Here is a 57,548-nt window from a genome sequence, read left to right as displayed (position 1 = left end):
TTGATGGCAGAATAGAGACTAAACAAATGAAGCACGATGATAGAGTAATTGCTCAAAGTTTAAATATGAAACCAATGGATTGAAATAAATTTTATTGATTCCTCAAGAAAGTGCAATTACAACCAAACATCGAAAATGAGAACATAAATGCAAATGGAACACGTGGTATTACAAAGAAAACCACTACTGATGTTCTAATCTATCACTTCTCCTAATCCCAAATCCATAGGATCCTCCTCGATTTCTTCTTCTTCTTCGGGATCCTCCTAGGGTTCGTCTAGGTTGGCTATTACTGCTTGTAGGTGTTCAATATGACCATGCAGAATTGCATTCTGGTCACTAAAAACTTCAACAGTACTCTGCAACTCACGAATATGTGCATCAGTCTGTTCACTATACTGATTATGCTGGTGCACGAGTTGGTGATTCTGATCCTTGAGTATTTGGATCTTCTCAACTAGTGTATCACGTAACTCGATGAATTCTGCCACAGTCTTTTGGGAGGTTTCAAACTCTTCTTGAGCCTTCCTACTCCTCTCTTCTGCCTCATGCAGATAGTGAGCATAACGTTGAACATCACACCTCAAATGTTCTGTTCGACACTCTAACTCATCTTTGCCCAACTCTAGGAAGTAGTTATTCTCTTTGAGTTTTTCTAGCTTCCTCTCTAAGCTCTTAATGTAGCTACTTTGGTCCGACATATCCTACATCCAAAACATGAGAGCGAAGAGTTCAAAAACGATATCAAGAATACAAGTCGAACTATAGACAATAATTACTGGAATGAATAGAATCAGTATGCCTATAACATTTAGTAGAAGAAAATGGCTCAAAAATTTTTCGGTCTCAGAATGACGTGAAAAATTTACTAAAAATCCTTCACATCAAGAACATGAATGGTACCAAGTTTAGGTGCAAAAATACTAAGCCGTTTGAAAATGAAAATTCCTCAGAGTTTCAAAATTTTGGAAATTTTTACGGAAATGATGATATCACTATCTTAAAGAAGGATTTTGGGGTTCGTCGACTTTTACGGAAATGATTGATATCACCATTCTAGGTTAGGTTCTCCTCGTCGAGAGCTTTCCAACGCCTACTCTTAATAGTAAAAATTCCTTCTGGATCAAAAGTTATGACCGTTTGAAGTTTGCGCGAAAAACACCTCAACTTCCATGCCATTAACAAAGTCTACTGCATTCGTTTGCTGGAGTGCACTGTCGACTGAAATTCTGCAGCTACTGCAATCAATCTGCTGCTTTTCCAGCACTCTCAGAACCAGTCTGCTGCATTCCGAGTCTACTGACTCAGTCTTCTGCATTCAGACCTACTTATTTCGTCTACTGGTTATGATTTCGGGCTACTGGTTTTGGGTCTACTGATTTCCATCTACTGGTTCTGGTTTCCATCTACTGGTTCTGGCTTCAGATCTACTGGTTTACTGATTTGTTTCCCTATTGATTTTCCTACTGTACGTATTCAGTCTATCATTTCAGTGGTCTATTTCAGTAGCTTATTTTCAGTAGTCTATTACAGTAGCTTATTATCACTAACTTTCAGAACTTATTTTCAGAAGTCTATAAGAACTTATTATTTCTAGTTCCTCCTCCCCAGATTATGAAACCCGGTTTCACTCTGATACCACTTCAATGTCACGCCCCGGGACGGGGGTTGGTTGACACTGGCGTTGTTCTCAAATTTACATTCGACAACAACAAGCCTCAGAGTATAGAATTCAGAAACCAGTCTTTTATTCATAATACGAAATAAATCAATTGTCTGTTACAACTCGAATATTGATGTTTTACAGCGGAAATGTAAAACCAGACACAACATTGCCTTAACAGATACAGCGAAATTAACATAACATAACATAAACTGAAAACAATAATCTTCTTCACCAGCCCCAGAACTGGATTTGCTCTTTCTCCTCTAATATTTCTTCCTCGTTCTTATCTGAGATGGGTTTAGTGGGTGAGTGATATGGTTGTCACTCAGTAAGCAGAGGCGGGAATAACTCCCAGTTTTCGAAACCATTTTCAACAAAAACAGTAATACAATAATATACAGAAACTCATCTTTTCAGAACAGAAATCAGAATTCAGATATCACAGGTTTCAGAACAGAAATCAGAATTAGTAAGCACTGAGCATGTTAGTGAATTTCATGGCTAAACTGATATCAGTCCCCTATATGTTCTCTCCTCTAAGGGGTGAGGCCAGAATCAGAATCAGAATCAGAATTCAGAAATGTTCAGAATATATATTCCTACCATTAGTTCACTAGGGAGTTTCAGTGCTTCAAAATCATATATCAGAAATCAAACATACAGAAACTGAACTTAGAAACAGAAGTATCAAACGGGTTTCAAGATATTTATACATAAGTCCACTTACTGTAATTTGCTTAAAGAATTTCGGTTGAAGTCTGGAAATCTGCTTGCCTTGCTACTGGATTTTACAGCTTCGAAAATGTACTCTCTTAGCTCTAATTTTAAGTGATAACTCCAGATTTTTGGTAAACCAATTCAGAGGTTTGAGGGTGATATTTATAGGTGAAATTCTGACTGTTAGCCTCCCAATTAAGGCCATAATTTGACATTAACAATCTTTATTTCGTGTTAAATGCTTCAGTTACAAGCTATGGTCTGAATTAGTAACTGTCTGCTGGGATTTCGTGCTGCTGCTGCTGGATTTTATCTGTTGTCTGCTGCTGGATTTCAATCTGCTGGAAAAATACCAGCTTCTGAAATATTAGCTTCTGCTGGAATTTTTAGCTTCTGCTGAAATTTGCTAGCTGCTGCTACTGCTACTTCTGGAATTTCAGGTTCTCACACTTACGTTGGTCTTCATTTGCATTAAGCTTAGGAGTGATTTCATTAAATCTCTTGAAGTTGATACCCATTGGCAGCGTTGGTCGAATAGCTTGAAATTCAATAATCACAGACCTTGTTTGGATAGTAAGTTCGATGCTCGGGTTGACATTAACACAGTTGAAGTGTATTTTCTTCACCAGTGGATTACAAATCAAGTAGGTTTTATTGGTGTGCAACAAGGTCTTAAATTGGGAGATCACATTCGAGAACATAATAGCGTAAATCATATTTCCCTACAAATAAACAGAAAGCAAATGATAACACAAATAAAGGATAAAGTATGGTTACCAAAAATATATATTAAGATGATGTTGATATCAGTTAAGCGAAGATGAAAAAAAATTGTGAAGATGTTCCTATTTTGATATAGGTGACGATATTACGATGCGTGGTCGGAATAATATTTAAATTACATACCAGCTTGTCAATGAGTATCGACTTTCTGATTCTTATGGAACCTTTATTTGTTTCGGTTTCATAGCCTGGTCGAAGAACGAGAGCTTCGATGACGACATCAGATTGATTTTCCTTAAGATCTTTAATCATGACAACGTTGGGTGTAGCCATATGAGTTTCTTGTTTGTGTTTGGAGCTGTTGGGTTTGACCATGTGAGAATAAATTGGATGTTTGCAATGAATCGAATGGGTTTAATTAGTATCAAATATAGGTTTTAAAAGAAGAGTTAAAAAAATGAAAGGGGAAAAAAATGAAGCGACGTTAATGTAGGCAAGTACTCGAGATGAGCGGAAACGAGGTTTATAATGTTTGATTTTGATTCATTTATAAGCGTGCTGAAGTCAAACTTTGTTTTAAGAATATATCATGGCTCAAAATGAGCTTAATAAATATAAATCATAAATTTAAATAGATATTTATTTTATTAAAACAGAATCATATTTTTGAAAAGAAATATAATTTTCCTATTTTAATTTGTAAATTTATTAAAATAAATTTAATTAATTATGTTATATTTTTATGCCAAATATATAAATGAAATATCGGTGTATTTATTATTATTTTTATCTAATACTTGGATCTTGAGATAACAACGAACATGTGAAAAATCATATATAGAATTTAAAAGAAGAAGTAAAAGATTAACAAATAAAGCATCAGACGAGTAGGCAAGTAATCAAACTGATTCTAGCTGAATTATTGAATTTATGATTTTGATTCGTTTATAATGTAGTTGATCTGATGATTTATTTAAGAAAATATTCATGACTTTCGAGATTGTTAAGATTTTATCGGGACTAAATTAGCGTAACAAATATAAATCATACATTTAATAGCCATTAAAATTTGAATTAAAATGTAGCGAAAATAGTATTCTTAGTTAAATTCATAATTTTAGTATAATATTTAAATGTTACAAATTATTATATAATTGTTATAAATAAAAGTGTAAAATATATAAATAAAAAATATATATAAAATATAACAGATGATTAAATAGCCTACAAACGAACCATTGAACGATAAAATATAAGTTTAAAAAAAGAATATAAAAATGTATAAATAAAGGTACATACAAGTAGATAAGTAATCGAGATGAGCTAACTGAACCGAACTATGAGTATTTGAGTTAAATGTATTTATAATCAAGATTAAATCATTTTTTGTTTAAAAAATATATTCATGGATCACGATTTTCTTTGAGTTGTTGTCAAGCCTAAATGAGATTAAGAAATATAAATAATAATTTAAATAGTCATTAAAAATTGTATTATATATTTAGAATAAAAATATTATAATTTTATTTAATTCGTAGTTTTATTCTAATAAATAAATTTAATATATATTTTTAAATTTGTTAGAAGTAAAAGCGTGAAATATACAAAGCAAATATCAAAATTATAAAAAAAATAATTTTCTAATAGTTGACCCATGAGCTTACTAACAGACATTTTAGTGATAAATTATTTATTTTAAAAGAAGCGGAAGAAATAGATAAATAAAGTTACATACAAGTAGCCACGCAATCGAGCTTAGGCGAGCCAAATTATTGAATCTGTGAGTTTGATGTGTTTATAATCGAGTCGAGGTAAAAATATTTTTTAATATAGTAATGGCTCATTAAAATTGTATTATATTTCTAGGGAAAAAATTGTATTCTTATTATTTGTAATATTGAAATCAAACAAATGGACATGCTAAAATAAGAATATATTTATTTTTTGAAAAATAGAATGTAAATTTCATTATTCTTCTATTCATTATAAATTTCATTAAATATATAGTTATTTAAAAAAACATAGTGTGTGAATTTCATTCCAATAAGTAGTGAACGGATTTTTTTTATTCAATTTATTTTAGAATTCACTAATAGATGGGAGAACAAAAAAATATGTATTTATTATTAATATTATTTTAAATTTTATTAAAGAAGTACAAATATTTTAAAATAAAAATGAATGCAAATTTATTTAAAAATAATGGAAGATAAATTTACATTTCATTCTAAAAAAATGGTAGCTAAATTTTTAGCGCTAAAAAGGTAAATACATATCATTTTACTTCAATATATTTTAGAAATCATTAATAGTTAGGGAAAAAAATTATTATTGTCATCATTTTAAACTTCATTAAAAATATAAGGTTATTGAAAAAATGGAGTGCAAATTTTATCATAATAAATGGAATCTAAATTTTTTTTCTTCAAATTACTTTAGATTCCATTAAATAACAGATGGAAAAAAACAAATAAAGTTACATGTATTTATAAATATTATTTAATGAAGATAAGGACATAGATGTAAATTCACAATTTGAAATCATAATTATTGTTACAATAAACAACAATGACATTAGTTCGTATTTTAATTATTGAAAAATTGGGTCAGAAGCCTGGCAGTAAAGGTTTTGGCAATTTAGTAACTATTTGAACACTATTAATCATCTGGTATATTACAATTTTTAAATATTAGATGACCATTTATATTATGATTATATATATTATGATTTATATTTCTTAATCTCAGTTAGGCTTGACAACAACTATAACAAACTCGTGAGACATGAATATATTCTTTAAACAAAAAATGAACTCATCTTGATTATAAATACATCCAACTCATATATTCGATAATCCATTTCGGCTCAGCTCACCTCGATTACTTGCCTACTTGTATGTGTCTTTATTTATTAATTTATATTCTCTTTTTTAATACTTATATTTTATCCTTCAATGGTTCATTTGTAGTCTAATTAATCATCTATTAGATTATATATATATATATTTATATATATATATATATATATCTTATTTTTATATTTTAAACTTTTATTTATAACAATTATAAATTAATTTGCAAAATTTATTTATTCCACTAAAATTATGCATTTAACTAAGAATACTATTTTCCGTACATTTAATTCAAATTTTAATAGCTATTTAAATTTTAGCTTTATTTTTGTTAAGCTATTTTAGACTCAATACAATCTGAATAAGCTCGTAAATCATGAATCTATTATTTAAATAAAGCTTCAGTTCAACTCGATTATAATGCGTCAAAATCATATATTCAAGAGTTCAGCTAGAATCAGTTTTATTACTTGCCTACTTGTCTGATGCTTTATTTGTTAATCTTTTACCTCTTCTGTTAAAATCTATATATGATTGTTCAAATGTTCGCTTTTATCTCAAGATCCAAGTATTAGATAAAAATAAGAATAATAACTTCGATTTTTGATTTATAAATTTAGCAAAAAAATATAAAGGAATCAAGTAAATTTATTTTAATATAATTACGAATTAAAATAAGAATATTACATTTTTTTGCAAAAACATATTTCGGTTTTAATAAAATAAATAGCTATTAATATTTATGCTCTATATATCTTAAGCTCATTTTAAGCCATGATGTTTTCTTAAAACAAAGTTTGACCTCTGCATGATTATAAATGAGTCTCGATTACTTGCCTACATTCACGTGGCTCATTTTTTTCTTTACATTTCAATTTTATTAACGCTTATTTTAAAACCTATATTTGATACTGATTTAAATAAAATATGCATAATATCTACTTCAAATTAATTTCTTTTCACATCGTATATAAAAATGTTATTTATGCAAAAGAATGGTACATATTCAAAACGGTAAAAAAAAATAGTGGGACGGCTGGATGCAAAACCAAACAATGAATGAAGTTTACTTAAAATAATTGCCCTTTCAAATACTATATATGAAAGATGCTCAATAATAGACGGTTCCAAATATTAATATCAATATGTATTACATACCCTTCATACCGTTATATATGCAGTAAACAACACATGATGAGAAATAATCATCACGTCACTGCTAAGTTTAAATATTGATCTAAGTCGGCACGAGCTTTAAAGTATGCAGATAATCATAATATTATGCTTATATTGAATTAAAACATAACTACAATGATGATGATATAAATAATTTAAAAAATATACACGTAATTTATTATTTTATTTTACTTAAAAAATAATATATTATATTATTATAAGCATTTATATGACAAATCCGTTAACTTTAAAATTAAACATACTATTTTTCAAAGGTTTCATATATGTGCAATTGTCATCAGATCTCATTCATAAGTTAAATAATATGAGCATTCAAAATTTTCTCTTATGATAAGGAACATTAATATGAGCTAAAAAAATTTAACCAATACAAATTTTTTTTATTTTGAATGTGGCGTATAGCTTATAACCACAATTTATGTGCTCGAAGACATTCATATTTTCTCTCGCTCCCATGATACATTGTGAAACTAAAATAGTAATAACGTAACCAAAATGTATTGATAAAACGATTTTTTAATTTGTTGGTTGTTTTATTTTAATATTTATTTAAATTTTTTCCTTTACATATATAAAATTAGACTAATTAGAACCGATTCTTCAAATTTAATATACTATGGTGGAAACTGTAAGATAGACATATGTTTCGAATAATGAATATATAATTTTAAATTTAGTTGTTATGAATGTAAGTCTTATGCAAGTATCTGAGTATGTATATATAATTTTCAAAAGTAATAGTTTTGTTCCCTAATAACTTTTAAAATTTTTTTAAAAAATTTATATTTCATCATTTCTGAATCGGTACAATTAGAAGTAGTTAGCAAGTTAATGTTAATATCAACAATTTGATTCTAGACATTTTTGTCCCTCAAAAGTTTAGTGTTCAAAGTACTACGTCTAATATTTAATTGATTAAAAATTAAGACACAATTTATACTATTAGTATAGTTTGGTACACATGATAAGATAAACATGTGATATATAATATAAAGTCAAGTTAAGGATAAATAAGATGTAGGATATTATAATTAATGTTTGGTATGATTTTAATAAGAGTGATTAAATTTATATATTAGATTGTAATGACAAAATTAACCTTATCATAATAAATTTTATAATTTCAAAGTTGTTGCATAAGTTCATATTTTTTATCTGTTCATGCGCCGATAGTGCTTGCATAATTTATTTATTTTTACCTAATTTTATATATTATATAATATGATAATTGAGCCTTTGATTTTGTGAGTCAAGTCAAATATCAATTTTTAAGGTTAATAGAGTGATACTAATAATTTTATTGATATTTATAAAAATTATTTATATAATTATCTTGAATTCATTTATATAATTATCATATTATATAATATATAAAAATATTTATTTGATTTTAATTCTACCTACTAGCATAGATTTATAAAAATCATTTATAAATTGAGGGCAATTAAGTCATTTGTAGTGTATTTTATCATTAAATTAAAATTATCACACCTAATAGAAGTGACATTTTATCCTTTTAAAAAACTATTTATCAAGGGCCCATGATAATATCATAGGCTTTTTAAAGGTACCAAACATGAGATAAGGAGGATTATTTATCAATCCCTCCCTTATCTCATGTACCAAACTATGCCTTAGTATATAGCTAATCATATATATGACATTAATTATACTTTTCTTTAAAAGCACCGAGTTTTTTTGAAAGCTCAACTGATCCACAATGTAAATTTTTGCAAAAAAAAAGAATTTTAATTTTCAATTTTTTAAAACAAACTTACTGTTTAATCCAAAAAAAAAAAAACAAATTCTTTTTCGATACAACTAATAATTAGAATACTTCTCACAAAAGCATAACCGGAAAAACTGAACTCTAAAAAAGATGGTAAGAGTAAAAATAAACAAGTTAACTCACCAACGGAGATAGAGACGGCCCGATCGTCATGTGCATCACCAGACCCAACAACATCACACAGCTGCTGCAATCATTACAATCACTGATAACACCATATAATCGAAGTCGACACCCATAGATGAACAAAATTAATTAAACACATACTTTGCAACATATGCGGAAATTGCAGAGGTACGCCGACCGCGCATTACAAAGCGTGATCAATGACCCTGGCTCACAAATACACTATATACCGAGATAAAAAATGTAATCCTACGGGAAAAACAAACAATTCTTGAAAGGCACCTATTGAGCAATGTCCGCCAACATAACATTAGAAAATATGTTATTCATCTCAATTTATTATCCATATATCATAGATCCTTATCATCTCATTCCATAAACCAAGAGGTGCCTTAAGAGAACATCTAAAGAAGATACTTAAAGATTTTGAACTCGTATTTTCTTTCATTAGAGACCTTTTTCGAATGGTTCAACTATTGAGCAACGTGGTTCCACTATTCTACCAAGTGCCGGCATGAAAACTCGTAAAAGAAGGCAAGAGCCACAAAGATTTACCAAGGGAACAAAATCCTGGTTGAGCAATATATTACTTGGCCTCACATCCCGATGAATGAGAGGAGAACTTCGACACTCTTCATGCAGAAAACGCAGCCCTTTTGCAGATTATCTATCACAAGAAAACAAAACATTTAAACACGAAGGGCAGGTTGCAAGGAGGGCTATTTAAGATGGAAAATTGTGTTTACCAAATAAGTGCCACTGCATTTATTGGTGACATATTCATAACCCAATATGCTAAGGATCTGCTCGTAACAATGACCGAGAATGACCGAGAATCGGTTCGTTCGATCCTGGGTGTGGGGGCAGCAGTGCCCGCACCCCATATGAATGGTTGGGATTCCATTTCATGGTAAAAAAAAAAATAAAAAAAAAAAATTGGGCCATGAAAAAATTCCGTCCCTTGGATGTACCCCTGCAGACAGTGCCTGCAGGGGTAGGATGGAATAATCCCGAGAATCATCACATTGTTCTCGTGAGTAACAGAAAATAATAAAAAACCGACACAAGCATTGAATGACCAAATGTACGTTGCACCTTTACTGCAGATATCATGGTGGCCTATCTCATGGACTTCTAACAGCATCCACATTGGGTGTTAAATGGGTGTTATACTCTCCAATGTGAGTGGGCGTTAGGCGTTCATACCCTGTGTCAGTTTTTTTTAAAAAAAAAATTCGAAACTAGCGACGGTACCAAACCGTCGCTATTTGCGACGGATTTTCAAAACCCGTCGCTGAACGTGGGCCCCACGCACGTGATGAATTTTTTTTATTTAATGTTATTTAATATATTAATTTAAATTTCAAATTTGTATGTTTTAAAAAAAAAACGGAAATTAAAATAAATTAAAAAATAATGTTAAATAAAAAACTAACGGTTGTTTTTGTTTTTAAAATTAAAAAATTGTTTTAACGGCTAGTTAACGGCTAGTTTATTAAAAAAAATAATATATTCATCTATAAATATTCACACACTACACAAATTATTTCAAACATCAAAACATATTATTCTTCACTCCAAAAATCTTCTCTCTTCTATTTTCATCATCTCAAAATCTTTTTTTTCAAAAATTTCTTAAATCCTACTTTGTTCCGAAATGGATGAAAATTACCGAGGGTTTTTTAGAAATTTCGTGAGTTATCCAAAAAATCCGGAAGAAAATACTTCTTCCCAAAATTCGAAAATTCCACCAAAATATTCATATTTTCCATACCCACCAAATTATCCACATAATCCATATCCACCAAATTATCCTTACAATTCATATCCACCAAATTATCCATATAATCCATATCCACCAAACTATCCATCTAATCCACATGCAACCAGTATGCCATTTATTTCTCCGACGGAAAATGAACCGGTCACTCCGACTTTCATCCCAGAGACTCAATTGTCCGACCGTGAATCCCCAATTGAAGTCGTAAATTTGGAGAATGTGGATTCAAGCGCTGAGGGTAGAAAAAAACGGTCAACCTGGAGAAAGGTTGAAGACGAGGTCTTAGCGAGATCGTTTGTCACTATCAGCGATGACCCAATCATCGGCAATGATCAAAAGGCGGAAGCTTTCTGGGGACGTGTTGCAAGCTACTACAATGACAATCGTCCCGCAGGTACACCCAATAGAAGTGCAAGTGTCATACGATCGCACTGGCACAATACCATCCAAAAAAAAGTATATCGCTTCAATGCAAATTACAATAGTATTTATAGTGCATATCGTAGCGGCCACAGTGATGAGGATATAGTACGACTTGCGTATGAAAAATATCGTGCGGAAAATAACGGCATCGCATTTAATCTTGAGCATGTGTGGAGGATCGTAAAAGACCGTCCAATGTTTACTCCACAGTCCGTTGATCACCATGTTAGCACGAAGAAGGCAAGGACCTCAGAGTCGGGAGCAAGCAACACCTCATCCAACCAAGATGCGAGTCTACATGTAGACCTAATTGAAGAAGAAAATCGTCCAATGGGTCAGAAGGCAGCAAAAAGAAAGGGAAAAGGTAAAACGAGATCAGACATGGAGTTTATGACAACAAACTTGGACAATATGTTTGCAAAGTTTACTGAATATACAAACATGAAAGAAGTGAAGTTGAAATGCAACAAAAACAATTTGAAGTAGAGGAGATGAAAGCAAAAGCTGCTATGGCCAAAGTTCAACTAAAGGAATATGCAATCCTTTCGAAGGATACTTCGCAAATGACATATGAGCAACTTATCATCCACGAACGTCTATGTCAAGAGATTAGGGGGAGATGGAATATTTAATTTGCAGTTATTGTAATTTTCGATTATTGTAATTTTCATTTGTTATAATTTTCATTCATTGTAATTTTCATTTTCGTTAATGTAACTCTCCGATCAATTAGTATTTTACATATTCTCTTAAGTTTAATTTATTTTCTAATATTTTTATGCAAGTGTTATTTATTATTATATGTTGTACCGTTTTATTTTAGGTTTATAATAAATTTTTAATTTTAATTAAATGACACTCATAAAATTAAATTATTTTACGTACTGAATATATAAAAACAAATTATTATTATATAAAATAATAATAATTTAAATTTCTTAAAAAATTTGAAATTAAATTTATTTAATATAAAATAAGAGTAAGATGAATGAGTGGATAGCGGGACCTACAAATAATGAGTGTGAATGTTAAAATGAATGTGGCTGAATAGATATATTAATGTAATGTGTATGTGGCATGTGGACCCCACGATTTTTCGAAGCGACATGATAACGGGTATTAAATGACATTAATTTATAATTATTAGGGGTGACAAAGTAAATTCACAATTGAATTGACATATTTATATATAATAATAGATTTATAAATCATACAGCACCTTTTGCTCAATAAAACGACTCCTTTTAACTTATGTCCTTTCCCTACAACAAATTCAAACTCTCAGTGGTTAAAAAACGAAAGCTGCAATGCTATATGGATGATCTCAATTCAGGCTTCTGCATATTACAGGCAGAAAGAGATACATAAAAATCACAAACAAGAATTTTTTGACCTGTGATTATACAAGATAGGAAAGTCGTATCTCAATTGACTTCTTCTTTTAGTTTACTGTTGGAAAAAATTACTTCAATTTTTTAAATCTAGAAACGCAATATTCACAAGCTCACCTTGGGCATCACCAGTTCTGCTGCAATTATTGAGGTAAAGAAAACCAATGAGAAAAGAAATCCAAAGCCAAGCATCGATGCTAGCAACCAACTACTTTGCCGAGAAGTCTTGTCAGCGTTAAAGAAATCTAAAAGTTCACACTGAGGCTTCCCTGGATATCTGAGAAGCAGCAGAACAACACTGAGCTCCAAAATTTGAATTATGAGGATCAAGAAAGCCTGTGCTGGAAAGGAAGAAACAAGGTAGAATATCGAAGTTGTATATGCTGATACTAATATGCAATACAAAAAAGTGCTTGATAGTGATCAAATCATCGAATCAGATGCTTAATCCAAAGAATCCCTTTTCCTGTAGCTCAGGTACTTAATCTGGAAATCGAGAGACGCTAATCAAATGAACATAAATTTGTTACTCAAAGAGCAGATCTTCCGAATTGAAATAAAAGATGTAGACCAAGCATACAATACAACAGAGTATTGGTAAAACTGCATACACTGACTGGGATTGAAATAGTCTTAAGAAATTGAAGGATTTTTTTTTTACGCAAGTAATGCCTTCTAATCCAAATTAATGTCATAGGCGAAAACTAAATGAATGAGAAGCAAGCAATATTATACAACTTTAGTCTTCATATTCAGTTCCAATGCTCAAGCAACTCAGAATATTTGGGCAATTTTGCATTTCATTAACTTAAACATCCAATAAAAACCATTACCATACTGCTGATGGAGAAAGAACAGAAGTTTTTTTATATAAAAAAGAAGGAAAAGAAATAAAATTGAATTCAAAGTGGAATTCCTACTCTTTATGCACTTAACAGTCAAGCAGCCAAGCCCATTCACAAAAAATCACAACAAACCAGGAGAAATTACTTCACCTCAATCTTTGAATCAAGAACACGTTGCTGCAATATCTTGGTCGCAACAGACTACAAATCATACATGACCATAAAACAATAGTCTACAAAAAATCGAGGAAAACATTTGACCAAAAGGTAAAAATATTCACTTATGTCTAGTATTCCCCGGTTAACTGGATGAATCTTAACCCATGCATTTCTTGATCGCATTAAAGCAGGCTATATCGTAACTTTTTTAACCATATATGATCCCTTCTCCGTTCAATCCGCATGAACCAATGGAAGCTCTTGACAACCATGATAAATGTATATACTTTACATAATTTGTTCATGAATCCCACTTTACTATCAGTTTTGTTCCAACCTTCCAGGTTTTCATGACTATACGATCAATGTCCATTGACTAGGTTCATATGATGTGGTGGTAAACAAGACGATAGATAAATTAAGGGGTAACAATTACCATACATTAGACACACATTAGAAACACACGCTTAGCTCATTACCACACATGTATGTATATATAGTTCAGCATCATTCACTTCATGTAACAAGTTTTTCATTCTTCATTTTGTACAATTTCTGGAGATTAATGGAAGTTGCTTTTCTTCTCTGTTCAATGGCTTATTCTTGATATTGTGATAAGAACTAACAATTAAGCAATGTAGCACCACCCCATTGCCATTGTGAGGTGCTGCCTCAGATGTAGATGAAGATTACACATTGTAGCTGCACAACCCTGTCCACCAACCATGCTTGGAGCCGCAGGTGCTCTAGATGACCAATAGCTGAGTACCCTTAGCTAAATTTTAGTATCACAATACTTATCAAGAACTAACAATTAAGCAAATTTTTTTTTTTGGCAACTATAAAATTTTGATTAAAAAATATTTTAAGATAAAATATATATTTTTTATAATCGTATTTCAAAGATTATTCAATGTGGTTTTTTTTCTTAAAAAAAGTGGAAAGAGTAGGTCCAATGTGGATTCATATGTTTTACAGCTCGAGTCATCAAAATCAACGTGGATGCATATGTTTTTACAGCTCGAGTCATCAAAATCAATGCATTTTTTGATTAATGAACTGGTTCCAATCTCAAAAAAAATAAAATAAGATAAAAAAATCCTTTTCATCGTTGACTGTGGACGTAGAGAATGGGTGTGATTACTCCAGAGTCAACATGAAGAACCCATTCCTCTTTTCGCACAATTCCCAGTTTCCATTTTCCGATCTACGGTTTTTCTCCTCATTTGCAGCATATGGGCAAGCTTGATTTGCACATGGAGCTAGAGAGAGGAGATGATTTCGAGTACTATGACTTGCGACAGCTGGATGCCAAAAATGGCAGAGAGAGTGACAATCAAGGAACAATGGGATCGGAAAGCACAGACATATTCGAGGACTATGACTTGTATCTGGCTGCCAAAAACGGCAAGCAAAACGATTTCAGCAGCATCCTCGATCGTGTTTCAGCGACTAACCATGTATCCTCCAGTGAAATTTTGAGCAGGGTAACCCCTATTGGGAATACGTTCTTTCATGTAGCAGCTGTACATGGAAATCACGGCATGGTAAATTATATAGCAACCAAATATCACTCCATCATACTCCAAAAGAATTTCAATGGAGACACCGTATTGCATCTTGCTGCAAAAGCTGGAAATGAATCAATGGTGGAAACCTTGGTGCTAATTCATCATGATTTATTGGGTTCATATGTACCCGAGTCTCAGGGAGAGACTAAAGATGAGGCAGATAAGAATAATTTCTTGAGGGCAAAGAATGAAAGAGGAAACACAGCCCTCCACGAAGCGTTAATCAATGGTCGAGAATCTATTGTTCAATATTTGATCAAAGAAGATCCTGAGCTATTATATTACCGCAACAAACAAGGAATATATGGGTTGTACTTGGCGGCTGAAGCTGGTTTGAAAGACTGTGTTTCTTCAATTCTTCAATATTCAACAGACCAGGAACGGTTAAATGATCAGTTCAAGGAGAAGTCTCCCATTGAAGCAGCTATTGTGAACAAAAAACTAGGTATTTCACATCTTGCATTTGTTTTGCTTTTGGAACACATGGGTATTCTAAATTATAAAAAGCATTGATCATATCAACTTCAAGAAACTCCAAGTCTTTTGACTGGAAATATTTTCTTACATGCTGAGCACTTCATGAATAGCTTTGGTTAGAAGCAAAGACATACGACTAGCGTATATGCTTTTGATTGTTTAATGCTCAATTTATAGTTTCCTGAAATACAGATGTGTTAGAAGTCATATTAAATTCAAGCCCACGATTCATAAAACTACAAGATGGTCGAGGGAGGTTACCACTTCATTATGCTGCTTCATTAGGTTATGTCGAGGTGGTTCTTTATCTGTTGAAAGGGAATGCTTCGTGTGCCACTCGAAGAGACAAAAGTGGCTCGCTCCCTATTCATCTTGCTGCCGTTGAAGGTCATCTTGCTACCATATGCCTTTTGCTTAACTACTGTCCTGCTGATCCGGTGGAGCTGCTCGACAAAAATGGTCGAAATATTTTACACCTTGCTGCTGAAAATGGGAAACTTAATGTAGTCAACTACATTCTCCACAATCCCGAACTCAATGAACTTATAAATATGAGCGATAAATATGGAAATAAACCCCTGCATTTGGCCGCCATAAACTGGCATCCTGAAATTGTAAATGCATTGACATGGGACAAGAGAGTGGACATTACGTCGAGCAATGATAAGGGGGTGACAGCTCTTGATACTGCTGACTTTGAAATGCTTGATAATCCCCCATTTCGCCAGGTACGCACTATGAATTCCTCTACTTTCTTTCTTAAGCAAGTATGGATGCTTCTACCTTTCCTGATGAATAAAAAAAATTAGAGATTTTATTTAGCTTGTAAATGAAGGCTTTAAACTATGTTATCATATTTCCAAAATCACTGTGCAAATAAATTGTCTGCACAAAAAAGAAGGGGAGATAGTCACAGCCATTCTTAAAAATGTTAAAAAAAAAAAATCAGTTGTTTTGCCCCGGACCTGATAAAACTTAACAAGAGAAAAGAATGAAGGAAAAACAAATCTAAAAAATGGGAAAATGTCCGTTTGGATTAAAGTAAAAAGAAAACTAAAATTAGAGGAAACATGATATGTTACTAACCATATAGAACTTTCTTCTATGACACCAGTACAAGTGAAATTCGATAATTGAGTTTCGGTGTACTGTCGGATCTGGGTTTTTTACACGCCCAAACGCAGCGGAAGTTTTAAAAATTTTTAGATCTTGACATTCAAGATATTGTTTGAGCACTCGCATGATTTTAATAAATTAACAATCATAAGGAGTTTAGTATTATACCTTAGTGAATAATTCACTTGGCTCCAACTACACCGGTATTAGCGGACGTAGCTCTTGTTGTAAATCCCTACGAACATTCTTCGATCTTCTAATCCGGTCCACGACTGGAATATTTGTTCCTCTTCTAAATTGCACTAGAAATTTAGAAGAACTTTTGCGCAGAGATGGAATACAAAGAAGACGACTCAATGTATTGCCGAAAACTTCTTGGAATAAGAACCAAACTTTCGAGAGCCGCTTGGCATTGGGAAGAGCCGAAAGTATCTTGTATTATTCTCTAGCCTTTCGGATGCATGCGTATGTTGTCAAATAAGAATCTAAATCCTTATTATCATTTCTAGTCTTCTATTTACTTAATTCATTAGATTGATTAAGTCAATTAAAGATTCTAAAATTTATTTGCATGCCAAATCACCGAAAACTTTTGGGAAAATCAATTCTCATTTCTCAAACCTTCGGTCATGCCATTTATAAATTAACCAAAATAATATATTTTATTATTTTAATTAATTGTAGTTTCCTTAATTAATCACATTAATTAAGTTAATGGATTTCAAACATTATGTATATGATTCTCGAATCAGCAACACCAAAATTCATGCATATTTCGAAAATATACATATTTATTATTTTGCTTGTGTGCAAGTTTTTAAATTATGGTATCATGAATATCTCCATATTACATAATTCAATACAATATTTAATAAAAAATTAATGGGCTATATTTTAACACAATTAAAATATAATTAATTATTAAAGTCCATTTGAACTTTAATAAAGTTGCATGATGGGTTTATACTCTTACAAGCCCATGATCCATGCTCCCATTACATTAATCTCATCATAATCCCGATCGACGATCCAATATCATCGATGTGACAATTTCAACTTGTTTGTTATTATGATGCACACTTTAATTCCGAGATCATCAACGTCTAAATAAGGCATGTGTACTCCTTTGTCTGTCTTAACAGTCATGCTCTCAAAATTTCTATAAACTTTTATAAACTTTATTTATAAGCTTATCGATTGATCATATCAAACTTATTTCTTATAAATTCAACTCATTGAATTTATTATCTCAACGTTTTCTATAAATTTAACTCATTGAATTTATTACCTCAACGGGAACAAGTAAACCAGTGCTTGTATGACCCTCAATGGTTCAGGGATACAGCTAGCCGTGGGTTCACAACTCTTTGTGATTCAGGACATAATCCTTTATTCGGGCTTACCCTAGTTAACCCCAATCTTTTCATCAACTCCTTGATCAAGAATTTCAGAACTCATTTCTGATTGCACCCATCGGATCATGGTAAGAGCGTCTAGTAGCATCGCCCCATGATCCCCTAGGTATCACTGATAGTGCCTGCAAGAACCAGTCGATTATTATCAACGTACAGTACGGTCCCTTCATCTCATATATCCCGATCGAATCTGCAACCATTGGTTCATCGAGGGTTGCATAATAATTCGATAACTATGTGATAACTATAATAGTGGCATCGCATGTACGGTTGGAGAACTCCTTCTCTAACGTACATCTCATACTCTGGCCAGAGATTCCATGCACTATTATTACATCAGATCACATAGGATATCCACACCCGCAGGTGAGCGATGAATCCCCGACTACAATGCACTGGCTCCTATATGTGTCGCAACTGTACCCAACCTCGCCACCTGATGACTCTCCTGGAGCCGGTAAACGAGTCAAAGCACAGCCCTAGCATATAGAGCCTCAGTGTTGTCCCGGGTCGTAAGGACTAATGGTGTACAATCATAACCACGGACTTATCCTCTCGATGAATGATAACCACTTGGAAAGTCCGAGGGAGGGTTGTTCGGTATAATCATCATATGACTACCCATCTGCATGTTTGGACATCTCCATGCCCTTACTAAAAAACGCAGTACACAACATCACAGATGCTAGTCTCGAGCTCAAGCGACCTTTATCCCTGTTTTAGGCAGCTGAATCGACTAGGAACGAATTTAGAATATGCAGTGTTTACAAATGAGTTTCAACATCGAATTACGATTCATTTGTATTAAAGCATAATCAAGGACTTTATCTATGCTGTTTGCATGGGTATACAGATAAAGTATAACAAGACCATAAAAAGTTAAATTATATTAAAATAAAGATTGTTTATTTCACTTGAGTCAATAAATTCCCTAGCCAACCGTTGCTTGCAGGGCATCTACTCTAACATGTACTACAAAACATAGAGAAAAATAAGCTCCGGCAATGTAATTATCCATCATAATTATATGAACTTTGTTGGTCCAAGTATCACTGAGGTTGTTTAATCAACTCTTAACGTCTTTCAGCGATTGACATGGTCTGCCCTGAAAGCAGCAGGAACACCTCGAAGGCAGAGTAAAAGCAAACGGGGTTCGAGCTATCGGACGGAAAAATACAAGGACAGAGTTAACACTCTGTTACTTGTATCAACTCTTGTAGCCACAATAACTTTTGCAGCCGGTTTCACTTTGCCTGGTGGGTATAGCATCTCTGAGACAAACATTGGCATGGCAGCAATGTTAAGGAAAACAGCCTTTCACGTATTTATTTTCTGTGACACTATAGCCATGTATAGCTCCATAGTTGTCGCCGTATCTCTCATTTGGGCTCAATTAGGTGATCTTAAGTTAGTGCTTGATGCTATCACCGTAGCGCAACCGTTGTTGGTGATTGCTCTTACCATGATGTCCGTGGCTTTCACGGCCGGAATATTCCTAGTGGTTCGTAATCTTCACTGGCTGAGTACTGTTGTTTTAGTCATAGGCTTTGTGTTCCTTTCGGTTTTGTTGGTCCTCCTGATTCCATTATGCATGCCATTTACATCAAGTAATAGGATAGCACGCTACATTTCATATTATCCCTTCTGTCTCCTTATGTTAGCAACCAGAACTAATCCACGAGGCAAGAAGGATGGATAAGATAAATATGCATTTTGTGAGATGGATTCCTTAAGCTTTCAAGCTCTTGTATTTCTGTAATTGATACCAATAAATTAAATATCATTAACTGTTGTGAAATTCATGTAATTGTTCCATTTTTGTGACAGCGGAATCTTATATTTGACAGTTTGCTTTTGGATATAAACAAATTTTAGCCTAGATCAACTTCTTATGAAATGTACTCTTTGGGCCCAAAATTATTTTTCCTGTGAAATTCATTACGAAAGAATTACAAAAGATTGAAAACATATATATATATATATATGATATTTCAAAACAAATTGTTTTAGATCTGGTGTAAAAAAATAAAATTTTGAGTATAAAATTGAAACAACTATAATAATATCAGTATTTTCTAATCTTGTTTGTGTGGTCAAATATCATACATTTGTAACCGATCTGAAAGAGTATATATATTGAAATATCATATATTAGTACTACATTTTTAATGTTTGTTCCAACTTTTATTCGAAGAAACCATGTGTCATTAATGTTAAAATTTGTTAAACATGTTTGGTTACTAAAAAATCATATATTAGTGTTAAATCTGAAATATTTAATATTCAAATATCATATTATAAATATAAGATTTTTAATGTTTTATACTGAATTTTCATATGAAAAAGATATGTCATTAATGTCAAAATTTGTTATACATGTTTGGATACTCGAAAATCATATATTATTGTTAGATCTGTAACATATAATACTCAAATATCATATATTAATAGCAGTTTTCAAGGTTTTTACCTAATTTTCATCCGAAAAAAATGTGTCATAATATCAAAATTTGTTATATATTATCGAGTACTTGAAAATCATATATCAATATAAGATATAAAATATTTATTTCTAAAATATCATATGTTACTTTCAGATTTTCAATCTTCAGGAATATCGAATAGTTTAATGAAATATTTTGATATATCAAAATATAACCAAATTAACACTCATTTATGAAAGAATAGAATAGGCATTGACACCTAAAAGCAGACACGTGGATTTTTGTCATGCGGATTTAACGCCTTAACTGTCGTCAGGTCCCACTTTAACTTTGTAAGATAGTCCATAACATATAATCAACAGACCACTTGATGTGAACAAGTTTTAAATAGATTCTATATAGATATTGCAACGACTTCAAATCTTTTGTTATCTCTAGTGATAGTTTATTATTTATTATATTCAATGGAAAATGGTGCGTCCAATCTAAAATATTGTTCCACATTTCGAACGAGTATATCTCTTGTGAGACGATCTTATAAATCTTTATCTGTGAAACGGGTTAATCCTACCGATATTCACAATAAAAAGTAATACTCTTAGTATAAAAAATAATATTTTTTCATGGATGACTCAAATAAGAGATTCGACCCACAAAATTGATCCGTGAGACTGTCTCAGAAGAGTTTTTGTGATTTGAAATATAAATAACTCTAAATCACCCCTTTGTCAATGTATATATTTTACATATTTTTTAAATATTTTATTTTGAAATAAAATATAAGAGTAGCAACCATAAATATAGCAACACTGAAAACTCATGTGAAATAGTTTCACGAATAAATTTTGTAAGACGTTATTATCTATGAAAAATATTATATATTATATGTTTTTAATTTTTTTTATATTTTAAATTTAAAAAAGAAATGAAATGTAGCAAATAAAAAAATAGTTGATATATGTAAAGCGAACAAAAAAGAGCGACGCAAGTAAATAGCAGAGTTTGTTCTGTACATATACATGCAGTTACCTGTTACCCAGTTCCTGTTTCAAAGTTTCCACATACCAACTCCACAAAAAATACGTCGGCAGACAGTTCGCCTCGATTCCCACGCGCCGCCGCTAGGTGGTGGTTTGACGATTAACTTTCCACATTATGAAGGGTATACTCTACTTAGTTCTTGTCTGCATTCTGGTGGTCACCGCCGCAGCGGTGGCCGACCTGCATTGGTACCCAGCGACCGCCACTTGGTACGGTAGCCCTGAAGGGGACGGCAGCGACGGCGGGGCGTGTGGGTACGGATCTCTGGTGGACGTGAAGCCGTTCAGGGCGAGAGTTGGAGCAGTGAGCCCCGTTCTGTTCAAGGGCGGCGAGGGCTGCGGCGCGTGCTATAAAGTGAAGTGCTTGGACAATTCCATATGCTCGAGGAGGGCGGTGACAGTCATTATAACCGACGAATGCCCCGGCGGTTACTGTTCAAACGGGCGCACGCATTTCGATCTCAGCGGCGCCGCCTTCGGCCGCATGGCGGTCGCCGGTGGTCACGGCCTGCTCCGAAACCGGGGCGAAATCTCTGTCATGTACCGCAGGTAAATAACAGTAGGGAATCATGTGATGGTACGATTTCCGTTTCATGATTCAGTGTCTTTAACGGGCTTATTGTTTAGTTTTGTCATTTAGTGACTTATTAAAGTAATAATCAACCCCAAGAATTATTGGCCAACCAAACAAAACATGTATTGAAATTTGACCCTACATGTATCTAGCCTATATAATTAAGGTAATCTTTAAGATTTTCGATTAAAACCATGTATCTAGCCTATATAATTAAGGTAATCTTTAAGATTTTCGAGAAAAACCATGTCTCTAGCCTAAATAATTAAGGTAATCTTTAAGATTTTCGATTAAAACTAAACTACGTTATTTGAATTTGAGCTACGCAGGACTGCATGCAAGTATCCAGGAAAAAACATTGCATTTCGAGTGAATGAAGGATCAACAAACTTTTGGCTCTCACTTTTAGTTGAATTTGAGGATGGAGATGGCGATGTTGGGTCCATGCACATAAGAGAGGTAAACTTATTCAGACTTTAGAGTGCCTAATTTTCCCTTTTCTTTTTTAAGTTAACAAAAAGAAATCACCACTCACGCGTACTGTACTAATAGCTAGGAAAATCCCTTTTGAAATGTGAAAGCGAATTATAAGGGTAACCTCTATGGATCGAATTCTCGAGTTAAAAGGAATTGTTCAAAGACTTTGCTTTGCTTTTTAAGTTATTTTAGTGAAAGTGCGATATTGGGACAACAAGTGTTTTTTTTTTGTTTTTCGGAGTCAAAAGGGGGAGGGGGCTTCTTTGTCTCTTGCAAAAAGTCCCCACTTGCACGACTATCTAAAAGTAGCCTCTTATGTGATCCAACCGCTTATCTAACTTTGCTTTGCAAAGAATTAACGAATAACAACCCTTTTGGTTTTTTTTTTTTTTTAAATGACGATAGAATATGTCATCGTTATTTTTCGATATGTAATGACAATCTTTGTGTTAAAATAGTAGAATGTGCAAATCATGTTAAATTGAATTTGGTAAACTATGTGTTACATGTGTAAAGTATTTGAACTCATGATTATTGATCAAATATCACCCACACTGACTGAAGAGCCTTTCATTTCGACGAACTTGTCATGTATTTTTTTCTTTACAAATGCATATTTCATTATAATGTGTACAATCAATTGAAAAGATTTCGTGTATAATTTAATTGCAGGCAAATTCAAACCAATGGTTAGATATGACACATATATGGGGTGCAAATTGGTGCATTATTGCTGGACCTCTTCAAGGACCATTCTCCGTGAAGTTAACTACACTCTCAACCGCGAAAACGCTCTCGGCCAGGGACGTGATTCCCAGAAATTGGACCCCTAAAGCCACTTACACCTCTCGCCTCAACTTCTTTTCCTGAAATCCCTTCTGGTTCTCGATCCAAATCTCGTGTGGACTCGAAAACATACAACACCTAGAGTTGCTCTCTGTTTTGTTAGTTGCTTGCAAGTGTATGCATGTTTGTTAATCGTGATATGTGTAGTAGCCCTCTCCAAAGGAGAGAGTGCGTATTCCATAGTTTGTAAAATATTTAGTAAGTGGGAAAATAAGTAGTCGTCTCTCTTTTCTTTTTCTTTTTTTTCTTTCTTTTTGTGTGTTTTCATATTTCCCCACTAATCGTAGTTGGGAAATACTGTTTGATCGTCGGTGTAGCAATTGGAGTTTGTGTTATTTGATTGGTTGATGTGAGACTTTTTTTATTATTTCTAGTGCTTTTAGTACATTAATTAATTTTACAAATACGGATAACGACAAATTGCTACCCAAGAAACAATATTGGTTAACGGTAACTTAAATTTTGTCAACTTTGTATCTCATGTCTCTATCCATCAATCAATCCCCCTGTCTCTTCCAATGCCTTTGCTACAACAACTGCTATTACATTTATTATTATCGTCGAAAATATATATCATTGTTCTCAAATCTAGGAACAAATTTCCTTTTCTAATATGGTCATTAGAAATAAATTTTAAAAAAATTAAATGTATAATATTTGGCGTAAGATAACGTAAATCATATATATATTGTATTGTGAATTCCGAATCAGAGGGTAGCTCAAGAATTAAAGAATTTAAAAAGCATGCATGTGGGTCAAGGTAGAGCATGTGCTGGGAACATACATGTTTATAGGGGCACCTTTCATGTTCACAAGTTCCGACCTTTTTCGGCCGACAGTCGCTGGAATCAATAAACGTGGGTTCACATTCTATCCCAAGCATTCTTGAGGTTGCTGGACACATGTATTTGTGAACATTTTATGTCCACCGACTTAGTGGTGTCAAAATCAAATACGACCCACCAACCACACACACGGTTCAACTCGAAAAAAATTAGGTTTAGATTTGGAGTTTTCGGGTTCAGGTCAGATTGGATTGGACACGATAGCTGACCCGAAAAATGATCGGGTTGGATTAGGTTCGGGTTTACCCGAGTTGACCCGAATATTATAAATTTTTTTAAAAAATATAATTAATAAATATTGCCTACATTTTTATTTATTGTATGTCTGAAAAATATTTATTGTATATTTATATAATAAATTTTTCATAATTTAATATTTATTTTGAATAATTTTTATTTTTAAACAATTGTTTATTTGATTTAGTAAATTTATTTTATTTTTCTACAATTAGACTTTGAAATTTAAATCATATATATGAGGGATAATTTGTTATTATGTGTTTAAATTTAAAAATATTTTTTGAATTTTATTTAATTTTCTTTAAAAAAATTTAAAAAATTCAAAATCAAGTTGATCGGATTGATTCGGGTTCAGATTTGGGTTGAAAGTTTTCGGGTTGAGTTCGGGTTGAGCAATTTTTGAATAGTACCATTGCTCAACCCGATCTAAACCACCCGAATTGACACCCTTGCACGGACTCTCGTTTAATTTTTCAACCATAAAGGACATTTTTTTCCTTTCTTTTTTCAACCATAAAAAGTCTTCTTACGATTTACGAAAAGTTACGATTACGGATGAATTCAACACAAATAAAGATTTTAAGGATAATCTGGGAATAGTTATAAATTCAAAATGTGAAGGTAACTAAAATAAGATCGAGTAATTGGTTGTTCCACGGTCCAAAATTCTGTCGGTAGATGCGAATGCATAAAAAGCTGCTGAAGTTAAACCGAACCTGAGCCTACCAGCACATGAAATGGTTGATCAGTTCGAAACGGGCAAATTCTTTTTCTTCCTTTTTGATTATCGAGAGAAATATTTGTTATAATTGGATTTAAGAAATTATAATAAATTGCTAAAGACGTGGAAAATTGTATTATATTCACACTTGATCTTGTGTACAGTGTCATCCAACCAAATATCGACTGGTGTATTGAAGATACTATGGGCCGAGTTTTTTTAGGGGGCCTAGCCTTTCTGGACTGCACCTAAGTGTTGGACCATACTTTCATTTGACTTGTCCCTCAGACGATTGAACGAGAGAGCAGACAGGCTTGGTGAGAGCTTCTGCTATTTGATCGAAAGAGAGGGAACATATTGATCGGCAAGAGATTTGGAAATGACTTTTTCACTGACAAAGTGTAGATCAAACTCGAGTGTTTGGTGCGTGGATGAAAACCCGGATCAGCACTTCATGCAATTATGCTAAGATCGTCACACCATACAACTGGAACACCAGAGAGTTGAATGCATGTGAAGTTCCGGAAGAAGAGATTGAATCCAAATAAGCTACTCAGCTTCCGTGCTTGAAACCACAGCTTGTTTCTCAGAGCTCCGTGAAATAGGAGAACCACCAAAAAACGAACAGAAACCAGCCTCCGGATAATTTTATTTCGAGAATATGTTAAATTATGAGAACTTATTTTAGTTACGTCTATTTTCATTTTATTTAAGTTATAAAACGCTTCCATATTTTTATTTCGTTTTCGGAATTTTTATTTTAAAGATATGATTATTTTGAGTTAAGTTTGAAATAGAACTACGGAACTTGTTGATTCACGATTATGTTATTATTGAACGACATCGGAGTTGGCGCATCTAGAATCCGGGGCGTGATACCTTGAGGAGGGAATAATTTGGAGTCAGATTATGTAACTTAGGGTAAGGTAAACAGCAGAATGGAATGCGTCTTCACAGAAGGATAAACGCAACGAGGCTTGAGCCAAAAGAGATACGTTGATGCTTTCCTTCCACAACACTATTTTGAATTTCACAATGAATTAGTACAAAAGATATTATAATTTAGTAGGTTATAGAATTTTGAAATGTAAAATTTTTTGGTTGTGGTTATGTTTACTTAGACTAAATTCCGCAATAAATTAAATAAATCATCAATCTAATTATTCTATTTACAAAGTTTACTAATAATTAACATATATAATACAAACTTACAATCAATAAAATATTTTTGTATCCAAGAAAAATCAAAACAAAACTAACAAAATATATTACACAATTTATTATATTAATAACGATTGATTTGATTTATTTTTTATAAAAAATTTGAACTAAATAAGTTTTTTCGATTAACTTAAACTGATGCAAATCATACGATTTGGTTTGATTTTACAGCTAGATTTATTTTGTTCCTGCCTGAACTGTTGGGATTGTATTTTCTGATTTGATTTATCATAATCAAGTAACTGAACTGCTGGCTTGCTTTCTTCTATCAAGCATTCATCCTTACATTAATGAGAGGGCACCAAAACAAAATTCCAAGCAATTTTGTAATGGCAGGAAAAATTGCATGCATGTCAGTGAGGACAAGGAACTTGGAGAATGACCAAGTGATACTCATTTTATTACAGAAAACAGGAACACAAAACAAGTTAGGACAATGCCCGTTCGCAGCCCCAAAAAATTTGTCAAAACAGATTATTACTTCTCATAATGGTAACAACAAATAACTTGAAATAAAGACTCAACCACAAAATCTTGTTATATATAGATATAAGATTCAATACTCATCAGGCATTAGCAAGGGTCTCTGTCTTCACGGACGATGCATCAGAGGTCGTTATTTTAGGAGCAGCATCGGCTTTAGTGTCCAAATCAGGCTTGTCCACTTCAGCAGGGGATGCAGTTTGTGTAGCGTCCTTTCCATCCTTAGAAGGGTTTGGCGTGGCAGAATTCCCGTCCTTTCCATCCTTAGATGGATTTGGCGTGGCAGAATTCCCATCCTTTCCATCCTTAGATGGATTTGGCGTGGCAGGATTCCCGTCTTTGGCATCCTTACATTCTTTGGCTTCGTCTTTTTTGGGTGGAATCATATGGGATGGAGGAGTTTGCTTCAGCTTCTGGAGGACTTGTCGCATTCTCGACATGTCGGTAGGTTTCCCGGGCTTCGGCCCTTGAATAACCTCAACCGAAACTTTCTTTTCGTCTTCTTTTTTGCCTCTCCTCTTCTCGATTTTGGAAACTTCACGGGGTATGATCTCCGCTATCGCTTTCCAGTATTGCTTGTCAGCTTCTTTATGAAACTTCTCTTGGTTGGCTAGATAAAGCTGCACCAAAAAATCGCAAAAAAGGAATTCCTCATTCGTAAGTCAAAAATTTCTAAAAACTATATGTATCAAACATGAAATTTGAATTTACTTTCTCTCTTTCCCTATTCTGGGCCTTGTTAGTCTCGCAATTCTGAGTCCTTTTCTCGTAAAATTGCCGCTTGTACTCCTCAGCTTCAGCGATTATCTGATCCCTCATCTCCTTCTCTTTCTTCTCTTTCTCCTCAAGATAAATGGCATTTTGGCTGCAAAGAAAATAAGATAAGTGTTAGATTCATGCGTAGACTAACATGAAAACAAGAGAGATGTTAAATTCATGCCATAGAAATGTTCGTATTTTGTACTCTTTTTCTGAAGAGGATCGTAAGGATTAGACCAAATTTCAGATGCCAAAAGCATAAATTGATATTATAACACATTTAACCAATGTGTTAGCAATGCCTTCTCACTTAATTTCTTCGAAGTAATGATAAACGCTGCGTAAAATCTCCTGAAGAGAAATGATCCTTACAATCCTGACCTGTGCATCACCAGTTTGGTGTCAAGACACGCGAGTTAGTTATAAATATTCAATATTCAGAGCAGTCACTCCAAATATCTAATGATCCAGGGCTCGAACCAATCTTCGTAAGAAATAACCTGATCATTATTTATGCAACTTTTTGAAATGGGAAGACATTGAATTGAGCTTCGAATCGCATAGAGGTTCATGCCACCCTGGGCGAACAACCAAAATTGCTATGGGTGACACATATGGATTGAGTTGGAAATATCCCCCCACCTAGAAAAACTCACTTCACTCAAATTTTGAACAAATATGAAAATTTACATGTAAGTTTCCCAAAAATATGTCTTTGGAGTGCTACACGTAAATATGTTTCTGTGGAAGAGAATTGGCAAGCTTAAATGAAACCAGCTCGAAGAAAATTCACGAATTTGCTACGAAATAAAAAGCTGATTTAAAGCATTAATTAATACAATTCACAATCATCGAAGATTCATGCACCTCACGCACGTAGACTCGTCGGAATCTGGGCAATCATATGATCGAACAATAATAATGTTATTCGATGATAAGAATATTCCAGGAAAAGGGTAATTAATTACCGACGCCACTCTCGAAAAGCGGAGCATTCCTCACGCATCTGACTGGGTTCCGGAAGCAGAGGTCCTCCGCCTCCGCCATCAGGCGATGTGAAAATCCCTTCATTATCGTCATCCGCCACGCCGTACGGCTTCCCGTTCTCATAACCGCCATAGCCATAATCATCTGTTGAGTAGTGCATGTTATTTTCGGGGCCCATTGGCGGTGGTTCGGCATCGTTGCCACCTTCGGAACCGTACTGCATGTCATCTTGGATCCCCTCAACGAAGTCGTTTGCGGGATCAACGACGAACCCTCCATCATCAAAAGAATCCATTTTCCTAAAACCAGATCTGCTTCGATATGTATGTATTATAATGCAATGTATTTAACTAACAGTGTATGTGTGATGCCATTGGAAAGATTTAGGATCGATGGAGAAGAAAGCGGTGCATTTCTTAACAAAATTATTTATTAATATTATAGTTGGAGGGGAATAATAAGGATTTGCGTAATTAGTTATAAGCATTGTTTTGACCCGTGATCGAACCCAATTGGTTAATCGTAAAATAGAGTAGGTTTTTTGTAATACGATCTCACGAATCTTTATCTGTGACGTGTCAACTCTATTGATATTCATAATAAAAAATAATACCCTTAGCATAAAAAGTAATACTTTTCATGGATGACCCAATTAAGAGATTCTTCTCACAAAATACAACCGTGAGACCGTCTCACACAAGTTTTTGTCAAAAAGTAATACTTTTTCATGGTCGACCCAAATAAGAGACCCGTCTCACAAAATACGACCCGTGTGACCGTGTTACACAAATTTTTGTCTTTAAAATAATGGTTTGGTCGATCAAACCGGTTCATTATTGTATAATATGAAATAATAATATAATATAATATAATTTAATAAATAAAATAATTTAAATTTTAAATATTTTAAATGTATATAAAAATAAAAAAATATTTTTTCTCAAGTTAAAAAAATCAAATAATCTCTAATATTATTAAAATAATATTTTTTAAAAGTTAGAAATCCAAATAATCATATGCATAAAACTAAATTGAATTTAAAAAAATGTGAATCTTTCGGTCCAACAAATATTTGATCGATTCGATCGGTTGTAACCAGTTTAATACTCATCCGGCCGGTTTGACAAATAAAATGATTTTTTGTCGATGTCCAAACCGGACCTGTGATAGGTTTCTAATTTGGTCCGATCCAATTATAAAAACACAGGTTATAAGGACTTTTTGAAGTGGGATATATGATAAATGTTGCGCTCGAATTTTTATTTTATCAAAATGTTATAGGATACTAAAATTTTAGTAGTATTAGTATTTTACTCGTGTTATTCACAATATATTATTATTTATGTAATTAATTATTAAAAATAATAAATATTAACATTTGAAATTTTATTAAATTATTGATATAATATAATGAATATATTTAAAGTTTAAAAATTATTATAAAAAAATATTATATTAAAATTATTTATATCATTTAATATAACACATAAATGATGATAACAATCTCCTATCGTTAAATTAACTTATTTATCTTCGCTGGATGAAACCGTTACAAAATAAAAAAAATATCTAAACAATCATATATTATTTTGTCTATCAAAATTTAAAATAATCAATATTTTTCAAAAAGTCACAAATTTTTTCACTTATTAGATGAATAAATTTTGATAAATTTTTTAAATATTTTTAAAACATGTTAAAAAATATTTATATGGAAATTCTAAATGAGATACATAATAATAACAATAACAATAATAACAACAACAACTACTACTTTTTCTACTATAATTATACCAGAATTACAATGATAATATTTCAAAAAATTGACAATCGTAATATTATGTAAAATAAATATAAAATAACTTTATATTTTGTTAAATATGATATAAAGTAGTAATAAGTAAATGTATAAAAGTAATATTAAACTCAAAATCGTAACCAAAATCAATTTAAATGATATAACTAATATACAAACTTAAATGTAATTTATATTTTTAAAGACATCACATTGTAGACAATGTACCATGCCAGCGAGAGTGTAGGTGAACAATGGGTCATTCTAGTTCGATACGGGAAATTCAGTATTTGTTATCCACAAACCGAAGTCCCTTCTCGGAACTTGAAAATTTTCCGCCATTATTGTTATTATGTTAACCAGCCACGCTAAGATCCATGCCTGCACATGTCCACTTGCTAATTTTCTCTCCTACCCCAATATCTTTCGTACTAGTATAAATGGAATGTACCACCTCAATTAATTACTTTACAATATCCAAACCCGAAAATGGCATCTACCTCGTTTCTCTGCATAACTTTCACCATGATGCTGTCAATTTCCTCTTCAGTAGCCAAGATCCCTCAAGTTCAACCCTCCTACCGCTCTCTTGTGCTCCCACTAACCAAAACCTCATCCTCTATCACTGCACAATACATCACTTCAATCAACCTTACCATCTATGCGAAACCCGCCATACTCACGGTGGACCTTGGCGGCGGAAACTCACGGCTACTTTGCGGCGGGAAGAGCTTCAATGCCTCATCTTACCATCCTCCAGTCGGCTGCAACTCAACCCAGTGCAGGCTGGCCAAAGGCGGATGCCGCGGCAATTTGTGCTTCACCAGTGTTGCCAATCGACTAACCAACCACCTATCGTCAGACGGCCAGCTTGGTCAAAACGCCGCAACTCTCCAATCCTCCAACGACGGGGTCGTTTCGATTCAGGGGCTGTTTTTTGCTTGTGGAGTTGGGTCGGTTCTTGAAGGCCTTGCCTTGCCAATGGAGTTGTGGGCATGGCAGGTTTGGGAAGAAGCCCCGTTTCGCTTCCTTCTTTGATATCCAATTACTTTAATCTGCCCAAGAAATTCGCCATTTGCTTGAGCCCTTCAAGCAATTATAAAGGCGCTGTAATATTTGGTGATAAACATTATGCATTCCGACCATTTCCCGACGCCTCTGTGTTTCTTCTCTGCACACCCTTAATCTTGAAAGATAGTTCTCCAGATTACTTTGTCAACTTGACGTCCATGAGAATCAGTGGCAAAGATTTGGCATTTGACAAAACAAAACTCACCACAAAGTTCAGTACAATCAAACTGTAAGAACTTATTTTGTTCGACAGATACCAAAAATAATAAAAATATCAGAATAGGATATAAAATAGTGAATTTTTGTTCAATCAAAATTAAGTGTCGTGCCAGATGTTACAACATCTCGGACAACATGCAGCGTAATATTATATTTTAAAACACAAATTGACTTTAAATAAATAGATGGACGAGATTAAATTTGCACAAGTATAATGGACGAGATTAAATTTGCACAAGTATAAATACTTGTGCGGTGGCTCAGGGCAAAAATTAATCACTAGAAAAACAAATCGTTTACAAAAAACCTATCAATAGTGATTAAGACAAAAATCAATTTCTTCAACAAGTTGAGGAAAATAAAAGCTTTCTAAAAACAAATAACCAGAATAAAAGCTTAAACAAAAAAGCAAAAACTAAATGCCAAAAGTTTGGAGCAACAAAACCCGATCTTCAGCCAACACTTGCACGCATGTTGTCTGAAATGTCTCCAAAAATTACGGCAACACTTGATATCAGCAATCTTCAATGCGGCACGTCCTTTAAAGAAATACTTCTCTGAAATTCCACGGAGTGCGAAAGTGAGCGTATGATTGATCCAAGAATCCCCACGAACATCACCTCACGTAAATCACCTAGCCGTAAAACACCTCCACAAAAACTCTTCACGAAAAATACTTTCACGAAAAACTCTCCTACGAAAATCTCTTCACTAAAAATCTCCACGAAAGATTCCTCACGTAAGAAAACACCTCATCAAGACAGCAACAGCTTTGTAAGTCTTTCTCTGAAATTTGTGTTGCGTCAAAAACCCCCACTTCATGACTTAAAGCTTATTATTTATAAACGTAGGATTTATCAATAAAGAATCTTGCACAATAAGGAAACAAAGATTCTAGTAGGAATAAGTTATCATATCATAAATCATATTAAAAGAGAGCTTATCATATTTATCACTTTATCTAGAAAGACGAAATCTTATTAAATATTATACACAATCAAATCAACAAGGAAAGATAATATTAGGAAAATTATTTAAGATAAGAAATTATATCAATTAAATAAATAAAATATATTTCCCTTCAATCTCCCCCTTTTTGCCTTTCTGGACAAAATCAAATCAAACTCAATTTCTCAGTTAACCCCCCCTTAATATGTGAATTTTTCTCCCCCTGAATAAACGAAAGTTAGTACGGGTGTTGTTCGTTGTGTTGGAAACACCTGAGACAACATCTGCAAAAATCATCAACAGTTCATTGAAACAGAAACACATCAGGGAAGCAGAACATTAACATAGCAGAATATTAAAAAAGAAATCAAGCAATGGTATCAGATAGATGATATCATTTGATCATTTCAATTCACAGTCCATTGAGTTTGAGTCGCATCTTCTCCCCCTTTTTGTCCAGAATGGACATCTACCTTCATAGCCAGACGATAGTCAGAAACTAAGTTCTCGTAGGAGACAAGATCAGCTGTAGCTCGTAATCACTATCCAAAATTACTGAGATAATTGCGTCAAAAATAATTTCAAAAAAAAAATTTCCAGAATTGAAACCCACATCGATTTAACACCACTGAACCATAAAAAATCACAAATATTGGATTTCTAGCAAAATCCGGATTTTCATCGAATTTTCTATGTTGAAATACGTATACCCTATTGACCAACAATATTCACAATGTTATGTTTATGGATGACCTATTTATGCATAATAACAGAATGTAACAGAAATAGAAACATGAAAACAAATATGAGATATGTTCACAAATGAAATGTTGTCACAAATGTTGGCAACATCCTCTGACAACACGCACAATTTCCAAAAAGAATTTTGATTTTTCTCCACACTTGGTGACTTAGAAACTCTTGATCATAGAAGAGGTAGCTCCCACACTAGAAGAACGATCTTCTTTTGGACTCCTCTAGGTAGCTTTTTTCAATTTCTTCTATTTTGATTTCTGTATTTAAATTCAGAAGAGGTAGCTCCCACACTAAAAGTACAGTCTTCATTGGACTCTTTTAGGTAGCTTTTTCCAATCTTTTCTTCTGATACAGAGCATGTTTATAAATATTTTCAATCTACTCAAATCACCTTTCACATGGGCAAACTCATGATGTACATGATTATCCTTCACTACTTAGTGACTCAATTAGAGTATTTTTCATTTCCAAGTGTGTTATACAAGATCGAATAAGGAATTGTAAGTGTAACAGAAGATTATCCAACATCATTCTAACACATCATATCACAGTATGCATGAAAATGCAGAATGTCTAATGCCTAAAAATGCACATGCATGTTAGGTGTTGTCCAAGATGTTGTAACATCTGAGACAACATCTAATGATGATCAGGCAGAACACATGCTGAGAGATTTCATAAGGTTGAAGAATCTCTCAAAGTCTAATGCTTTTGTGAATATGTCAGCCAATTGGTTATTTGTATCAACAAATTCCATCCGAATCAATCTTGTTTCTATTAAATCTCGAATGAAGTGATGTCTAATGTCAATGTGTTTAGTTCGAGAGTGTTGTACTGGATTTTTTGAAATGTCAATTCCACTAGAATTATCACAATACACAACTAAGGTCTCCCTAATAAAACTTATCCAAGAAAATCGTGAAAATTCATCCACACACACAAAAGAAAATTTTTTTATCTTCGAAAATTTCAACTTCCATAGGACCCATAAGGTCCATGTAACACCCCAAATAGTAGATAGGTACTGAAGGATTTGCAGTGTATACTGATGCCTCACACAAAGGTTTAGGATGTGTTTTGATGCAAAATAGACATGTAGTCGCCTATGCCTCACGACAATTAAAGCCGCATGAGCTAAAATACCCAGTTCACGACTTAGAGCTAGCAGCCATAGTGTTTTCATTGAAAATATGGCGACACTATCTTTATGGGGCTAAGTTCGATATATTTTCTGATCATAAGAGCCTCAAGTATATCTTCACTCAGCCAGATTTGAATATGAGACAGAAGAGGTGGATGGACTCAGTGAAAGATTACGATTGTAGTATATCTTACAATCCAGGCAAGGGAAACCAAGTTGCAGATGCCTTGAGTCGAAAGACATTGAATGTTGTGCAAGTAACTAAGGGAGTTTCTAAGCTAATTGAGGATTGTTGTATGTTGGGATTTATGTTCAGTGGAAAGCACCAACCAATCAAAGTTGCTACAATCACAGTTGAGCGAAGTATTTATCAACGAATAAGAGATGCTCAGAAAGATGACAAAAATATTCAGAAGTTAAGAAGATTGGCTACCGAAGGCCACAAGTCTGGATTTGGGATTGCAACAGATGATTCATTGAGACTAAATGGTCGATGGGTTATACCAAGTAATAAGGACTTGAGACAAGAAATTTTGAAAGATGCTCATTCTAGTCATTTTAGCATACATCCAGGAGGCAAGAAAATGCATAAAGACTTGAAGGAAAATTTTTGGTGGAAAGGCATGAAGAGAGATATAGCAAATTTTGTATTGAAATGTCTAGCATGCCAACAAGTTAAAATTGAGCACAAAAGACCCGGTTGATTACTCAAGAGTCTCGAAATTCCGGAATGGAAATGGGATCACATCACTATGGATTTTGTAACTCACCTGCCGAAATCCCCTAAGAATTGTGATGCAATTTGGGTAATAGTGGATAGATTGACAAAGTCTGCACATTTTATTCCGTTCCGAAGGAGTTATAAATTCAAGGAAATGGCACATTTATACATCAAAGAGATTTTGAAGTATCACGGTATTCCAATTTCGATAGTGTCAGACAGAGACCCGAGATTTGCTTCAAGATTCTGGGAAAGCTTTCAAGATGCTTTGGGAACAAAACTGAGTATGAGCACTGCATACCATCCTCAACCGGATGGGCAATCTGAAATAACCATCCAGACACTCGAAGAAATGTTAAGAACCATTGTGATGGATTTTAACATGGGATGGCAAGAAGCTTTACCGTTGGTGGAGTTTGCATATAACAATAGCTATCATGACAGCATTGGTATGGCACCTTTTGAGGCCCTTTATGGTAGAAAATGTCGTTCTCCTTTATTTTGGGAAGAAGTAGGCGAACGAAGTCTTACAGGTCCGGACGTAATCCAGCAAATGATCGAAAAAGTTCAATTGACAAAGAAAAGATTGATAGCAGCTCAAGATAGACAAAAGAAATATGCCGATCGAAGAAGAAGGCCACTAGAATTTCAAGTGGGAGATAAATTATTCTTGAAGATATCTCCTTTCCGATGAACTATGAGATTTGGGATGCATGGGAAACTATCACCTCGATATGTCGGTCCCTACGAGATTGTTGAGAAGATTGGTGACTTGGCTTATCGATTGGAATTGCCACCACAACTATCCAAGATTCATGATGTATTTCATGTTTCGTTCCTTAGAAAGTATGAACCCGATGAAAGTCATGTGCTGAAAGTCGATGAAGTAGAGTTAAACGATGCTCTACAATATGAAGAGAAACCTTTAAAGATTTTGGACAACAAGGAAAGAAGATTGAGAAACAAAGTTATTCGCTTGGTGAAAGTTCAATGGCTTAGACATGGTGTCGAAGAAGCGACTTGGGAACTTGAGGACAAGATGAGAAAATCTAACCCCGAGTTATTCGAGTAAGACAAGTAGCTAATCCCAAAACAATCAATTTTTCAAATTCATACATTGCATTCCTTTATCTGTTTGAGTGTCTTGTTTGAGCATATGTGTGACACGCATAATAATTTCGAGGTCGAAATTTTCTAAGGGGAGAGGAAATGTAACACCCCAAATAGTAGATAGGTAATTTTTAAAATAAAAATTTAGTGATATAGTTATGCTAAACAATAAAAGTTTAATTTTGGTGATGTGAGAACCCAAATTTTTAGACATGCAATTAATTAAATATAGACATGTATAATACTTTATTTTCGATTTATAATAAATTCGAAAATATTAAATAATACATGGTATTGGAGATTCCAAGCCAATAAATACATGAAATTCAAATTCCAGTGCAAATCATGTATTAATTTCGAAATAAGGCTGGACATCAATAAAATTGGAAGGAAATATTACATACAAGGCAGCTTTTCTCAACAAGGAAGCATATCAATATTTATGGAAGAAGCATCTCCAAATTTTGGAAAGAGTATCAATCGAATTATGGTAAGATTTTCATCTCACCCCTATAAATAAGAAGACACTCTCATTCAAAATTCACCATTCATTCTAGCAAGCAAATTTCGAAATTTTGCTCTTCAATTTTCGAAATTCATCCCAAAAATTCTGCACGAGTCGTCAAAATTCTTTCGAAGTTCAGAAATTCAGTTTCTCTCGTTCAGTTGCTCGGAATCCGATCTCCACCATTCAAAATATGCTTCCCTATGTTTTGCATAACATATCCAAATTTCAGCAAAATCCAACGGTTAGTTTTTCGTTTATAGCCTTTGAAAGAAAACTGCTCAGATTTTAAGCGGGAATTCAGCATACCTACGGTGTTTCTGTATGAACAGGCCTAAACAACTTTCAAACCCGATCTTCACCGTTCATAATATATATAACGTACTTGTGAACGTACTGTAAAATTTTGAGTTCGATCCAACGGTGAAATAAGGCGCCGTGAATTTTTCAAGACGGTTGATTTTCCGGTAGATGTGCTGCTGCGTCTTCGAGGGGTTGGTTGCATGATTCTTCTATAGTTTCAGAGTTCTTCACGTTTTCTTCCAGTCTAAGGTAAGTGAGCTTGTTTTAAAGATTAAACTTTCGTTTATGCATATTTATTTCGTTTTTTTGAAAATACGGTCGAGTACGTTCTTCTTCTACTCCGTTCTTGTGTTGGTTGTCATACGGTTTTGGGCACTGTGAGGATTCGACTGTATATGGGTGGGAATCCCAACCATGACGTACGCTTACGCGGTGGGGGACATAACCGCTATACGGCCTCGTCCCCTTAGAGGAGTAAAAATTAGGGACTGATATCAGTAAACCATAGAAAGTGGATGAATCTCAGTGCTGGTAAATGTTATGCATGTGATATGAATGATGTTATGTAAGTGCAAGTCATGTGATTTTCGAAATTATGCATGTTGTTATATTGTGCTCGAACGGCCCCCACTTGCTGAGTATTTCCCAAAATACTCACCCCTTACTCTACTATCCCCAGATAAATCAGAAAAAAAAAATCGAAGAGGATGAGCAAGACCAGTTTTGGGGCTGATAATAAGATGATTCAAGAAATTTATTTTAGTTTTGACTTAGTAAGTTGTAAAATCTTCCGCATATTATTTTTATCATTTTAAGAATCTACGTTGTAAAGACAATCTTTTGATTGATTATGAGTAATAAACTGGTTTCTGGTTTATACTGTACTACGAGGCTTGTTGTTTCCAATTGTGTGGCTGTAAAACAACGCCGGTGTCAACTAACCCCGGTCTCGGGGCGTGATATTTAAGTGGTATCAGAGCCGCCAGGTTCATAATCCAGTTGGGAAGAAAATTTTGTCAGGTTATGGCAAAAGGCTGATGCAGTCCCTTTCGGAACTCCCAACAAGTATTATTCACAACTTTGATGTGAGGCGTGGTCCGAAAACAAGAAAATCTTTCGTTTAGACCTCCGAAATCGCGTTTTTTGCTATTTTAGGAAAGTTTCGTAGAATTCCTAACTTTTCATAGGAAACTCAGAATTTAATTCCGTCGACTGTTCTAGAATCCTCTCGACGTATTCTTTCTATCCATGGGTCAATGTCCAAACTTTCTAATTTTGAAAACTTTCTCGAAAATCTCGTTCAACGTGTTTCTTGAACTACTTGTCGATTTTTTTGAAATTTTATTATGAGGACAATTAGTATTTGTATTTATTTTAAGAATATATCTATCAGAGATAAGTTGACTTAAGCTTCTGATTTAAGGAAAAAAAATTGACTCGAGGATGATAAGTTATTTATGATAACTAATATGAGAAAAGTTGATATAAGGATTATATCATAAGTTTTGGGTACTGTACTATAGAAGTTGATTTTGTGTCGATAGTTAATTGTGTGAGCAATATGTTTGGGTTATTAAGAATATTAAGCGCTAACTTTAAATATGTAGAACATTGGAATATCTTGTGAGAAAATATCATCAGGTTAAGGAATTTATATTATTTTAGGATAACAAGTAGACTACGACCTTACGTAAAAAAAAAAGTAAGTTATGAGATATTGATGGGTATCAAGGAAAGTATAGTACAATAAGTTTTGACTTTTATGATACTAAGAATGATTCAAAGAAAATGACATTCAATGAACTCCTTTGTTTTAGAGCGTGATAGGCTCGTGATCTTGATGAAAATAAGATTTAGTAAAAGAATAATTATTTGAGGTAACGACTAGGTTATAATTTTCCGGATTTAAGTCAATAAGCTATAGATCAATACCTGAGTTAAGTTTCAATATTCTATATGGGTTTTAAGTTTTGAGATAATAATTGGGGTAATTTCAAGATAAGATAAAATTAGTATTAATTCGCATATATTCAGTGCCGACTTAATTCAACTCACTTCGGTAGATTTCGTCGCCATCCTAAGGATGAACTAATTAGCTAATAGCCGTGCGATAGTAGATGGCCAGAGTAAAAATGTCAAACTCTGATCCCCAAACCAAGAAGAAATCAGATACCATGGCGATGCCAAGGAACAGAAATGCATTTTTTCTGTTACCCAGAATTGGAAAGCCATAATATCGGGAGAAGAAGTTTACCTAGCAATGGTGAACAAAGTGCAAGAAGGAGATAAGCTGAAATTGGAAGATATTCAAGTAATACGAAAATTTTTAGACGTTTTTCCAGAAAGGCTTCTTGGAATGTTCTCGGACTAAGAAGTAGAGTTCGAGATAAATTTGGTACCAGTGATGCATTAATCTCCAATAAACTGTACCGAATGGCTCTAGATGAACTCAAGGAGCTAAAATAATAACTCCAATAGTTGTTAGACAAAAAAAAATGGATTAGGCCAAATGCATCTCTTTGGGGAGCCCCGGTCCTATTTGTAAAGAAGCATTATTAAAGTATGAGATTGTGTATAGATTATAGAGAACTCTATAAGATCACAATCAAGATAAATATATTCTTCCAATAATAGACGGTCTTTTTGATCAACTTAAATGAGCTATAGTCTTCTCCAAACTCGACCTGAGGTCAAGCTATAATCAGCTAAAGGTCAGAGCAGAAGACACCCCAATGTCAGAATTCAAAATAAGGACATCAGTGGAACTAAGAAAGTAGAGGCAATTCTAGATTATCCGAAACATAAAAATGCAACCAAAATTAGAAGCTTCTTTGGATTACTAGGCTATTAGCTGAAATTTGTCGAGGGCTTCTCTTCAGTAGTCGTATCACCAATGAGACTCGCACAAAAGAACTATGAATTCAACTAAAGATAAAGATGTGAAAGAGCTTTCAAACATTAAAGGAGAAGCTAGCATCTACACCAATGTTGGTATTATCTACTGAGGACAAGGATTTTACCATCTACAGCGAAGTATCAAAGGAAGATCTCAGAGGCGTACTCATGAAAGACAGGCTAGTCAACTAAAGCCGCATGAGCAAAACTACCCTACTCACGATCTCTAGTTGGCAGTAGTGATTTTGCTTTGAAAATTTGGAGACAATATCTCTACGATGCCAAGTGTGAAGTATTCACTCACTGGCCACAAAGTCTCGAATATTTGTTCATTCAAAAAGAATTAAAAATGGGACAAGGACGGTGGATAAAGTTACTCAAAGAACGTGACTTGACAATAAGCTACCACGCCAGCAAGGCAAATAAGGTAGCCAATACTTTGAGTCAAACATGGGTAAGATAACCCTAGCATCACTCTCTGTGCAATCATGTCTTCTAGAAGCAGTCAAGCTAAATCAGAGTCGAAACATGATACTAGAGAAGTTCAAAGAACAAGCCAAGGAAATAAAGTCGTCAGATTTTCAAGTGGGCCCAGACATAATCTTGGGGATGAGAGGACGATTGTGTGAGCCAGACATCGACAATCTTCGATAAGAAGTGATGTTAGAGGCTCATAAGTCAACATTCCAGATCTATACCATCAGTACAAAGATGTATAGAGATTTGAAAAAAAAAGTTTCTGGCAAAACAGAATAAAAATAGATGTCGCCGAGTTTATATTTAAGTGACAAGTATGCCAACAAGTGAAAGTCGATCATCTCGCTACATGGAGAATTACTGCAACAGTTAGAATTCCGATATGGAAATGAGAACATATTTCCATGGATTTCGTAGTAGAATTTACAAAGTCAATACAGAGTCAAGACGTGATATGGATAATCGTAGATAGACTCACAAAATCTACGTACTTTCCACTTGTTCGAAGGAATTATAATATTGACAAGTTGACTACTCTATACTTGGATAACATTATGCGGCTACATGGAGTGCCAACAATCATAATGTCGGATAGATATCCAAGATTTGTGTCACGTTTGTGGTAGAGCTTTCAAGAAGCCATGAGAACAAAAGTCACTCTTAATACGGCTTATCGCTCTTAAAATGATGGTCAAACAGAGAGAATGATTCAAATCCTAGAGGGTTTGATAAGGGCATGTGTCATAGACTTCAGTAGTAATTGAAGTGAACATATACTCCTGATAGAATTCGCCTACAATAACAATTATCACGTCAATATTGGGAATGACTCCATTTGAAGCCTTTACGGACGGAAGTGTCGATCACCACTGTACTGGGACAAAATAAAGGAGACATCCATGACATGCCAGAACTATTCCAAGCGACAATGGAAAAATTGGCCATTATCAAAGATATACTCAAGGCTGCATAGGACCAGCAAAAGAGTTAGTCTGATCTTAAAAGAAGACAAGTGGAATTCATAGTGAGTGAAAAGGCTTATATAAAGGTCTCATCAATGCAAGGAATCCTTAGATTTAGTAAAGTTGTAAAAGTGAATCCTCGATACGTAGGACCGTTCAAAATTCTGGATAGATTGGCACGTTGTCTTACAGAATAGCATTGCCATCAGATATGTCTAGAATCCATAATGTATTTCAGAAGTCCAAACTAAGGAAATACACCTCGAGCCCAGGCCATGTTATGGAAATTGAACCGCTCATTATCAAAGGTAACATGGGGAAAGAGCTGAAATTTGAAGATGTCTCTATTTATATTGTGGACAAAAAGACCAAGTACCGAGATAATGTATAATTCCCTATGTCAAGGTGCAATGGTCAAACACACAGAATGAGAAAACTACTTCGGAGTTTGAAGAGAAAATGTGCAAGCAATATCCCTACCATTTAGAAAGTCAAGCCGACTCAAGTTTCGAGGACGAAACTTCTAATAAGGAGGGAGGGATGTGAGAACCCAAATTTTTGGACATGCAATTAATTAAATATAGACATGTATAAGACTTTATTTTCGATTTATAATAAATTCGAAAATATTAAATAATACATGGTATTGGAGATTCCAAGCCAATAAATACATGAAATTCAAATTCCAGTGCAAATCATGTATTAATTTCGAAATAAGGCTGGACATCAATCAAATTGGAAGGAAATATTACATACAAGGCAGCTTTTCTCAACAAGGAAGCATATCAATATTTATGGAAGGAGCATTTTCAAAGACGGCTGATTTTCCGTAGATGTGCTGCTGCGTCCTCGAGGAGTTGGTTGCATGATTCTTCTATAGTTTCAGAGTTCTTCACGTTTTCTTCCAGTCTAAGGTAAGTGGGCTTGTTTTAAAGATTAAACTTTCGTTTATGCATATTTATTTCGTTTTTTTGAAAATACGGTCGAGTACGTTCTTCTTCTACTCCGTTCTTGTGTTGGTTGTCATACGGTTTTGGGCACTGTGAGGATTCGACTGTATATGGGTGGGAATCCCAACCATGACGTACCCTTACGCGATGGGGGACATAACCGCTATACGGCCTCGCCCCCTTAGAGGAGTAAAAATTAGGGACTGATATCAGTAAACCATAGAAAGTGGATGAATCTCAGTGCTGGTAAATGTTATGCATGTGATATGAATGATGTTATGTAAGTGCAAGTCATGTGATTTTCGAAATTATGCATGTTGTTATATTGTGCTCGAACGGCCCCCACTTGCTGAGTATTTCCCAAAATACTCACCCCTTACTCTACTATCCCCAGATAAATCAGAAAAAAAAATCGAAGAGGATGAGCAAGACCAGTTTTGGGGCTGATAATAAGATGATTCAAGAAGTTTATTTTAGTTTTGGCTTAGTAAGTTGTAAAAGCTTCCGCATATTATTTTTATCATTTTAAGAATCTACGTTGTAAAGATAATCTTTTGATTGATTATGAGTAATAAACTGGTTTTTGGTTTATACTGTACTACGAAGCTTGTTGTTTTCAATTGTGTGGTTGTAAAACAACGCCGGTGTCAACTAACCCCGGTCTCGGGACGTGACAGGTAATAGTTTAAAAAAAAATGCTTTTGATAACATCTTATAATTAATAAAGAATTCTTCAAGAAATATCATTAATGTTGTGAAAAAGTAAAAATTTATGGTAAAAAGTAAAAATCTCAAACTCTCAAAATTTACCAAACTACAAACTTTATAATATTTTTCTCTCTACTCGATTGTGATTTTCTTCACAAATGAGAGATCTATTTATAGGAAATCTTTACAAATAATTCAAAAATAAAATACATCATTACCTAAATCATCACACACTAATTTTCAATATTTACAACTCTTATTTTCAACATTCAAATATTCAACATTCAAATATTCAATACACACATTTTAAATATTATTTTCCAATACTCCCCCTTGTGATGATGATCATGATACGATGATGTCTTCATTACGTGTTTTTGTACTGCCTCATTAAAAACCTTACTTGGAAAAACCCATTGGGATAAAAACCATAGTAAGGGAAAAAGAGTGCAGTCACGTAAACTCTCCCTGATGTTGACATGAACAATTCTTCACAAATTTCGTAGATTGCGCATCCCAATATTATATATGTGCCTTCTAAATATTGACGTAGGAAGTGCCTTTGTGAAGAGATCTGATGAGTTTTCACTTGATTGAATGTGACGAACATCAATACATCTATTCTTCTCAAGCTCCTTGGTGAATGCGAAGAACTTAGGATGAATATGTTTAGTTCTGTCGCTTTTTATGTATCCTTCTTTCATTTGAGCAACACATGCAACATTATCTTCATATAGTATCACAGGCTTCTCATCAGATGATAATCCGCATGAAATTTGGATATGTTGGGTCATTGATTTTAACCACACACATTCACGACTTGCTTCATGTAGTGCAATAATCTCGGCATGATTTGATGAAGTTGTTACGAGCGTTTGTTTCTGAGAACGCCAAGATATTGCAGTGCCTCCACGAGTAAATACATATTCAGTTTGGGAACGTGCCTTGTGTGGATCAGATAAGTATCCAGCATCAGCATAACCAATTATACTTGGATTAGCATCTTTTGAATACAAAAGTCTCAAGTCTGTCGTTCCTCGTAGATAACGGAATATATGTTTAATTCCGTTCCAGTGTCTCTTTGTTGGATATGTGCTAAATCTTGCCAACAGATTCACGGCAAAAGATATATCAGGCCTTGTACAATTTGTAAGGTACATAAGGGCACCGATGGCACTTAGATATGGTACTTCTGGACCAAGAATATCTTCATCATCTTCACATGGACGGAATGGATCCTTTTCTATGTTTAATGATCTAACAACCATTGGAGTACTTAAAGGATTTGCTTTATCCATATTAAAACGTTTAAGGATCTTTTCTGTATAATTTGTCTGGTGAACAAACATTCCACATTCTTTTTGTTCAATTTGTAAACCCAGACAATACTTGATTTTTCCAAGATCCTTCATTTCAAATTCTTCCTTCAAGTATGACACAACTTCTTGAATTTCTTTATTCGTTCCAATGATGTTTAAATCATCAACATATACAGCAATAATTACGCATCCGGATGTTGTTTTCTTAATGAAAACACAAGGGCATATTGAATTATTTACATATCCATTTTTCATCAAGTGATCACTTAGTCGATTATACCAAATTCGACCTAATTGCTTTAACCCATATAATGATCTTTGTAATTTCACAGAATAACATTCCCTGGGTTTTGAACTTTGTGGTTCAGACATCTTAAATCCTTCAGGTATTTTCATATATATATTACTATCAAGTGATCCATATAAGTAAGCTGTAACAACATCCATAAGACGCATTTCTAAATTTTCAGATACTGCCAAGCTAATCAAATACCGAAACGTAATTGCATCCATCACAGGAGAATACGTTTCTTCATAATCAATTCCAGGCCTTTGAGAAAAACCTTGTGCAACAAGTCGAGCTTTATATCTTACTATTTCATTTTTCTCATTTCGCTTTCGAATAAAAACCCATTTGTATCCAACAGGTTTTACACCTTCAGGTGTAAGGACTATAGGTCCAAAAACATTACGTTTATTTAGCGAATTTAATTCAACCTGGATGACATCTTTCCATTTTATCCAATCCTGCCGATTTTTACATTCACCAAAAGATTTTGGTTCATGATCTTCGTTATCATTTATGATGTCGATTGCCACATTATAAGAAAATATATCATCAATTTCACTTATATCTTTTCGGTTCCATATTTTTCCAGTATTAATATAATTGATAGAGATTTCATGATTCTCGTCAGTTTGTGGTTCTGACAGAACATTTTCATCATCATGTGTTTCTTCAGGAACACCATTCTCTATTTTGTGATCATCATGTGTTTCTTCAGAAACGTCATTCTTTATTTTGTGATCATCGTGATTCTCTATGAATTTTCTTTTTCGAGGATTTTTATCCTTGGAACCGACTGGCCTTCCACGCTTCAGGCGTTTAATGACATCATGAGTATCTTCCATTTGTTTCTTTGGAATTTCAATTCGAGCAGGGGCATTTGCAGCATGTATATATGATTTAGTTACCCCTTTTGTGTCTACAAATGCATCTGATATTTGATTTGCTATTCTTTGCAAGTGTACAATTTGTTGTACATCTTTTTCACATTGTTTTGTTCTTGGATCCAGATGTAACAATGATGATACATACCATGTAATTTCCTTTTCGGTATGTTTCTGTTCTCCCCTAACATTGGGAAGATTTCCTCATTAAAATGACAATCAGCAAAACGTGATGTGAACACGTCGCCTGTCTGAGGTTCAAGATATCGAATGATTGATGGACTATCATAACCGATATAAATTCCAACCTTTCTTTGAGGTCCCATTTTCTTTCGTTGCGGTGGTGCAATAGGCACATACACCATACATCCAAAAATTCTCAGATGAGAAATGTCTGGTTCTTTACCAAATGCAAGCTGCAATGAGGAGTATTTATGATATGCACTTGGTCTGATGCGAATTAATGAAGCAGCGTGTAAAATTGCATGTCCCCATATAGAAATAGGGAGCTTTGTTTTCATAATCATTGGTCTAGCAATCATTTGCAGACGTTTAATCAATGATTCAGCCAATCCATTCTGTGTATGTACATGAGCAACAGGATGCTCAACAATGATTCCCGTAGACATACAATAATCATTGAAAGTTTGGGAAGTAAATTCACCAGCATTATCAAGTCTAATTTTCTTGATTGTATAATCGGGAAATTGATTCCTCAATTTTATTATTTGAGCAAGTAATCTTGCAAATGCAACATTTCGAGTTGATAATAAACATACATGTGACCATATGCTGGAGGCATCAATCAATACCATAAAGTATCTGAATGGTCCACATGGTGGATGGATTGCTCCACAAATATCACCCTGAATACGTTCAAGAAACATTGGTGATTCAGTTTGGATTTTGACTGGTGATGGTCTTATAATAAGTTTTCCAAGAGAACATGCTTTACATTGAAACTTATTATTCTGAAAGATCTTCTGGTCTTTCAGTGGATGACCATGTGTATTTTCTATAATTCTTCGCATCATTGTTGAACCAGGATGTCCCAATCGATCATGCCAATTGGTTAATATCGAAGAATTATCAACTACCATGTTTGATTCAATGAGACTTATATGTGTATAATGCAATCCAGTAGGGAGCATTGGTAGTTTTTCAATCACATATGTCTTTCCTGATTTATATGTGATAAGACACATATATTTCTCATTCCCTTCATTCATTGTTTGAGTATCATACCCATGGGAATATATATCATTAAAACTCAACAAATTTCTTTTCGATTGTGGTGAATATAAAGCATCATTGATCAAAAATTTTGTACCATTAGGTAACAAAAATTGTGCTTTACCACATCCTTTAATCAAGTCTACAGGACCTGATATTGTATTCACCGTTGTTTTTGTTGGTTTTAGTTCCAAGAAATATCTTTTATCTCGGAGGATAGTGTGCGTTGTACCACTATCGGGTATGCAAACTTCAGCTTTGCTCATAGCATTTTCCATATTTGAACTTCAAAAAAATATGCAATGAAATAAATTACTTGCAATATATATTTAAATATAACACAAATCATAATTATACAATAAAACATTATTCTATGAATACATGAAAAATAGATTATTGTACATTTATATTCTACCATTATATTGTTCATTTTCAGAGAAATCGTTGAGAAAATCTGCAGCATCAATATTGTTCATTTCTATCCCACCAACATATTGATCATTTCTAGAGAAATCATTCATAAAATCACCAGCATCAAAATGAGTTGAATCACTCAAACGGTCACTGCGTTCAGTGAAGTTGGTCTCCTTTTCTTTCCCCTTTAATGATTCTTTATAAAGTTTACAAAGGTGCTCAGGGGCTCGACAAACTTTGGACCAATGTCCTGGAGTACCACATCTGTAACAAGAACTTTCATATCTTTTTGAGTGCTTCTCATTAACACTTGTATTCTCATGATGCCTTTTCTGTGGATGGTTTGGGACGTTCTTTTGAGATGAGTTATAAAAATAACTATCTCGATTATTTTCAAAACCACGGCCTTGACCACGACCACGGCCAATTCCACGTCCACGTCCACGTCCACGTCCACGACCTCGACCTCGACCAAAACCTTGTCTTTGAATTTGATTTTGGTTTCCAGGTTTAAATTCATTTTTACATACATCATTTACTTCTGGAAATGCTGTTGATCCAGTGGGTCGGGACTGATGATTTCTTATTAATAGCTCGTTGTTTTTTTTCCGCCACAAGAAGACAGGCGATGAGTTTAGAATATCTCGCGAATCCACGTACTCTATATTGTTGCTGTAGAGTAATATTTGATGCATGAAACGTGGAAAATGTTTTTTCAAGCATCTCAGATTCTGTGACCTCATGTCCACAAAATTTTAATTGCGAGATTATTCTATACATCGCCGAATTGTAATCACTGACTTTTTTAAAGTCTTGGAATCTCAATGTATTCCATTCATCCCGGGCGGTCGAAAGTATAACTTCTCTTATATGTTCGAATCTTTCTTTTAATCCCTTCCACAAAGCCATGGGATTTTTTTCAGTCAGATATTCACATTTCAATCCATCGTCGAGATGTCGACGCAAAAATATCATGGCTCTTGCCTTTTCTTGTGACGTGCATATGCCATTTTTTTAATGGTCTCGCTTAGACCCAATGACTCAAGATGCATTTCTACATCTAGAGTCCATGGCATATAATTCTTTCCCGTGATGTCGAGCGCAACAAATTCGAGCTTTGTTAAATTTGACATGGTGGTACTAAAAAAAATTACGATGCATTTTATTAGTTAATAATTATTGCAATACAAAGTAACGGATAAACAATAAGTACAAGTATTTGTAAAAATAAAGAAAACGCACGAGGAGGATATTCTCCGATAAATACAAGACTCGTGAGTATGACAACCAAAATAATTAAAAATATCCTTGAGAAAGCCATCTTCTTTTTTCTTCGAAAAATTTGATGATGAATAATTTTTAGAGAAGAAGAGAAAGTTGGAGTGATGGAATGTGTTTGTGAGATCATATTTATAGTGCAAAAACTAGCCGTTTTTTACCATTTATGACCGTTGGGGTACAAAAAAAAATAAAGGTATGTATTTGTATAATTTTATGGCAATAATATGATATATATAATATTAGACATGTTTAAATAATTATGTATATCATATCATAATATATAATGAGTGTCATAATTTATTTTGTTTAAAAACCTTATAGGCTTTTATACTTGTCGTATCCCTTACCGGGAGTGTGGGATGTCGTCTTAACATCCTCCCATGATTTATAACAAGTTTATGAAAAATTTATTTTTATTATTTCTAATAATAACATTATATTGTATATTAAATAAATACACAATAAATAAATAACACTAAAATAAATATAATTATTTTTGTTACATTTTTCTTCTGTTTGGAGCTTGGAAAAGTATGTAGGACTTTTAGAGCTTCGTGCTGATAACGTGTTGTGAAAAAGTAAAAATTTATGGTAAAAAGTAAAAATCTCAAACTCTCAAAATTTACCAAACTACACACTTTATAATATTTTTCTCTCTACTCAATTGTGATTTTCTTCACAAATGAGAGATCTATTTATAGGAAATCTTTACAAATAATCCAAAAATAAAATACATCATTACCTACATCATCACACACTAATTTTCAATATTTACAACTCTTATTTTCAACATTCAAATATTCAATACACACATTTTAAATATTATTTTCCAATAATTAACAATTAGGTTAAGTAATTATTTAATTATAGGCTTGGACTTGGTGTTGCTACCCAATTACATAGACCAATTAGATAAATCCCTTCTCTATAATACGTAAAACCCTCACCACCAAACCCTGCGCCGCTGCTCACAAAAAGAAAGAAACTGAAGGATAAAAATCATCACCCATCATCGATCGAGTTACGAAGAGAAGCCTACATTATTTAGCATCTATTGATAACTGTAAGTTGGTATTAGTTCTCTTTTGTTCACTTTGCTCATTTTAAAATCAGTATTTAATTGGATTTTAGGTGTACAATATTTAATAAAAATTGGATTAGATGGAATACGTATGATTGTGATTGATAAATCCTTGAAATTTAATTGTAAAGTTTAAGTTTACAGGTTGTCTATTAGAAATCATTGCAATTATGATGTGTTCAAATTTATCTTTTGGGTATTCTAAATCTAGATTCTAGTATTTAATTACCAGTTTATAACCTATTTGGATCATTCTAAATCATATCAAATTCATGTTGTTAAGTATGAATCATACATATATCATGATTTAATGAATAAATATAAACTATTATATTTTAAAACTGTAAACCTTGTAGACATACATTTACGTTACTTATATATATATTTTTAAAATTCATAATTCGACTGTATATTTTAGTTTGAATGCTAGAAAAACTATGTTTTGGTTAGTGTAAATTTAATACGAATCATCTAAGTACAATTGTATGTAGTATTATTAAATTAAGGACAACCTATTATTGAAAGATATGGAGTCTTAGATATTAATTGATACTTTGTAAAGCAAATGAATTAGAAATAATATTTTAGGATATGTTAGCTAATGCTTATAACCTTGGTTTATAGATTTTGATACTGCTCGAGATTTTTGATTTAGTATTCACTTTTAAGCTAAAGACCTCAGGTGCGTACACTCATATTCCGACATTATTTCGCAAAAGCTCCACAATAATGAATTTGGATGCATATTGTGGTTATCGATGCTTTATTGTTCCTTATACGTTGGAATTCTGTATTCGTTTCTGTTCTGGTGATATTTTGGATGATATGTATGTCATGTGAGTCATCTCTTGGTTCCTGCGGGTCAAAGTGCTGCATGTGGGATACATGTGAGCCACCTCTTGTTTCCCTATGGTTAAAGTGCTGCATGATGAGGTCTCATTGTGGATGTTGTTCTGTTCGGTCTGTTATGTGAGCCACCTCTTGGTTCCTGCGGGTCAAAGTGCTGCATGTGGGGAAACATGTGAGCCACCTCTTGTTTCCCTGTGGTCAAAGTGCTGCATGATAGAAATTTTTATCTGGGTTCTGTCATTCTTTTATTATCTCATTCTGTCATCTTACTTACATGTGTATTTATTATTTATTTTTGTGAAAGCTTTTGTCGTTATCCTTGGGATCGAATTAGTGGCTGGATACGGGAGTGTACTGAATAATTTTGATTTCAGGTAATAATCTAGCTGAGAAAGATGAATACATAGAATATGTAGAAGAAATCATTGAGGATGATGATGACATGGAAGATGTTTCGTAGACTTTGGAGACTTGAATTCTTTCATTTGAGTTCTGTTAGGATTTGTGGATTATTTCCTTTCATATACCTTGGCTAGTTTTTGAAAGACTAATTTATTTACTCATTGATATTATTAGGGGATTGACTCACTGTTTTCTTTTAATAAATAAATTATGATTCTTTTTTTTCACTAGGCCTTATGTTGATTATATGGGTTATCGGTACTCTAAATAAGTCTTGACCTCTACAAATAATGCGTGGATTTAGGTGTACGAAATCCGGGACTTACAGTCCATGTGAAATAACTCCAGACAGCGTGTTGTCCCAGATGTTGGCAACACTGGGTGTGACACGCGAGTCTGTTTTTTTTTAACAATATCCGCACACATATGGTATACCAGATGAGAGATTAGGCATACCTCGTACTGCATCGTACTTATACAAGTTCTTCAAGGTTTTGAAGTTTACATGACCGAGTTTTTGAAGCCAAAGGTCGAGTTCACTGATTTGTGCCTGTTTGCACGACAGTTCTTCACCAATTTGGTAGCAATTGTCCGAGGACCTTGTACCTGTCATGATGCATATGTTAGATTCATCAAAAACTTCACACGCATGCTTATTAAACTTATCATGCAAATTATCATCGCATAATTGACTTATGCTTATCAAATTTGAGTTTAGTCCTTTAACATGGAGCACAATGTGGAGCTTTGGTAGTCCTTCGACATTCAAAGTTTCCTTTCCAACAATTTTTCTTTTTGCTCCCCCTCCATAGGTTACTTTGCCACATTTTTGTTCAACATAATCGATGAGATATTCTCTTGACTCTGTCATATGGCGTGAGCTTCCACTATCGAAGTACCAGTAACCTGCAGTGTTGGTTTTTAATGAAGTATAAACAACATTACATTGAATTTTTACCTTTGGTACCCACACCTGCCTTACTGTGGGTCGATTCTTGGAGGTGTTGCGGAAAGTGTTGTGCAACATCTGAGGCAACATCCGGCTTGACTTTTAGTTCATGCGGTCGTCCCTGAGTTTAAAACAATATGGCCTGATATGTCCAAGCTTAAAGCAGTAATGACATACATACCTTCGTTTTCTCTTCTTAGGAACAGGTGCAGTGGTTATCTTTTCGGTGAAATGCTTTTGGTTGAAGGTGTAGGTTGTGGCGGTGTGAATGTTTCAGTTTTTTCTTTCACAAAGACAGTAGATTTTAAAGACTCTCCAATTTCATATACACTGTCTTTGAACCCTAAACCCTTCTTGTCATCTCTTCACATCAAAAGTATGGATTCAAGCTTGGATGTGCTCGAATTGAACTTGGTGAGTGTCTCAGTTGCCTTATTGAACTCATCCTTGATCTTCGAAAGTTCTAAGTCCTTTTTGTTCAAAATTACTTCAAGTTTGACAACCACGGCTTTTAATTCGGTATTTTCCTTCATGAGAGTTGAATTAAGCTTGTTTCTTTTAGTCCAATCGGCATACAACTCCTCATAAAGTTTTTGCACACTCTCAAGAGTGATTTCTTCTTCTTCAACTTCCAACTCATCATCTATACTTGAATTTCCAGAGGATGTAGATTTTAAACAAACTGATTTTTCGCAGACGTTGCGGCAAGGAGTGGCAACACCTAAAGGGTTCACTTGCAGCCAGTGTTTCTCTTCATTCCTTGGTCGAAACTGTTGTTGGACAGGAGGTTTAGGAGCTGGTGGTCGAAGGGCGGTGAAAATGCGGAAATATTTTTTTTAAAGCTCGCAATTAAAAAATAACATTTAAAATAATCGTATTTATTTTCCAACAAGAATAACACAGTTTAAAAATAACTAACGTCATCCAAAATCAACAAAAACGTAAATGTGTAAAAATCGTAATATCATCAACATATAAAAATGTGCAACTCCTCTCAAAACACGTGAATCAATATGCGGAAAAATAATGGTCCTCGGGTCCTGTCACCGCACATTCCGCCTGCCTACTCAGTCTTCGGCACCTCCGGTCCCCTGATCAAAATGCTCACCTGCATCACACACGCCTAGTGAGTCTAAAGATTCAACACACCTGTACCAGTAATAACAAGTACATATACGTAGCACACAGCAGTGAAAAATAGCATAATCAACATACATTTCATGAGCTTAAAAACATGAACATAAGCGTGTCGTGTAAAATGGTAACGTGTCAAAACATGTCTCATCATGTTATCATATCGTATGCGTAACTGTGACCTGTCAAAACATGGTAATAGCATGTATCATCGTATCAGCATATACGTGTTAAAATATTAATTTGAATTCTGTTCAATAGCTGTGATTTTCGTATCATCGTGTCATCATGTCAGTCGATGGATCCATCTACGTGTAACCGCGGTACCCGGCGGCGAGGGTTATCAGCGACGGCATTACCCGCCCACTGAGTCCGGGCCTTACATGTCATCGTGTCATCGTGTTAGTCACAACTAAATCACTTCCTTCAAAACGTGTCATCATATTCATCACTTAAATAAAAGCATGCATATACATAATTTTTCATTTAAACCAAACATGCACCGTATTTATCATAATTGAGTAAAAATTTTAAACATGATGCATAAACATTTAAAATATCATAAATTTGTGCTCAGGGCGTTGTTAGGACCAAAATCTCACCCCGGGTGCAAAATGACCATTTTGCCCCTGGAAACCCAAAAATTATCGTTTCAACCCTAGACCTCTAAAAATTAACTCGAAGCTTACCAAACTCCTTAAAATATCCCAAAACATTTTTAAAAGTGTTCTTAGACGTAAATCCCAAGCCACAATCAGAACTTAACCGACTCGTTTTAAAACTTGAACCGGAGTCCCGATTTTAAATCGAACCGACTCGAAACTCTACTAAATTCTTCCCAACTTTCTACCATATCTTAAACATATTAAAATGTTCCTAAAACCATGACATCAGCCCCCTAAAACACGGCTAATCATTTCCAGAAATTTACTAACTCTCGGTCCTATCCCATTTGCCGACCTCGTGCACTTCCCTTGCCCAAAACTCACGCCTATACCCTCAAACCGACGCGCCAATCACGAGCCCACACACCAGGGACTTAGATCAGAACCTAAGGTACCCAACCGACTCAAACCACCGCTCCCATGCACGCCCCTACACCACCAGCTTACCCGCTAGAAGTCCATCACCTAATCCGTGTTCCCTTGCATCCAAATCACGTGTGCTGCTCCAAGGATCGAACCAGCAGTGCTAGGGTCCTCCAAGGATGTGGATCAGACTCACCAGAAGTAGATCCACCGCTTGGCTCACCATAGCACCGATGGTTCTCCCCCTCACCCTCAATACAAGCAAACCCGAACCCCCACCTCGACTCATCCCTTCGCCCCTACCACTCACAGCAACCAACGTCCTGTGTTGCCTTCAGGATCACCCTCGATACCTTTAACAATCTCTTAACAACCCTAGGTTGCAGCCCCTTGCACAAACCAGGGAAAAACGTGAGTAAAATAAAAAAAGGCATAATATGGATGAAAACCGAAAATTTCCTTCATGTTCTTGGACAGATCGAATTCCTTCATGCATCATACATACAAATCAGATATATACTACGTGAATGATGCAGCAAAGGTGATACGAAGCATGCCTTGCGAGTTCGAAGATCAAGAACGATGCGAGAGAACCCGGATGAAGTTTTTCCTTTGCAAAACAATGGAAAGCCGAGGCCTTCAGCTGATGTTTTCTGAAACCGAGGGCAGGGAGTGATGAATGAGGGTGTCGGCTGGTTGTAAGATGATTAGGGTTAGGTTAGGGGCTTAATATATAATATTTAAATAGTTAATTAATCAATTAATGGGTCTAAACTTGATAATTAAAGGTAAAAATGATATTAAGCCCAACGGGCTTAAAAGTAGGCCCATTAAACCCTAACATATTTCGTGTTGAAAAAGTTTTGAAAATAATAGCCGAACCCTTAAAAAGTCCCCCGATTCGATAAAATTTGCGTACCGTTAAAAAATAAAATCATGCGGGTAAAAATACCTAAAAATTCTCAGTTTTGAAAATTGCACTTAAAACACCTTAAATTAATTTATAAAAATAAATCATGTAATAAAATAATTTTCTTGAAAATTCTCCGGTATCCGTTCCTCGTTCGAGCGCGAAATGCAACTTAAAAATCTATAATGCATGAACTTTTAAAATTTCATAAAATAAATTCTACCATGCAATAATTATGCATAAAAATAATTAAACACGATTTAATGAAATAAATATGCATTTATTGCTTTAAAACAATTTAATAAAATACCAAAGAAATTTAATGATTTGCATTCATGTGGTTCACGTGGACTTTTCGATTTTTGGGACGTTACATTGCGAATGATGGATCCATTTGATATTTCTGTCAAACAAAAACAAAAACCAGAATCAGCACTTAGTATATCAAGAGTAGGCTCTGATACCACTTGTAAGAACTTATTTTATTCGACATATACCAAAAATAATAAAAATATCAGAATAGGATATAAAATAATGAATTTGTGTTTAATCAGAATTAAGTGTCGTGCCAGATGTTACAACATCTCGGACAATATGCAGCGGAATATTATATTTTAAAACACAAATTGACTTTAAATAAATAGATGGACGAGATTAAATTTGCACAAATATAAATACTTGTGCGGTACCTCAGGGCAAAAATTAATCACTAGAAAAACAAATCGTTTACAAAAAACCTATCACTGGTGATTAAGACTAAAATCAATTTCCTCGACAAGTTGAGGAAAATAAAAGCTTTCTAAAAACAAATAACCAGAATAAAAGCTTAAACAAGAAAGCAAAAACTAAATGCCAAAAGTTTGGAGCAACAAAACCCGATCTTCAGCCAACACTTGCACGCGTGTTGTCTGAAATGTCTCCAACAATTACGGCAACACTTGATATCAGCAATCTTCAATGCTGCACGTCCTTTAAAGAAATACTTCTCTGAAATTCCACGGAGTGCGAAAGTGAGCGTATGATTGATCCAAGAGTCCCCACGAACATCATCTCACGTAAATCACCTAGCCGTAAATCACCTCCCCAAAAACTCTTCACGAAAAATACTTTCACGAAAAACTCTCCTACGAAAATCTCTTCACTAAAAATCTCCACGAAAAATTCCTCACGTAAGAAAACTCCTCATCTAGACAGCAACAGCTTTGTAAGTCTCTCTGAAATTTGTGTTGCGTCAAAAACCCCACTTTATGACTTAAAGCCTCTTATTTATAAACGTAGGGTTTATCAATAAAGAATCTTGCACAATAAGGAAACAAGAATTCTATTAGGAATAAGATATCATATCACAAATATCATATTAAAAGAAAGTTTATCATATTTATCACTTTATCTAGAAAGACAAAATCTTATTAAATATTATACACAATCAAATCAACAAAAAAAATAATATTAGAAAAATTATTTAAAATAAAAAATTATATCAATTAAATAAAAAAAATATATTTCCCTTCACAAACCTTACACCATAATGCGCAGCTCGATTTACAACGCTGTAACAAATGCGTTTACAAAGAGCTGAGTCACATTGAAAGGGTCAAACCGGTGACCCAGATATGCTACAACTCCAAGAGCTTGCCGAAAACACAAGTAGGGCCGAGTGCTCCATTTATCGATCTCAATGCATCAAGAAGATGTTTTCTGGAGAATTTATGGTGCGAATTCAGTGGTATGAACTGGTATCTGTTAAAAACGGGCAAGTGTTGTGCTTGGGATTTATCGATGGTGGCGTTGATGCAGAGACTGGTATTGTCATTGGAGGGCATCAAATGGAGAACAATCTTCTCCTGTTCGATGGGGAAAATATGAGGCTGGGATTCAGCGCCACTCTTTTGCTTCAGCGAACTTCGTGTGCCAACTACAATTTTGCTTGACGTATGCATGCAGCATGATGCCACCATCTTATTTGCTCCATTGCTTCTATTTCTGATATAAGACTTATTTACTATAATATTACGTCTTATTTGCAATGAGTACGTTTGGATTTAGTAGTTTTTTTTAATTAATTTTTTTAAAAAGTTTTATATGTATTTGGAATATTGCAGTGCTTTTAAAAGCACTTATTTAAGATAAAATAATTGTTTATCAAAAACTTATATTTATAGTTTTTAAGTGTGTTTCTAAATAACTCATAGTAAAAAAAAATTATTTTTCTTCTATTCATTCAAATATAAAACTATTAAAATTTTTGCTTATTAAAAAACACTTAGCTAGCTTTAAATAAATCTCTGTAAGCAAAATGATTTTAAATCCAAACTCACCAAATCTTGGTAACT

General features: G+C 34.0%; 4 protein-coding genes and 1 long non-coding RNA gene across 7 annotated transcripts; 3 read left to right on the top strand and 2 right to left on the bottom strand.

Annotated features, from left to right (window-relative positions):
* Window positions 1-2,559: 2,559 nt before the first annotated feature.
* Window positions 2,560-9,926, bottom strand: LOC142538021 (uncharacterized). 2 transcript variants are annotated; one of them, XR_012818630.1, is made up of 5 exons: window positions 9,817-9,926; window positions 9,626-9,737; window positions 9,068-9,131; window positions 3,290-3,464; window positions 2,560-3,105 (listed from the first exon to the last, which is right to left on the bottom strand). It is a non-coding gene; the product is annotated as an uncharacterized LOC142538021 (long non-coding RNA). The 2 variants fall into 2 exon arrangements; XR_012818629.1 differs by having other exon boundaries at window positions 2,560-3,464.
* A 1,035-nt stretch (window positions 9,927-10,961) lies between these two features.
* Window positions 10,962-11,759, top strand: LOC142537841 (glutathione S-transferase T3-like). The gene has a single exon (XM_075643327.1). The coding sequence runs from the start codon at window positions 10,962-10,964 to the stop codon at window positions 11,757-11,759; it is 798 nt and encodes a 265-aa protein (XP_075499442.1).
* Window positions 11,760-14,810: 3,051 nt separating this feature from the next.
* On the top strand, window positions 14,811-20,068 carry LOC142535566 (protein ACCELERATED CELL DEATH 6-like). 2 transcript variants are annotated; one of them, XM_075641821.1, is made up of 3 exons: window positions 14,811-15,684; window positions 16,002-16,444; window positions 19,335-20,068. In XM_075641821.1, the coding sequence occupies exons 1-3, from the start codon at window positions 14,904-14,906 to the stop codon at window positions 19,944-19,946; spliced, it is 1,836 nt and encodes a 611-aa protein (XP_075497936.1). In that variant the 5' UTR covers window positions 14,811-14,903; the 3' UTR covers window positions 19,947-20,068. The 2 variants fall into 2 exon arrangements, with proteins under 2 accessions (XP_075497936.1, XP_075497935.1); XM_075641820.1 differs by having other exon boundaries at window positions 14,812-15,684; window positions 15,909-16,444.
* Window positions 20,069-21,708: 1,640 nt separating this feature from the next.
* Window positions 21,709-23,975, top strand: LOC142535560 (expansin-B16-like). Its single transcript, XM_075641815.1, has 3 exons — window positions 21,709-22,280; window positions 22,635-22,764; window positions 23,455-23,975. Exons 1-3 carry the CDS (start codon window positions 21,847-21,849, stop codon window positions 23,650-23,652), a joined length of 762 nt encoding a protein of 253 aa, XP_075497930.1. The 5' UTR covers window positions 21,709-21,846; the 3' UTR covers window positions 23,653-23,975.
* Window positions 23,976-27,031: 3,056 nt separating this feature from the next.
* On the bottom strand, window positions 27,032-29,282 carry LOC142538020 (clathrin light chain 2-like). The gene is made up of 3 exons (XM_075643465.1): window positions 28,866-29,282; window positions 27,850-28,003; window positions 27,032-27,758 (listed from the first exon to the last, which is right to left on the bottom strand). Exons 1-3 carry the CDS (start codon window positions 29,177-29,179, stop codon window positions 27,222-27,224), a joined length of 1,005 nt encoding a protein of 334 aa, XP_075499580.1. The 5' UTR covers window positions 29,180-29,282; the 3' UTR covers window positions 27,032-27,221.
* Window positions 29,283-57,548: the final 28,266 nt, after the last annotated feature.

Source organism: Primulina tabacum, chromosome 2 (genome assembly GCF_025594145.1).
Source record: "Primulina tabacum isolate GXHZ01 chromosome 2, ASM2559414v2, whole genome shotgun sequence".
Lineage (NCBI taxonomy): Eukaryota > Viridiplantae > Streptophyta > Magnoliopsida > Lamiales > Gesneriaceae > Primulina > Primulina tabacum.
This window is presented reverse-complemented; position numbering and strand designations above follow the sequence as displayed.

What these genes read in the sequence shown, in the direction of transcription:
- LOC142535566 (XM_075641820.1), top strand. Translation starts at nt 14,904, where the DNA reads ATGGGCAAGCTTGATTTGCACATGGAGCTAGAGAGAGGAGATGATTTC. An exon ending in TATTGTGAACAAAAAACTAG is followed by an intron (nt 15,685 to 15,908) that starts GTATTTCACATC and finishes CCTGAAATACAG; the next exon opens with ATGTGTTAGAAGTCATATTA. An exon ending in ATAATCCCCCATTTCGCCAG is followed by an intron (nt 16,445 to 19,334) that starts GTACGCACTATG and finishes AACGTCTTTCAG; the next exon opens with CGATTGACATGGTCTGCCCT.
- LOC142538020 (XM_075643465.1), bottom strand. Translation starts at nt 29,179, where the DNA reads ATGGATTCTTTTGATGATGGAGGGTTCGTCGTTGATCCCGCAAACGAC. An exon ending in GCTTTTCGAGAGTGGCGTCG is followed by an intron (nt 28,004 to 28,865) that starts GTAATTAATTAC and finishes TTTTCTTTGCAG; the next exon opens with CCAAAATGCCATTTATCTTG. An exon ending in AGAATAGGGAAAGAGAGAAA is followed by an intron (nt 27,759 to 27,849) that starts GTAAATTCAAAT and finishes TTTTTGGTGCAG; the next exon opens with CTTTATCTAGCCAACCAAGA.
- LOC142535560 (XM_075641815.1), top strand. Translation starts at nt 21,847, where the DNA reads ATGAAGGGTATACTCTACTTAGTTCTTGTCTGCATTCTGGTGGTCACC. An exon ending in ATCTCTGTCATGTACCGCAG is followed by an intron (nt 22,281 to 22,634) that starts GTAAATAACAGT and finishes TGAGCTACGCAG; the next exon opens with GACTGCATGCAAGTATCCAG. An exon ending in GGTCCATGCACATAAGAGAG is followed by an intron (nt 22,765 to 23,454) that starts GTAAACTTATTC and finishes ATTTAATTGCAG; the next exon opens with GCAAATTCAAACCAATGGTT.
- LOC142537841 (XM_075643327.1), top strand. Translation starts at nt 10,962, where the DNA reads ATGCCATTTATTTCTCCGACGGAAAATGAACCGGTCACTCCGACTTTC.